The sequence below is a fragment of the Asparagus officinalis genome, chromosome 7 (assembly GCF_001876935.1).
Source record: "Asparagus officinalis chromosome 7, Aspof.V1, whole genome shotgun sequence".
Lineage (NCBI taxonomy): Eukaryota > Viridiplantae > Streptophyta > Magnoliopsida > Asparagales > Asparagaceae > Asparagus > Asparagus officinalis.
This window is the reverse complement of record NC_033800.1, coordinates 89,862,218-89,925,389: the sequence shown is the minus strand read 5'-3', so window position 1 is coordinate 89,925,389 and position 63,172 is coordinate 89,862,218. Positions and strand designations below refer to the sequence as shown.

At 37.6% G+C, this 63,172-nt stretch overlaps 1 pseudogene; it reads left to right on the top strand.

Moving 5' to 3' along the window:
• Positions 4,599–21,911, top strand: LOC109850842 (annotated as a pseudogene).

The following is a 63,172-nucleotide window of genomic DNA, read 5'->3' as shown; positions in this document are numbered from 1 at the left end:
TTGTTTTAACCGCTCCGCAACCCCTCAAGCCTATAAATACAAGCCCCAGGCCCTCATTTTTTGAGATCTGGAATTTTGGAGATTAGGCGAAGCCCTGCCGGATTGAAGACTGAAGGTGCACGGATTTTAGAGAGGAGGAGGAGAGATCGGATCCAGTTCTTCAACGCAAGAGAGAGAGATTCGTCAGATCTACATCACCCCCATCCAATCCTTAGTATTATCCCGTTGTGGTAATTCTAAGAAGAGCAATTATCTCGCTGTTGCCGAGATAAGCGCTACAGTTTCCTGATCCCTTCGCGGATAGACGAAGCTCTGCCCAATTCTTCAGCAATCAGATCTGATCGACGGTGGTCCACGGATAAACCCCGGCACAGGCAAAGATCCCACGCAAGCAGAAGACCGATAAACGATCTCTGCGTTTGTTTGATAAAGTTGTAAACTTTTTATTTTCATTGTGTAAGGAGATCTTATAAAAAGATCAACTTTTTATTTCATTCGAGTTTATTGTAACGACTAAAGTTGTAATAGATTCGATAGCAATGAAAACATCAACTTTCACCGCAAACAAGATTAAGTATGTACAAATCCATTATTCAAAATAGCTAAATAGTTTGCAATCATTAAGACTAACGACTATTATAGTTAGCTTTTGTTGAGGATGCTGAGTGGGGTTAGTTGGGGCCTGCAATGAGATCACGGATGGACTACACTCTAAGTACGTTAGTCAGTACCGCAATGAGACCTCGATGGACTTCACTCCTTTATGTATTTTTGGTCCGCATGAGCGTGCACAAAGGTCATTTTAACCTATGATTTTGGTCTGTATGGTTTTGTGTAGAGGTTGATATACCTATTTATAGGTCTGCACGGGGGTGTGATGAGTTTATATATTATTTATCGGTCCGCACGGGGGTGCGATGAGTTAATATATTATTTTGGTCCGCACGAGAGTGCGATGACTTGAAGAATTCCAGAGAAGAACGATTTGATAAATTTGATAATAACCTAAGTGTAAGCGATTATTGAAACTCGTTCGGTAGGATCTATTGTGAAGGTATTTCACAACTTTGGTACACAGGATAGTGTACTGGTATTTGTTTTATCCACTACGGATGGTATGAGGAGTTGGATGACATTTTGTTTGGAGATGATTGATGTATTTCTTTCTGTAATATTCTCCTTTATTGTTTTATTCTTAGTTAGAATTTATATCTAGAAATTTACAACTTGAGACACATGATATATATATGAGGGTTTCCTTGTTTGGATTATTTCGTTTGACGTACCAGTCTTGTATTGTAAATTTCTAAACATAAATTCCATATAGTACAGGGTAAAATAATTTAGGTAGACTATGCACTTATAGGTAGAGCCTACATCATACTTAGTAGCCCTTCCCCTGGGGGCAGATGGAGATGATATTGCTAGCACTCTGACGCTGTTGATTTTACTTCTTTTCAGGCAGCAGAGCAAAGATTCGGAGAGTCGCAGATTGACGGACTTTCAACATAGTCGCCGTCAATTATTTTTAGTAGTTTCTGCGTCACAGATGTTTAGTTTTGTTTCTAGTTGATTATTAAACTTGCATTTCATTTTGAGGGCTGAGAGAGCTTATATACTTTTCAGTTGACTCTATGTATCGAGATATTTTATATTTATTCCAGTATCAGTTGTATTTCATTTTGTTTCATTTAGAACATGATTATATTATTGAATATCACTTTATTTAATCATGTTCATTTCATTATTACCTTTATCTTGCATGTTTTGTACCTAAACTTGTTATTATTTTTACTAGAGAGATATTACTGTGATGGTGAAACGTGTTTTTGCATAGTATGTGTACATGACAGGTTTGACATTCTTAAATTTACCTTAGACTGCAACCTTGTGTGAACCTAAGGGCGTCACAGTAAATGATTTAGGTAGACTATGCATATATAGGTAGAACCTCCATCATATGTAGCAGCCTTTTTCCTTGGGGACGGATGAAGATGATCTTGCTAGCGCTCTGATGTTGTTATTTCTCCTTCTTTTCAGGTAGTGGATCAGAGTTTCGGAGAGCCATAGGTTGTTGGAGTTTCTGCATAGTCGCTGTCATTTATTGATAGACAGCTTGTGCTCCACATTAGTTTAGTATTTATTTAGTGATTTATGAACATGTATTTCATTTTGAAGGTCGAGAGCCCTAGTACTATTTCAGTTGACTCTGTGTATTAAGATATTTCACATTTATTTTAGTTCATCAGTTGTACTCTTTTTATTAAGTTGGGACATGATCATATTCTTTGTATATTTCTTTCTCTTGGCATGTTCATTGTATTTTACTTTTCTCGTATCTGCTTGTACCTGCACTGTTCTTAATTGATTCTACTAGAGAGATATTACTGTAATGGTGAATCATGCTATTGTACTGTGTGGGTGCATGGCAGATTTGACATCTCTGGATTCACCTTGGACTGCAGCCTCGTGTGAAACCAGGGGCGTCACAGTTGGTATCAGAGCTCTAGTTCCAGCATCCTTAGGATCATTCCTGTGTCGAGTCGTGGAGCTATGATAGAGTTTTCTAGGAATCATGTATAGAGTTCGTTAGAAATTTCTAGATTGAGTGAGGACGATATATATATATATATAAACACACCAAATTTGGTGTGAACTCGTTGTGGTTTGACCCTCCGTCGAGCCATGTAAAAAGTTCTATTCACTCGAAACCGTTAAAATTGATACGAGTGGATGAAGGGTCAAACCACAACGAGTTCACACCAAATTTGGTGTGTTGAGCTTTTAGAATATGTAGATCAAGTTTAACGGAACGGATCATCCATAATGTAGCTCAATCAAGTGATCATCAATGGATAAGAAACTTAGTGGACGTCCACTTAAGTTGACAGAAGTTTTGCTCTATATATATATATATATATGGCAATAGAGGAGGCAAATGATCTCACAAAACTAACCCTTGATGGCCTCATTGGCAAGCACAAAGTTCATGAGAAGAAGATCTAGGAGAAAGAATATGAACCCTTACGAGGAAATGAAGATCCTTCTCCAAAGATGAAATCAATTGCGCTCAAATGAGCAATTGAGAATGAATCTTCTTCCTCCGATAGTGAAATTGATATCTCGAAAGAAGTGGCACATCTTTCCAAGAGAATATCAAGATTGGTAAGGATGAACAATAACTTCAAAAATAATCATTTTAACAAATCTTTTTCACGTGTAGGAAAATGTTTTGAATGCCATGAACTAGGACATATAGCAAGAGATTACCCCAAGGTAAAAGAAAAATACATGAACACTACAACAAATTGTACTTTCCCCGATGCTTATTCCCGACGCATGGTTAAATACGTCGCAAAAAACTATGTTTTTCCCGACGATTTTAGTTAGCGTCGGCAAAAAATATATTTTCCCCCATGTTTATAATTAGCGTCGCTAAAAGTGTATATTATTTGTGACGTTTTAACTTAGCATCGGTAAAAGTGTATGGATTTCCCGACATTTTTCATTTTTGCTGGTAAAAGTATAGCTTTTAACGACGTAAAAATATTCGTCGCAAAAAAGTATATATTTGGCGACGCAAGTTAGCGTCGGCAAAAGTGTAGCTTTTAGCGACGAATAGTTTTGTGTCACTAAAAGTAAATATTTTTACCGATGCTATATTGCGTCGGCAAAAGTATAGCTTTTAGAGACACAAAACTATTGCGTCGCTAAAAACTATACTTTTGTCGACGTTTTACTATTCATGTGCGTCGCCAAATCCTCCCCTTTTTTTCATTTCCCCGCCTACTTTTTAATTCCTCCGCCTCTTTTTTTTCATTTCCCTCTCTATCTAAAACGCCCCCCACTCAACACCTCCTTCCTCCCCTCGAAATTAATGCCGAGGGCCCTTTCGAACCCCTTCGGTCTCATCTCTTCTCCTATCTCCCCCCTCCCTCTCCTCAGGGCTTGTTTGGATTGAGGGGAATGAGGGTGAAGAGAAGTTAGTGGAACCATTCACCTCCATTCACCTTGTTTGGGAACACTTAGGAGGTGAAGTTAATTCACCACCATTCACCTCCATTCACCTTGTTTGGGAACACTTAGGAGGTGAAGTTAATTCACCTCCATTCACCTTGATTCACCCCCTAATAGTATAAAAATTGTTTAGGAGGTGAAGTTAATTCACCTCCATTCACCTTGATTCACCCCCTAATAGTATAAAAATTGTTACCCCTAAATTGGAGTGTAACCAAGGAGAAGGGAATTCCCTTTCCTTCCCTTCCTTTCCCTTCCCTTCCTTTCACTCAGTTTCCTTTTAACTTCCCTTCACCACCTACGAACCCAAACAGGCCCTCAGATCTTAGATCTCAGATCGTCCCCCCGACCCCTAACTGACCGATACATGTTATCGACTTCGCCGGATCCTCATGGATCGCGTACGCGCCTCCTCGCTCGTCGTCATCTCCCACTTCCCTTCTCCCCTCAACGATTCCGAAACCCTAATTGGCCCCTCCTTCCAACAAGTCATCGATCCCACTGCTTCTCCCTCTTGCTCGAGTGCAGAAGACATAACCGATCTCCTCCCCCTCCTCTCTCAGATCTCAGATCGTCCCCCCCCCCCCGCCGTCGCAAATCTGCCATCGATTTCATCCCCGACTTTGGCGCATCCTCATGGATTCGCGTACGGCACCTCCTCGCTCCTCATCATCTCCCACTTTCCTTCTCCCCTCTACGATTCCGAAACCCTAATTGGCCCCTCCTTCCAACAAGTCATTGATCCTATTGCTTCTCCCTCTTGCTCGACCGCCGACGACATCGTCGCCGTCCGCTGGAGCAGCGCTCGCCCCTCCGACGGAGAGATCACGGCTGCGGTCGGGGATTGCGTGTTCTTGTTCTGTCCTGACTCGGCTACTGCATCAGGTAACTTAGCTGTTGTGTAATTTGGTTTGTGCTGCTTGTTATCTTTTCCATTGTTTGGTAGAGAAAGCGAGGAGCTAAAGTTGTTTATGGTAAGTGGGGTAGCTAGGAATGAGAGTTTGAGAAAGTTCTCACGTTTCTTCTCATAATTTAAAAAAAATGACTGTACCATAATCACATTTGATAATATCATTAATTTTTTTTAGAGAAAGATGCAATATCTAACTCGAAATTCCCATCTAAAAATTATATGCAATATCTAACTCGGATTGGATTCTGCAGATTGATATTGTTGAGAAAGGGGACAAATTGGAGGTAAAATCAACTTCTTTTTTTAATACAAAATAGTACATTTTCTTTTATAAATTTATAGTGGTTCTTTGAAATTTTACTTTTTTTTTATTTCACATGACAATGCTCGTGTGTAGTAATTAAATTTCCTTTGCAGCTTGTTGAACAAGATACTGAAGGGCTATGCAACTCAGAGTGTAAGACTATCATATCGAGCACGCATGTCAAGAGGTTAGTAGTTACTTTTCTGTTTCACATATGAAGGTCCAAGTAGTTCACTATCCCCGTTTGCATTTTAGGTCAATCAGCAGATGACATCCTCAATAAAGACACAGTAGAGTTGCATGTGGTATAATATGACAAGAAAGTTTTCTGGAATAAAGATCATAAATTGGCTATCTCAATTCTTGTTTTACCCCAGTTGTATAATGCTGCTCTGAATGTATATATGGATGCAAATAGAAGATATAAACAGTCAATCAGGTCACAAATAAACAAAGGTTCCTTTGATGATGCAAACTGTGGATGTGATTTTGATCAATTTCTTGAAAGTGAAGTAATAAACAAAGGTTCCTTTGATGATGCAAACTGTGGATGTGATTTTGATCAATTTCTTGAAAGTGAAGTTCTAAAGCATACCAGGGCACTTTTGATTCTCAGTTATGACTTCAAGAGTGCATGGAATTCCAGGTTTTTTTTCCCTTTTCCTGATGACAGTAACATGTTTATTTTCTCTAAGTGTCCTTACTTTCTTTGGTTGCTTATCTAAAGTGCTATAATATTAATGGTAACTTCTCATTAAGATGGTTGTGTCTATTTAGTTTAGATTACAAGAATTTGGACATTTTAGCACTGGTATATATTTTTGAGATTCCTTAATAGGACTGTTTTTATAAATTCTAATATCTAATTCAGGTGCAGATATTCTCTTGAGATATCCACCTACATTTGTACTTCTGAGGCTCTTTAGACTCAAGGGCTTCATTAGAAATTTTGCATAGGAAGTCATGTGAATTATTGTTAGAAACATGCAATTGAGCCCTTTTGTGGCAAGCACTACTAATGTTTATAACAGGAATATTATGCTCAACTGTCAGAGATTTATTCTACCTTCAGTTATGTTTATTGTTGAATAACAGTGGCATTCATCATTCGGTAGGAAGCTTGTCCTATCAAGAAAGCAGGAGCTATCATTATTTGTGGACGAATTTTAGTTATCTGCACTAATCCTTTCATATGCACCAAAAAGTGAAGGTGCTTGGAGTCATAGGTAATATCCATGATATTTTGCATCAATGAAGTTATATGAATTTATTGATACTAGAATTTTTTTCTCTTATTATTTATTTTTTTAGTTATTTTTCATTAATGGAAAGGTTTCTCCTTTGTTATTTGTCAGGGATTTCTACTTCTATTTATATTTGTATGTAGGTCTGATCAATGTGTGGGACTTATAATCAAGAAAAGTGTATATTTTCAGGCAGTGGACAGTAAAGATGATTGCAGAAAAAGTTCACGATCTGCAGGAGCTTGTAGGAAAAGAATCCGAGCTGGTGAAGAATATTGCTGAGGTTTATTTTCCATGCAGCATATGGCTACTTTAAGTATTAAGGGTTTTATTAAATTACAGCTTCATGAATTGTGTAAATGAGTCATCCAATTTCCATATTCTGTTTTTATATTATACTGGATGATAATTGAGAGTGGTTGATAATTGAGAGTGAATGCAATATTAAGTAGTACATGTACCAAAGGAGATTGCCCTTTGGCCATGTACTACTATTTTGCTAAATGGGTGATATTTTGGTGTGTTAACAATATACTGCAGAAATAGTACAGAGATATGAGAAATAGAACCTGTGTCTGATGTATGATAATAACTTTTCGTTTTTGCTGGTATAAGATAATAGTCAGACTTTCTTTTTGTATGCTTGATTCTCTCCATATTTTTCTTTTGCAGAAATAAAAAATGAATTATCGTGCTTGGAATCATCGATGCCGGCTTGTTCTATACATGACGGAGTCACAGGTAACATCATAATATTAATGTTCTTGTAAACTTACTATCTTAGTACTATTATGTCACATAGATACTGTGGTTAACTATCCTTTAACTTTGAGAGAGTTATTATAGCAAATTAATTAGAGTTCTCAAATTCATATTGATGTGTGACCACTAGGCAGTCAACCAACAGTTTAGTTATTGTTTACTCTTCTATTTGGCAATGAGAAGCATTATTACTTGTTCTATGCTGCATGGATGTACTTATATCTTTCTTAGTGAAGGAAAATCGAAAACCTGTATCTCCTTTTCCTTATGTGGGATCATCGTGACTCTCTTCTTATTTCTTGAATGTCTATGGCTTATGCACCCTAAATGTTTTTGTAGTACTTCTGTAAGTTGTGTAAATAATAAACACGAATAGTGTGCTATGAGTAGTAGTGTTACCATTACTCATTGTTATCAGCTTTCTTTCATTCATGGTCATCTGTCATTTGCTTCTAAAGATTAGTATGGGAAGCAATAGAGTTCTTGAATGTATTACCATATGTAGTTCCTTCAATGCAACGACTCTTCTGGAAATACCCTATGACTATCTCAAAGCACAAACCGATAATGTTTTGTGTCATAGGTTCTGTTTTTGATTTTAAAGTATTCAGACATCTGTTTGATGTTTACAACTAGTTTATCTTTTAAAATTTTAGGTCATGGAGGCAGTGATGAACTGCACGGATATGTTCCTTCACTAGATCATGTTGTTGCCGATGTTGTATGTTCTTCCTACTAGTTGGAGATGGATGGGTTAGGGTGTCTGTAATTTTCTTTTTGCGTAATTTTTAAATGCCTCTAGTCTCTGTCTGCATGATCTTTGCTATGATTTTGCTTGAAAATCTTACTTCTGTTCCCCCTACTTAATGATCCATCTGTAGTATTTTTAAGTCTTACCGAAGAACATGTTATTGTATCTAAGCGCTATAAAATATATAGTAGTATTTGTTTGAGCAATATATATGTAGCTGATAATCTGATGTTGCATTTTCTCTAAGGGCCTGTTCGTTTGCCTTAAAAAAATGGGAAATCAAAGAAATAGAAAACTATTTCTAAGAAAAATGGATTTTTGAATTGTTTGGTTGGCTAAAAAAAAGGAAATAAAAGAAATGGAGATGAGATGAGATGAGTTGTCACATTATTATTGGATGATGTGAGTGATTTTTTAAGAAAAATAGTTTTGTTGTTGTTCGGTTGGCGAAAAAAATAAGGAAATGAATTATAAGACACCTATTTCCTGTAGTTTTGTTGTTTTCTTTTGTTTGGTTCATTCTTAAAAATAAGAAATGAAATGAGATGAGATGAGTTGTCATTGTATTATTGGGTGATGTGAAGAAAGATTAAGAAAAGTGTTTTCACAACTTTTTGGGATGAAAACTAAGAAATGAAATGTTAATGAGATGAGGTGAATTGTTATAATATTTTATTCGATGATGTGAGTGATTTGAAATGATGAAAAGAGATGAGTTGAGTGATGTTTGGATGAAAATAATATTTTATTAGATGTGATGGATGAGTTGTTAGATGAAAATAATATTTTATTAGATGTGGTAGATGAGTGGTTAGATAAAATTAATATTTTATTAGATGATGTGGATGAGTTGTTGGATGAAAATAATATTTTATTGGATGTTGTGGGTGAGTTTTAGGGATGGAAATGGAAGAAATGGGTTATTTTGAGATTTCCACCTTTTTCATTTCCATTTCTTGGTTTTTAGGAAATAAACGAACAGGCCCTACTAGGAAATAATCAAAGAACTGATGGAAAGGCTACCACACATGAAAGAGCTTATGGATATGTACTGTGGCCCTGATAGAGTGACTGCAAAGCAACAAAGGAGTTAGATAGAGTCGCAAAAACTCTACCAGTGAATATACCTTCATCTGTGAAGAGGTTCACTGATCGTGCTGTTCTTTCACTTCAAGTTTTCTTTTTTTCAACTTAGTTTAGTTTCCTGTAAATCTTATAATGTGTCATTCTCTGAAATGGAAAACACTGAATATGGCAAACTAGAATATTTAAACAGGCCTTTGAGTGTTGACTTGGAAATGGAAATAAATGTAATTATTTTGCAATGGGAGCAAATTCTTTGTTTATCATAATATGCCAACTTGTTTGGAGTATAATTTGATGTTTGGTTTTTTTGTTGATGTGAATGGGAGCAATTTTTTTGTGGATGTTCAGGTTCAGTGTAGGCTTGTAGTTGACAGAAAAGATATTACTTTTAGCGATGCAAATTAGTGTCGATAAAATTATACTTTTTACGGACGCATAATTATGCGTTGCCAAAAATTATACTTTTGCCGATGCTATCTTGTGTCGGCAAAAGTACAGCTTTTAGCGACGTTATCTTGCGTCGCCAAAAGTTTAGCTTTTAGCGACGCTTCATTCTACGTCACTAAAAGCTGCACTTTTATCGATGCTAACTTGCGTCGCCAAAAGTACAGTTTTTAGCAACGAACAATTTTGCGTCGCTAAAAGCTATACTTTTGCCGACACTGCATGCGTCGCTAAAAGTATACTTTCGCCGACGTAAAATATTATGCGTCCTAAAAGATATACTTTTCTCGACGCATGACGTGTCGCCAAAAGTGTACTTTTGGCAACGCAGTGTATTTACGTCGCCAAATACTTTCCTTGATGCACTTTTGGCGACGCGTTAGCGACGCTGTATTTTGCGTCAGGAAAGATTTTTCCTGACGTTTTTTAAACTTTTGCCGACGTTTTTGTTTCGTCGGCAATGTTGTATTTTGTTGTAGTGGAAGTATAAGAAGAATAAGGCTATGTATGCGGGATGGGAAGAATCCGAACCTAGCAATTTGAATATTTATGAAGAAGCCGCCAAATGTACCTTTCAAGATCCAAATATATGCTTCATGGCTCATGATGATGAGATAATATCTGATTCCGAAGATATGAAATGTGAATTAGACAACACTTGTTGAATTAAATTTTGAGTTTAAAAAGTTAGCCAAAGAATATTCTTCATTTAAAAAATTGCACAACTCATGTGATTTTAAAACTTGAATTATTATAATCATCAATGAATGATGTTATTGCTTTAAAAGATAAAATAATTGGAGATTTTAATTTTGAAAACAAACAATTTAGGTCAAAATTGAGAGATTAAACAATGAAATTGTCTTATTGAAATCTAGTCATGCTCACCCTCATTTTGGTAGAAAAAGATTTTATCAATCGTATGCACCTACTCACTAGAAAAATTTTATTTGCACTTATTACATGAGACATGGTCACATCTCCACTAATTGGAGATTTAGAAATATTATTTATGATTATGGATTGATGTGGGTACCCAAGGGTACTAAGAGTACTAACGTTCAAGGACCCAAGATTTGGGTATCTAAATTATCTACTAAAACTTGTAGGGAACGTCTCGCACAAGACGTAAGGAAGTATGGTACCTTGATAATGGTTGCTCTCATCATATGACGGGCAATAAAGATCTATTTGTAACCCTATCAAGGATGGAAGGAGATAATGTCTCGATAGCAAGAAAGGTAAAATTATTGGTATTGGTAATATTGGTAAGAAACCTTTTCCCATCATTGAAGATGTTTACTTAGTTAAATGACTAAATTATAATCTTCTTAGTATTAGTCAACTAAGTCATAAAGGCTATGACATTATTTTTAAACCGGATAAATGTATTGTTAGCCTCAAAGATAAAATTATTTTTGTTGCCCTTAGAAAACTTAATGTATATATTTTTGAGATGAATGAGCTTGTAGATCAAGATGTAAAATGTCTTGCCGAGGTGGATGGTGATTCTTGGATTTAGCACAAAAGGCTTGGATATGCAAACATGAAATTAATTTTCAAGCTATCAAAGAAATATTTGGTTTGAGGAATTCCAAACCTAAATTTTGTTAAAGACTCCAAATGTGAAGATTGTGCCAAAGGTAAACAAATAAAAAGTTCCTTTAAATCTATTAACGAGGTATCCACCACTAAACCTTTGCAATTACTTCATCTTGATCTCTTTGGTCTTATGCGTGTTGCCTCACTAGGAGGAAAGCATTATGTTTTTGTGTTGGCTGATGATTTTTCTCATTTAACATGGATCATAATTCTTAAAAATAAGGATTAGTGTTTTGATGAGTTTTCCCATTTGTAAAAAGGGTTGAAAATGAAAAAGTTTGAAAATTGTCAAAATTCGTAGTGATCATGGTAGTGAATTTCAAAATAAATATTTTAGTGATTTTTGTGACCATCATGGTATTACTCATATGTTTTTCGCACCAAGAACACCATAATAAAATGTTGTTGTTAAATGAAAAAATCAAACCGTACAAGAGCTGACACGTACTATGATAAATTCCTTTGATTTACCAAAGTTTTTTTGGACGGAAGCCATTAACACGGTTTGCCATGTTTTAAATCATGTTTTGATTAGGCCTATTTTCAAGAAAACACCTTATAAGTTTTATTTTGGTAAGACACCCAACATAAGCTATTTTCGGAATTTTAGTTGCAAATATTTTATCTTGAACACTAAAGATCATCATGATAAATTTAATTCAAAAATAGATTTTGGAATAGTTTTAGTATATGCATCAAAGAGTAAGGCTTATAGAGTTTTCAACAAACAAACACTCGATTTTGAAGAATCTATAAACGTTACCTTTAATGATACTAATATTAGTTTGTAAGATTTTTTTGCCTATTAGGGAAGATGATGACATTGAAGGAGGATTGGAACAATTGCAAATAAGTAACCCGCCTTCAACGATTACATCAAGGACTCAAGAGGGATAACTTGAAAGTAACCGAAAAGATGATCAAGGAGAGCTTTCCAAAATTTAGAAGTTTGCACTGGATCATCCTAAGGAACAAATCATTGAAATCCCCTCAAAAGGCGTTATGACTCGCTCAAAAGCAATTAGTGAATGTGATAATGTTGCTTTTCTATCTCAAATATAACCAAAATGTGTTGATGATGCTTTAAATGATGAGTTTTGAGTTTTAGCCATGCATGATGAATTAAACAATTTTTAAAGAAATAATGTTTGAAAACTTGTTCCTAGACCAAAAGATTTTCATGTTATTGAAACAAAATGGGTTTTTCAAAATAACCTTGATGAATTTGGCATAGTTACTAGAAATAAAGCTAGATTGGTCACCCAATGATACAATCAAGAGGATGATATTGATTATAACAAAACTATTGCACCAGTTACGAGAATGGAGTCAATTCATATGTTTTTGGATTTTCCTAGCTTTAAAAATTTTAAATTATTTCAAATGGATTTTTAAATAATTTTATTGATGAAGAGGTTTATGTCGAGCAACCCCCCAGATTTATTGATTCTTTGCTTCCAAATCATGTTTACTGGGTTTAAAAAGCTTTATATGGTTTGAATTAAGCTCCAATATCTTGGTATGCTCGCCTCTCTAGTTTTCTTGTTCAAAATAGTTTTTCAAAAGGAAAAATTAATAATACTTTGTTTGTTAGAAAAGAAAAAAGTGATTTCATCTTAGTTCAAGTATATGTTGATGACATTATTTTTGGAGCTACTAATGAATCTTTGTGCAGGAACTTTTAAAAGTTATGCAAGAGCAATTTGAAATAAGTATAATGGGAGAACTCACGTTTTTCCTTGGACTCCAAGTCAAACAAGGTAATGATGGAATTTTTGTCTCACAAAAAAAGTATACAAGAGAGTTGGTGAAGAAATTTGGGATGTAAAACTCCAAAAACGCACCTGTTGGCCTTTTTGTTTTGATGATGTTTTACAAACAATTTACGACTAACTTTGTTTATCTAGTATTTGTATTTTTGTATTTATTCTAGGCAAACAATGAGTTGGAGGATGGATAAAATCGAGTTTTCACGATCATATCCAATGGAGCTTGGCAGAATAGTGGAGTGAAGCAATGCAATTCAAGTCAAGATCCAAGTTCAAGCTTCATCCACAATATTTACCAAGAATAGGTTCAATGAAGATCTATTAAGCTTGGGTAATTTTAGTTTTAGGTTTATATTTGTGTGTAGATACTTTAAGTTCATATATACACATACACGTATTTGGTTTTTAAATATATAGTCATCTATCTATCTATCTATCTACACACACACACACACACACAAATTTTAGTTTTTGATTTCAACTTTAAAAATGAAACAAATTATATATATATATATATATATATATATATATATATATATATATATATGTTTGTTTTCATATGGTTAAGTTGTTTTGGTTTATTTATGTAGATATGAAATAAATATATATTCATATACACATTCATATTTTTCATATTCTATTATATTTGGAAATATATTGTGTTTTTAGGTTATAGACTTTAGAACAATATGTTATACCTATTATCAAGTCTATAAAGCTATACAATAGTTTTCAAAACTTTGGTTTATGTCAAAACATCAAATTTTAAATATATCACATTTTCATGTTTTGGACATTATTGCAAAATGAAGAGATTTCTCATAATGGGGAATGCAATTTGAAAAATTCTTTCTGTAACATGTTTATTATCATGTCTATAAATATTTCCCAAAATTTTATATTTTTCTGAATTTAGTTGCTATTTTTAAAGGCTCTTTAAAAATCAGTTTTACTATTTAAATTAGGCTGATAATGTGTTATCAGTCGACAGATGCAAGTGTCAATTCGACTGATGAAAACACTTAGAATAGTCAATAGTTTCTATTTTTATGTTGATCGACTGACTAGTCGACTGATGAGGTTATCAGTCGAGTGATAAGGTCGTCAGTCGACTGATGAGCTGGAAAATACCTATAATGGTCAGCTCATCAGTTGACTGATGAAACCCGTCAGTTGACTGATGCTGTAACGGTTAGTTTTTTATTTCCCTTATTTTTGTCTTTTTACTGGGTTTCACTTGGATTTTGGACTCTCTTTCTTCATCCTATATATACCACATACTATTGCACTTCTGAACCAAGAAAAGAGAGTTTAAAAACAAGTTTTAAGTGTGGTTTAAGTTCTTTTATGTGTTTGTTTACAAAATTGGTTTTGTTAAGAATGTTTCACAAGAAGAGGAAATCATCTTTGGTTTGAGCTTTCCATTTCACATCTCCATCTCTCTTGTTCTAGAGAAGTTTTCTCAACTCAATTATCTAACTTGTTTACATTTATATTGTAATATTTATATTTGCTAGACTTTAATTGAGTTTGATTTTATTTTCTCATTCCTTACACACAACCATTGAGCTTAAGTATTTTCATATATTGTATAATTTGGGGTTGTGGTGAGTGTAACCTTAGAGAGTGAGCCTATATTGTGTTCTCATCCATTATAGAGAACAATTTATTTGTATTGAGAACTTAATTGTGAGGATTCACTTTGTATTGCACAAATACATCAAGAGGAGTGTAGAGGTGAGAGTCGTGGTCGGTCCTAAGAGGAGTGGTGTCGGTAGTAAAGCCTAGTTAGAAGTAATTCTGAGCACTTGAGGGAGGCACGTGAGAGGCCAACCTTTAAGGTGGGATTTGTGTAGTTATATTGTGAGTGATTGTAAACGTTGATCGGTGAGCGTTAAAAACCGATATTGTGTGGTGTAAATATTTTTGGGTGAGCGTCCAAAACCCGGTGTGATAGTGGATTTGAAACGCCCCTCAGGGAGGTACATTAAAATTTGGGCATGACCATCTGTAATAAGAATGGTCGACCTGCTAAATCTTTATGTACATCACAATATATATATACTGAAGGGTGAAAAACAAGGCAGTGGAGATGTATATGCAATACTCAGGATCACGAGGTTGACATCAGAGTCCATAGAATACCAAAATAGAAGAACACTAAAGAGAACTACAAAATATTACAATAGTAGCAGTGGCTACAACATTAGTACAGGTTTTATAAGTCAAAAACACTACAAGAGTGAACATAAATTAACTCCTACTAAGAGTTTCCTCCGGAGCTAATCTTCAACTTCAGGGTCTGCAATCCCCTTATCCTTGCCAGTAGTATGACCTGCGAGTGGATTCAGAAACAATAGGGGTGAGCCTAAGGCCCAATAGGTAACCATAAAAATCACGGGTACCACACAAGGGAACGAATAAAAATGATAGACATAGATATCAAACTTGAACAAAGGGATCTCAACATTAAGTTGTCATTCTTATATCACTATCATTGACCGAAATGAAATAACATGTAAAGATGAATAATCAAGGTCTAATATTCAGGGTTCTAAACTCTCCAATCATGGGATAATCAATAAACCGTGCATGTCTTTATACACCAACCGGTGAGCGTCCTCACACAGGGCATTGTCCCCACCGGGACACATTACTATTACCACCCACCGGTGAAGCTTACTTCACACATGGCATAATCTATGAATATAGACTATTAATTATCAACAAATAATGGAATATTATCATTACCAATAGTCGAATCATCGAAGCAAGTCGAAATGTTGCAATATAATCTTTCGAGGATATCAAAGATATAAAACTGATATAAACAGCATTAGGATAATAATGGCTAAGCAATCACAAAGAGCCAATGCATGAAGTGAATCAAATAGGAACATTACGGAAGTGATAAGATATACAAATTAACATGAGAAACTAACTCGCAGAAATTTTAAGAAAGTAATCAATCGAACTCTTAAAGACTTGAGAGGAAACAATGAAATGTTACGTACCGATTATGTTGGGATCCTCTCGGCCAACAAATGAATCCAAGATTCTCTGTCCTATATACATGTATACCTACATGAGATTATAAATACTATGTCTTTTATAATTTTCTAACTTAAAACTTATATTATGATATAAGCTACACTCTAGATGATTACATTCAATATCTCTAGCATGCACAGCAGCACCAGTAGTGTATATGTAGCAGATTTAGGTGAATGGATGGTATAACAATTAATATCCAAAATGCATGAAACTAGTTCCAAATGACTCTATTATGAGTATAATTTTATAATATAAAAATATTATATCAATGCATAGTGTATAGTAAGTGTTATACTCTCAGCAAACTACACCTATCAAAACTGTAGCAGAAAAATCATTACTATCTGGAATGAATGATTTATTTCGGGTAATTAACACTATGCAAATAATCTCAAAATTGGTATATAAGTGATATGATGGATTAGATTCCAAGTCCCATTAGTTTCATCAAATTTTCATTTTTATAATGTATGTTACATGCAAAACAACACAGGGGGTAGACTAAAATTGCCAGTACATATACTAGCTATTAGAGATTCATAGATTCTTAGGTTTGATCGGCTAGTATAAGAAGTTACTTCAAGATTTTGAAAATTTTGACGTCACTTACATGCCTACGAAAAAGAGAGTATAGTTTATTTGGAGCACTGAGTGCCAGAAAACATATGCGGCTTTGAAGACTATATTGATTATAGCACCAGTGATGGTTATTCTGAGCAGTGATAAGATTTTTGGCTGTTTACATGTATATGTAGTTATCGAATCTTAGAGGTGTTTTGACACAGAGCTAGAGAGTAAAGACTTATATTTCAAAGCAATTGAGGACTCATGGATAAAATTACCCACACATGATTTGGAGTTAACAGTAGCGGTCTTCGCACTAAAGAAGTATATACATCATTTGTATGGAATACGATTTAAGCTATATACGATTTAAGCTATATATGGATTATCAGAGTTTGAAATACCTTTTTATAAATTTAACTGGAAGCAGCAACAAAGAGTCGAGTTTATTAAAGATTACGAGTTTGTGACTTAGTATCAGACGAATGTTGTAGCAGACGTGTTGAGTAGGAAGTGTCGTTGTGAGCTTACAGTTTTGTAATGTTTATTCTATCGAATCTTTACACCCTCAGCTAGTTTAACTTTAGGCAGGAAATTAGCGGATGCAGTGTTTCCTTAGGAGCTTTATCAATGCTGTCATCTTAGAGTGATAGAAAGATCAGCACCCAGATAGGAGAATCTTAGATTAAAATCCGAAAGAAGGGGACTTCTATAGAGACTAAGGAAGAATGAACCATCGAAACAAATGTGGGTTCTCGAATGAAGGGTCGGCTAGTGATGCTGGGTTATCCACAGCTTAAAAAGGATTTATTTGATGAAGCATATTATTCCAAGTATATAGTACACCTAAGCACGACGAAAATGTACAAGGACTTGGAAAGACGTGTTAGCAAAGCAGCATGCGTAAAGGATTTTGGAGTATGTAGCTAAGTACTTTACCTGCCAGTAAGTGAAGGTAGAACATTATAGACCAGTTGGAACCTACAGCCTTTACCCATTCCGGGAGAAAGTGGGTAGATATTTCTATAGACTTCATTGTAGGATTGCCGAGATAAAAAAAGAGGGAATGATTAGTTTGGGTAATAGTTGATCGGTTGACAAAGTCGTCATAATTCATTCTAGAAAAGACAACTTACTTGGCAGAGACTTATTCAAGGATATTCATTCAGGAGATTGTGAGATTGCATGGAGTTCTAGAGACGATGGTATCAGACCAAGGATCGGTTTTCACTTTATAGTTTTGGAAGAGCTTCCAGAATTCTTTTGGTTGCCACTTGTCGTATTCTAGTGTTTTCCACCCGTAGACAGATGAACAAACGGAGAGAGTCAACCAAGTGTTGAAGGATATGTTGTGGGCATGTGTTAATCGAATTAGCTTATAACAACAGTTATCAAGCGACTAATGGCATGTCACCATATGAGGTGTTATATGGGAGGCCTTGTAGATCGCATATTTGTTGGACAGAGCCTGAGGACAGCCTACTACTTGGACCAGAGCTAGTGAGACAGACTACGGAGAAGGTAGCAGTCATTCGGGAGTGCATTCTTATAGTGTAAAGTCATCAAAAGAGTTATATAGATCAGAGACGACAACCATTAGAGTTCCAGGTTAGGGACTATGTATTGTTGAAAGTATCAACAATAAAGGGAGTTCAGCGATTTGGTAGACTGGGAAAGCTTACCCCGAGGTATATTGGTCCGCTTAGGATAGTGGAACGTATTGGAACCATTTCATATTGGCTAGATCTTCCAACATCGATGTCGCGTATACATGATGTCTTCCATGTTTCAATGCTTAAGAAATATCTATATGACGAGGTACGACAGCGAGTGTTGCACGCACCGGAGATTGAGCTTCATGATGATTTGACTACGATTGAGATTGTTGGATGTATACTTACTAAGGAGGGCAAGAAGCTTAGAAATAAAATGATACCCTTAGTCAAAGTTCAATGGAACTAGAAAGGAGCTGAGAAGGTTTCTTGGGGTTGCGAGGAGAATATACATCATGATGACCCACATCTAATTGAGCAAGTAAATTGTTTGACTACGGTCTACCTGTGTCTATGATAATCTATATGCTCATATCTATACTTAACGCAAGCATGGTGGTATTAACACTTAGCTCCTAATTATTCAGAACGCACGGTATATATATGGGGTGGGTTCCTTGTTCGAATTTTTCGCCCGACGTACTAGTTTCGCTTAGTTAGGAGTTAAGTGGGAGTATTCGCAATCTAGATGGTTAATTATAGATATTGCTATGTTTCATATCTAGAGATTAATAGTACGAGATGTGTATGTGAGGTTTTTTTTGTCTGGATTATCCCCTCAACGTGCTTTTCTGGTATTATCAATCTATAAGATACGATTACGGAATTTCGGGGACGAAATTCTTTTAAGGGGGAAGAATGCAAAACCCTATAAATTTGAACATATGGTGATAAATAATAATAAATATGTTATATGGTGATAAATAATATCTTTTGATGCTTGAGTATGACAAGGATTAATTTTTGATCAATCCAATATATATATATATATATATGTGAATATAGGAGTGAAATCATGCACGAGCTTGAATCTGGAAAAATGATCAGTTAAGATTATTTATATTTTACACATAGATATGGTTTGAATCTGGAAAAACCCAAAAGATAAAAGTTGTAGGTCTCTTCAGTAGATTTCTAACGCATCTTAAATCACCACATTTTGAGGTCGGATGTGAATGTTATAGCCAAAACATGCATAACATATTTCTGTGATGTGAGTAGTCGACTACTACCCAGAGTAGTCGACTAACGGGGCTGTTTCCAGATTTATTTTAGGTTTCGGGTTGGTTTTGGTTTATATCCGAACCCAGGTTGTTATATATCTATAAATATTCAATAAAACCTGAATTTTAGAGATAAAAATTCGTGAGTTTAGCAGCCATCTCCCTCCTTAAACCCTAGACCCTATTTTGTGAATTTTGGGAGAGTTTTGAGGTGTTTGTCGAGGAGAAAGCTGAAAAGTGTGATCATGGTTAAAGAGGATCTTGCATCATGTGATTGAGGAGTCCACCAGCACCCTAAGGCAAGATCATCTTCATCCTCTCCTGCACCCTTAATTATTAGATGATTTAAAGTGATTAAATCAATGTTTACATACTTATTTCTGATTTTTATGAGATAAAAGTTCAATTTTGATAATAGATCTATAATTCTTCTTAGATCTAATATTTTTTCTTGCTGTTTATGTTAGAAATATGATCATGATCATTAGGATTAATATTAATTTCATTTTTAATTTTTTAAGTGAGATTTACCTATGTGCAAACCATAGTTTATTTAATTAATGGAGTTTTCTTGTAATCTAATCATGTAAAAACCTAGGTTTGTGGTATCTAGGTTTTGTAATTAAGTTTAAAACGAATTATTCCCTCCTCATGTGTAGATCTTTTCATGCTTTTAATCATCATATTGCATATATGTAGTTAATTGAAGAGATTAGGTGTTAACTTTAAATTGAACCAAGTTAAGCCCATGTTTATGATTAAGTTAATCTCTGTTTAATGTTATAAATCATTTAAATCTGGTTTAAAATTGCATAAGTACATGTTTGATTTGTTAAAGTCCTGTTTGTGCATGCCCGTATGTTAGTTGCATGCAGAGTAGTCGACTACTAAGATGAGTTGTCGGCTACTTTGTCTCAAAATTTAGTATGTAGAAACATTTCCTTAGCAGAGTAGTCGACTAATCATGTGTGTAGTCGACTACTCCCTTCCTGATGCAACTCACAGATTCCTTAGCAGAGTAGTCGACTAATCATGTGTGTAGTCGACTACTCCCTTCCTGATGCAACTCACAGAATCTGTTTCATAGCAGAGTAGTCGACTAATGTGTGTAGTCGACTACTCCCTTCCTGATGCAACTCACAGAATCTGTTTCATAGCAGAGTAGTCGACTACTCACACTTAGTCAAATTCTCCAGGTTCGGGATGAACTCAGAGTAGTCGACTACTCAGTCTAGTAGTCGACTACTAAGGTTGATTTTCCGAGTTTTGTTTTATTTTTGTTTGAAATATATTTGCGGGGTTCGAGTCGCACTTCTATACATATAAATTCACGAATACATAAGTACAGTGTCTTTGCACACACATGAGTAACCCAAAGGGGATTTTGACAAGAGTTGGGTTATTTATAATAGAGTAGTGATTGTTGGATATCGTTAATGAGCATAGCTAAGTACTATATGGGATAGTACTTTGATATATTAGTTATACACAGTTTATGCATAAGATGGATATCGTTGATGAGCCCAATTTAGTGCTACATGAGGTAGTGCATCGATATTCCATATGTACAGGCCATTAAGATGGGTTTGGATGCTTTGTATAGCAGTCCGCCTGTACGAGTGTGCGATGAGGCTGGTAAACCATCTATTTATGGTGATTGTGAGCCATCTATTTGGATACCTATATGGTAGGTCTCTTGCACTCAGGCTACGTGCTGAGATCGCGATGAGACTAATGAGCCATGTACACAGTTCAGGATACCTACACGGTAATCCGTGACATTGAGATTGTCGATTTATAGCCTAAGTTTTAGGCAGATGTCAGTGGTGAATTCAACTCATCTTTGAGATATATGACCGAGATATTTTGCTCTTGAAAGTATACGGGATTATATGTTTGTATTTATTTTATCTCCCAGTGATTGTGGAAGATATTATACGATGTAATGATATCTTTATATTTCTTTACTGTTTTCTTTACTTGTTAGTTTGGATCAATGTTTAGATATCTATAATTTGAATCAATGGTATATACATGAGTATTTCCTTATTTGGATTATTTCGCTCGATGTACCAGTCTCGTGTTGTGGATTTCTAATTATTGATTTCATTAGATTATCTATTCTTAGTTCGATATTAATATTTAGTTATCTACAATTTAAGACAATGGTATATACATGAGGGTTTCCTTGTTTGGATTATTTCACTCGACATACTACATTTCGTGTTGTTGATTTCTAAATATTAATTCTACTTAAATGCAGGGAAAGTAATCTAGGTAGACTATGCTTATAGATAAAGCCTCCACTCCATCTAGCTACCCTTCTCCTGTGGGCGGATGGAGATGATCTTGCTGTAGTACTCTGACGCTCTTTATGTAGTTCTTTTTGTTATTTTTGAGACGGTACAGAGGTAAGGAGAGCCGCAGGATGACAGAGTTCTTACATAGTCACCATCACATGAGTATTAGTAGAGGCTCCACAGAAGATTTTATATTTTTATTCAGACATTAATATTTCATCTCCATATTATAAAGACAGTTTGTCTTAGTATGATTATTTGATTTATGATGAGATATTTATTTATCACAGACAATAGATGTATTTCTGTTGAGACATGATTTTTATTTATGAGATATCTCCTTCTTTATCATGTCTATCGTGTTCAGCTCTTTATTTTGCCTATTTTGCACCTGCACTTTTCTTTGATTCCACTAGAGGATACTGCTGTGATTGGTAAAACGTGATTATGCACAAGTGTGGGTGCATGGTGGGTTTGACATCTCTGGGTTCACCTTAGATTGCAGCATTGTGTGAAACCAGGGGCGTAATAAGTTTGTTGTGTGATTGCAATTGTGAGAGTTATAAAAGTTTTCGGTGAACTTAGAAAACTGATTATGTAGTTGATTTAAGATAGTGGAGATTTTTCACGAGGGTGAGGGAGCAGAGACGTAGGTCGTGGGTCGACCAAACTCCATGATCATTTGCTTTGTTTTTGCGATTGTCATTTATTCACTATCTCTCTTGTTTTTATATTCATGTTTATATCGCCAATTGTTTAAATTGTACATCTTTATATATCTCATCGTATATCTCTTTGTTAGGATATATTAGTTAATTAGTTTTAATATTAGCATTAATATCGGATTAGATTAGCAATTATCCTATTCACCCCCTCTATGTACTTTCATTTTGGTATCAGAGCCTGGTGCTCTTTGATTTGTGGCTTAATCACCTAGAGTCAAAGATCCTCGCTTTGTATTATTGCTAATCTATTTTTGTGATTATTATTCTTGCTTGCATATATTTATGATACGAGTCACTGAACGAGCACCCTTGATCGCAAAATTATCAAGAGTGGGTTGCGAAGAAGACAAAAGAAAACACACACAGAATTGAGTTGGTCGAAGAAAAATACCTTATCTAGATTATGAGAAATAATAGATTACAAAACTCTCTCTCACAATCTCTCTAGATCAAAGAAACAATCTCCTTATCTTGTTTCTGAATACAATCTGCTTAGAAAACCCTAGAAAAATCGTGTTTTAATATGTATCAAACACAAAACCTAAAGCGAATAGGAAACTAGATGTCTAGCTCAGCCCGACTCGCAGTCGATCGCAGAACCCATAGCGGTTGATCGTGGCAAATGACCAAAACCAAAATCGCCTACAGGGTTTTAGCTGTCGACCATAGAGTTCATTGTGGTCGATTGCGCAAAGTCCAGAAACTTTCCCTGAGCTGTGCACGTTCGCGGTCGACTGTGACGTAAGGTGTGGTCGATCGCTTGAAGTCCAAAGTGTTTCCTGCAGCTTTCTTATACTCTTCGACGTTATCACCTTCAACGACTTCATCCACGTCTCTATTCTTAAGATACCATGAGAATCATATATCCTCAAGCTCCTATGAGGATCACTAAGCTCCCGAAGCAAGGAAGAAGATACACCCGTATCATGGTTCCCCCCTTTAGGAACTTGAAGTCCCGTTCAAGTTATAACTGAAGTTGAGGGAACTCACGAGCTCCTCCATCTTTTCTGAACTACTTGGCCTTGCTAGGAATCTGGTCTCGACATCCGATCAAAAACAACCCCTACATCCTGTGTCTCGTCGTAGTCACCTTCCATTCCAAATTGCAACCCTCTTCCAATGGCTCCTCATAAGAACTAATGCATAACGCAACAAACTTCTTGCTTGCATTCACTAGCCTCTTTTCCCGATTCACTGTCACAAAGTTTGTCTTCTTCAGAAGAGATGCTGAACAAAATATGAACTTTTCACCATCTTTGGTAAATGTGTACTTCTAAGCCCGCCTCTCGTAGATCGTATATCTATCCCACAAATAGGGATTGACCAGTATAACCTGACAAACATCCAATAGAACTATGTCGTACGTGACCTCGTTAATATACGACTCATGGAGCACAAATCTAAAAGTACATTGATCAACTACACTCAGCCCGTCTCCTTATGAATCCACACTAATGGATAGGGCTTTGGATGCTTGACTGTCTTCAGACCTAACTTCTAAACCAAGGCCTCGGATATCAAATTCTTCTCGCTGTCTGGATCAACTATGGCCTCTACCAAATTGGTCTTCACCTTCAACTTAAGAACAAAGAGCTGCTCTCTAGGGCCGTCGTCCTCTTTCGTGGCTTGCTTCCTTGTCATAAGGTTGAGACTATTGTTAGGCTCTATCATCCCCGAGACTTCTTTCGGAACTTGAGCTATCACATATGCCTAGGATCATCCTTCCTCTTCTCCTCCTTAGATTAAGAACCACTAGACTCACCTCCAGCTTCTTTTACATCTCCCTTTGCCTCGTTGCTCCTCTTTTGCTTGCCTTCGATGGTAATAGCCTTCACGCTCGTCTCTGTAATAGATTCCACTGTGAATAACTTCATCTTCTTCCGAATGTAATCGCTCAATCCCGCCATATACTTTATAAACACAGAATATTCCTCTGTCATAATGTTGAGGACCATCGTCTGCTGTTGGAACTCCGTGGTGTATTCTTGAATGGTTTGATTGACTCTTTGGCGTAAGCCGTACCACTTGAACCAATGCTCCTTAAGGAATCCCACCAGGTAGAACTATTTTCTAAGTATCTCCTTGAATTTGTTCCACGACACCGCCTTCCTTTCCTGCTTGCAATAGGATTTCCACCATGTCAATGCATGCCCCAAAAGCTTCAAAGTCGCGAACACAAGCTTCTCCTTGGATGAATATCTGTAGAGGATAAAATATGTCTCCATCTACTCGATCTAATCATCAAGCCTCTCGACGTTGACACTCCCATCATAAATAGGAATCTCCACCTTGAAGTCTATTTTTAAATTCTAGTAAGAACCCTTACCCCCTTGATGCGGAACAGTCTTGACAATCTCGGCCTCCTCATCAGAATTAGATTCCTCACCCTCCCCCATCAGACTCTACAAGTTTCTTCTTACCTTTCGAAGAAGATTCCTCCTTTTTGTCCTTTCCTTGGAAAAGATTGACGAGCTGTGTGAGAGTCGAACCCATTGTCTCCATCTGTTTCTCTAATGCATCAAGTCTCCCTGAACTATCCTCTTCAGTCATATTCTTCTTCATTAAACCTCTAAACTCCTTCCAAAGAATTAAAGATCTCGCCTAACTTCTTGTATTACGATCGAGTAAGGACCATACATAGGATCCCTTCTTCACAAGATCTAATTGCTCTTATACCAACTTGATACGAGTCGCTGACCACCCTTAATGTAATGATCATGAATTTTGATACTAGTTAAATAATTTTTCTAGAATTTTAAAATATTTAGTTTTTATTTTTAAAAGAGTATTTGTATTTTTCTTGATTTTCTACAAATTTCTATGATTTAAAGTCCAAGTTTTATATTTATTTAAATGATTTAGATATTTATAAATTTATTTAGTGTAGTAAAAATTTCTAGAATTTATCCGTTGTGTTATCGATACTATTATGTATCATTTTAAATAATATGTTGTATTATTATTATTATTATGTATTATTTCGTATAATATGTTGTATTATTAATTACGTATTATTTGTATAATTTATTGTATTATTTCAACTGTTGCATATTATCTATTGTATTAATATAACTGGTATATTTTATTATGTAGATAATTATCCCGTAACTATTTGATTTTAAATGTAAGTAAATATATTTTTTATTAATTATTCTTGTTTAATTGTACAATTAGTTGTATTATATCTACTATTGCGTATAGTCTGTTGTATTAGTACAGTTGGTACGTTTTATTTTGTAGATATTTATCCCATAATTATTTAATTTTAAATATAAGTAATTATTTTTTATTAATTAATTTTTTTAATTCCCTAAACCCTAATTATATATATACATTTATATATCTCTCTTACTCTCTCTCTCTTCCTCTCGCCTCTTCGTTTTCACAGCGCGGCAACAGCCCACGTCCGCTTCGCCCTCGTTCTCCACGTTCCCCGACCAACACGCTAGCCGCCCCCGGAGCTCCTCCTAAGACTCCCGACCGTTTCCGCCAAAACGGCGCAGCCCCAAGCCCTTAAAGCTCCGTCGGCGTCGCTCCGCGAGCAACCCCCCCCCCCCCCCCCCCCCCCCCCCCCCCCCCCCCCCCGCCCCCCCCCCCCCCCCCCCCACCCCCCGCCCCAGACCAGCCACCGCGCCCCTCCACAAGCTCACCCTCCTCCACGCTAAAGCCGCTCGCCTCCTGCCCCTCCACCTCCGACCGCCCCCATCTCGCGCGTCTCACCACCTCTCATCTGCACCAACGCCCCACTGCCCCGCCAGCCTCACTGCTCGCGCCACAACCGCCGAGCTCCCTTGTTGCTTACCCTCTCCCCTTCTCCCTTCTGCCAGATCTGACCACCGCTGTACCTCCAAGCTCCAACCGTGTTACGGTTGAGCCACCCCCTCACATATCGTCTTCTCCCGCGATGAGCTCCCCTGCAGTAGCACTCGTTGGCCGAGCTTCCCTCGCTACGCGTCATCGTGTCGCGGTAGCACACCTCCTCTCCCATGCTCCGCCTGCTCCTCCTCCCTCCCCGAACCCCAGCAACACCCTCGAGCACAGCCCGACGCCGACCGATCACTACCCTCCTCCCCGCGACACCACCGCTTGCACCACTGCTGACTCCTTCTCCTTAGATCCGCTACGAGCTCCTCTGTCATCGAGTTCCTCTCTCAGCTTTGATGTCGCCGTTGACGTCGCTCACAGCCTGACTTTCGTCGTCGCCTCACCCGTAACTTCTTGCATCAGCGACGATTGGTTCGACGAACGGAGGCAAGATCTCGCTTCTCTTTACTTCGTCATTTTAATATTTATATCTAATGTTAATTAATTGTATACATTAGACTGATATGTTATTATCTGCATGGGTTTGTTGATAATATTACGGTGGTTATATTTTGTGAAGTGATGCTATATATGATGAGTGGATATGTTGAAAAATAGTTTATGATTAATTACAAAATATTTGTGAAAGATAGAATAATTTGTAAAAGGGAGTATTCTGAACTATTATTATGAGAAATATTTTAAAAGAATTTATTTTGGAAGAAGTAATATTAAATAGAATATTTAAAGATTATTTTTAGAATTATTGTAATGAGAAAAGAATTTACCTAGTGTAAAAGGGATTATTTTAGAATAATAATTTAAAAGACTTTATTTTATAAAAAGATTATTTTTAAATAAATAAATTTATAATTTTTAAAACCTAGTTCTGAATTAATATAATGAGAAACAAATATAATGAGAAATAATAGATTACAAAACTCTCTCTCACAATCTCTCTAGATCAAAGAAACAATCTCCCGATCTCATTTCTGAATACAATCTGCTTAGAAAATCCTAGAAAAGTCGTGTTTTAATATGTATCAAGCATAAAACCTAAAGCGAATAGGAAACTAGAAGTCTGGCCCAACCCGACTCACAGTCGACCTCAGAACTCATAGCGAAAAGTCCACGGAGTTCATCACGGTCGATCGCGAAAAGTCCAGAGACTTTCCCTGAGCTGTGCACGTTCACGGTCTACCGTGGCGTCAGGTGCGGTCGACCGCTAGAAGTCTAAAGTGTTTCTTACAGCTTTCCTGTACTCTTCAATGTTGTTGCCTTCAACGACTTCGTCCACGTCTCTATTCTGAAGATACCATAAGAATCATCTATCTTCAAGCTCCCATAAGGATCACTAAGCTCCCAAAGCAAGGAAGAAGATACACTCGTATCAATTTATTATGGTCATGAATGATGCCCCTAGTTTAGGTTATGTCATTAACATTGTCCTAAATTAAATGATTTCTCCTATGCTCAATGGTATCTTAAATTTAAACTATTTGTTAGATCTAAACATTTTGATCTATGGAAAATTATTAATTATGCTTATATTGTGCCCACGTTGGACAAATCCAAGTGGAACAAAGATGATAAGAAAATATTTATAATGAACAAGCTTGTGTTAGAATTCTTGCTTAATGCTTTTGATACATGTATTTCTAACAAATTTGGTCATTTTGGTAGTGCTTATATATTGTGGAAATTTATAGAAGCACATCAAGGAAACTTGAGGGAGATCCGACATGTTTTGATAGATTCTACTTCAAGTACTATTGGAGCATCATCATGAACACGACCACTAGGTGATTGCCCTAGTGAGGTATGCGAGTCCGATTTTGAAAGTGAACTTTCTATTAATGAACTCGCTTGTGCTTATGATAGGTTGATGCATGCCTACAACAAGTTGCATAAAAACTTTATAGATTTAAAAAGAAAGCATGTGAATTTAAAATCCGATCATGAGTTGCTAGCATCCAAGTTTGATATCATTGTTAAGAAAAATAAAATTATTAAAGACATCAATGATAAGTTAAGTTTGGAAAATGATAATTTGAGCTAAAAAATTGCTAGTTTGTCCCATGATAAAAATGATGCCATGCTAGAAGTAGTAACTATTAGAAATAAATTTAATTCATTTAAGGATAATCATGTTTGCTCTACTTCTAGTGTTAATGCTAATGTGCCTAATGATGAGTTGAATAATGTTAAAAACTGTATTTTCTCTTTAGATTCAACTCTAACCAAATGCATTAACAACCATAAAAAGTTTGTGATTATGTGTGTTAAGTCATGCGCAAAATAGCTCAAAATCATCCACTCACTATGGACACATATATAGCAAAAATTTGAAGTGTACTATTTGCGGTCGTAAATGTCATTTAGCTAAGTTTAGCTATAATGCACAAAAATCTACTAAGTCTAATATTAATGTTCCTTGTGCATCTCATTAAGTTTCTTCATCTCACACTTATACACATTGTCACTCACATGCACCAAATGTTAATCATAAGAATGAGAATGTATTTAAATGTGATTTTTGTGATCGTTTTGGTCATTTGGACAAATTTTATTTTGATTTAGAAAAAGTTTCACATTTGCAAAATGAATCTAAAAGATCACATTTGTTTGCAAATGTTTCTCATGCATATTCATATGGTCAAAATAAACAAATGCATCCTTTTCATTACACTTATTGTAATAGAAAGGATCATTTGCACAATTATTATTATGACCGATCACATGCACTAAATGCACCCAAATGGGGTCATAACCCAAGGGCATTGAGCTTTATTGATAGGGGTCATGTCTCTAAACTCTTCGACACCAAGAGTATTTGGGAGCCAAAGTCGTTTTGATTTTAAAATCAAGATTTTTAGAGTTCTTATTTTTCATTTCTTGTTTTGGAAAAAACGTATTTTGAAAAACTTAATTTTCTTTGAATATGTTTATTGATCAATACTTTTGTTTTTATTACACATTATAATTTTTGTTGATTTTAACTTTGAGGATGTTGATTGTGATGAATCCTTTACACTAGTTGCAAGGATAGAGTCAAATTCTTATATGTTTTTAGCATTTGCAAGTTTTGAAGATTTCAAACTATTTCAAATGCATGTTTGAAATGTCCTTTTAAATTTTTTTTAATAAAGAGGTTTATGTTGAGCAATCCCCCGAAGATTTATTCTTCATCATGTTTACCTGGTGCTAAAAGCTTTTGTATGAGATGAAACAAATTCAAATAGCTTGGTATGCTCACTTTTCAAATATTCTTGTCAAAAATGGTATAATAGATCTTGGGTTATTTCATTCTAAGCATAATTCTTTTTGATCTTTATGGATGAAACACATAAATGTTTCAACATTATTTTTATATAGGTAGGAAAGATGTGTCCATTATTTATATTGATTAAGAATTTCTATTAGCGGACATCTTTATCTAACCTCTTTGCCAAGAGATTGTTTATAAGAGGTAATTTGTGCATGCTTATCTTTTGATTCAAATATTTGCTTAATCATTTCTTATCTCCTTCAAAAAATGATGTTGGCATATATTTTTTGACCTACGTTTGGATTTCAAATCATCTCATAAATTTATGGTTTTTTCATGATTTTTATGAACTTTTATTTCATGAATTTTCATAAATTAATTCATGAATTTTATTTAATATTATTTATTCATGCATTTTCATAATTCTCCTTTATGGGTTTTCTTTCATGAATATTTCTATATGATGTTTGGATCATCATTTTTATTGCATTTGGAGATTTGTTTTCACTAAATTTCAACTTTAATTAAATTGTTTTTATGCATTAACTTTTATTTAAGATTTATTTTAAAAAAATCTATGTATAGAGACACCATTTTTATAATGATATATCTTTATGTGTTCTCTTGTCACTTTGTACGTGAGTTGTGATTAGTGTGTTTTTATATCTATGTCTACTTACATACATGCCTTATTATTATTTTTTATGCTTTATGACATTCTGATAGGGAAAACTTTTTCCCCATATTTTTTTATACTCACCTATGCTTATTTGTAGGGGGAGCTTTCACTCTCTTCATTCTTATTGTTTCCCCATTTTGATATTGACAAAGGGGGAGAAACAAGTATATTGTGAGTAAATTCTTAGTTTTTGTTTTCTATTGGTTTTATGCATGAGCGTTACAAATTGTATATTCATTTGGTATCATGCATATTTTATTACTCTTTTGTGTAGATTGTTTGTCATCATCAAAAAGGGGGAGTTTGTTATGTCTCACGTTTGTCGAGTGTTTATATTTACTTGTTAGGTATTTTACACAAATATCCTCAATTGGAGGTTGGTTGGATTGTGCCTACACGATCATATTCATTGGAGAGTGGAAGGAAATTGTAATGGAGCACGATGCATTCAAGTACAAGACACAATATTGCTTCATCCATACTACAAAGAGGAGGATTGCCCAAGATCAAGCGTCATGAGATCATTTAGCTTGGGTATATCAATTAGTTTAGTATGTTTATACTTTGTGTGTTTATACTTAGAGCTCAAATTATACACACACATAGTTTACGTTTTATTTCTTTCAAGTTTAGCCACATAAATATGAAACAAATGGATATAGCTATATACACACACATATTTGTTTCGTGTTTATACGTGCTTGAAATGATTTTATTAAAATCAAGCTTTAACAATTTCAAATTAATGAAATCATCTTTACCATTTTCATATTTTTAAAAGTTTGCATAATATGTGTTTACGAGTTAAAAGACTCGATTATATCTTATATACAGTCTATTAATCCATTCAAAAGAAGTTTTAAACTTGTTTGAAATCATTTTGTCAAAATCAAGTGTTTTTAGATTTTGTATTTTGATTAATTTTGCAAAATGATGAGTTTTCATAAATAGAAAATGTAATTTGAATTTTTTTTTTGTAACATGTTTATTTTCATATTTATAAATATTTTCTAAAGTTTTATAATTTTTTGGAATTTATTTGCTATTTTTAAACCCACTTCAAAGTCCAATTTTACTGTGCATATATGTTTCCGAGCATGTTATCAGTCGATTGATGAGTACCATCAGTCGACCGAAGAAATGCGCTGGAAAGACCGATTGTTTCTGCTCAATCGACTGATAAATTCATCAGTCAACCAATGAAGTATGAGCGGCCTCTAACGGTCAGCTTATCAGTCAACTAAACAGTACCATCAGTCGACTAATGGCACTGTAACGGCTAGTTTTCCAGCTTTGCTGATTTTTTGGGATTTTGTCTTTTTCCTTGGTATTTCTTGGTTTTTAGGCTTTTTTTTGTGAACCTATAAATACCCCTTCAGTCTCAACATTTATGTGTTACTAAGAAAGGTTTTAATCATATTTACAAGTTTGTTTAAGTGTGTTTTAAGTTTGTTTTCAAGTGTCTTTATGTGAAGAAAGTTTCACAAGAAGAGGAGATCATTTTATTTCTTTTTGAGCTTCAATCTCACATCTCCATCACTATTATTTTTCAGAGAAGTTTTGCTAAACGCAATCTCTAGCTTTATATATATTTATTGTTGATTATTATTTTCTTAATCTCATGTCATCCCTTGTCTATTTATAGGACCCATTTGTCAACGCGAAAAGGGGTTGGTTCAACTAACAATTTAGTTGAGAGGCTTGGCATTTTCAAGACTCTTCAACCAGAGGCTGGATCATTCAGAGACTTTCTCTCAAGGCTCTCATTGGCTTGCTTGGTAGAACCTTCCTAGCACTTTGCTTGGATTATTAAAGTAGACTCAATCTGAACTCTCAAATTTGAGACTCATTAGCTGTCTACAAACTCTTACATTGAAGCCCTTTCTAATCTTTCGGCCTTGATACTCATCAAGCTCAGGTATAATCGAACTCAATAACACAAGAGCTTCTACTGCGTACCGAAGCTCAACTGTAACTTTGATCGGATCATCCAAGGGAAGCAAACTCGACGCAAGCATTCGAGAGAGGCATCCTATCGCTACTGAAGAACCCACGCTAAAAAAGAAGAGCATTCTCTTCACTTCTGTTGTAATTTGATTTCTTGATTTGTAATAAGTTATTCTTATCAATACAAATCTCTCCCCCCCCCCTTCGGAAGAAATCAAATTTTACACTCCCCACAGAGTACGACACACGACGGCTACTATACTTCACCGGGTACATTTGCTCCGCTAGAGTAGATAGAATCCAAGTGGATCCAGAGTCTGCACTGAGCATTATTCCCCTAAAGTTCATTCAACACTTGAGGTACCTTGAAGATACTTGTCGGCAACAAGCACAACCATCTTCGGCTTTAATGCCACTGGAACCCGTCCGTTGGGAAAAGTCCGCTTCAAATGCTAAATGGGCGACCTATAGACAGAGGTGACCTACTACGTAATTGATGCAGAACCCTCCTATAACATGATATTGGGTCGGACATGGATCCATAGCAACCTAATTGTCTCGTCCACACTATATGAATGTATGAAATATGTGGATGATTACAGTCAGGTGAAGATAGTGTTTGCAGAAAAGCGACCCTTTAAAGGGATTGAGAACTATTTCACTGAGTCTTTGTTTTATCAGGACTATGAATCGGAGGAAGAACCACCGGTTGAGGAACCTGAAAGTGGCAATAAGATCGATAGTGAGTCCGAGTATGACAATGGTCTTATCTGGAATGATATTGAACTCATTGTAACCGGCTATGAAAGCCCCAATGTATGTAATGCTGATGAAGTATGCAAAATTGTTCTGAATAAAGATTGTGAATTTGTTTACATGTCGTCTGTTGATTCAGAGTCTCTATCACCTGAAACCAGTACTGACAAGTCTAGTGACCCAGTTTTAGGTTTGTATACTAACTCTTCCTTACACTTGCCTGTGCATTCGTTGTTTGTAACAAATAAACAAACGGTCGAGTCGACCTGAACTTTCTTTATTGTACCAGCCCAAGATAGTAATCAGGGAGATATTATCTTTGGAAGGGTAGATCAACCTTTGCATACACTTTGTGACAATTCTGAAGAAGATGAGACCGTTCCTCAATTCTTGCACTATGGACAAATGCCACGACGTATGATGGAGAATATAGGCTATGACTTCTCTCGCAATGAGGGTTTGAATTTTGATAAATGACGAAGAACTCCATTACGACCCTTCGTTCCTAAAGGAAACTCCGATGATTATTATCATAAAACCAGGAGAGGTCTAGTTTACATCTCCCCTTCATTAGAACAATATGGTGATGCTAGAAAAGTTCTCGAAGAGGTTCACTCTACAGATTCATCATTAGCATCCTCAATGTGGGATTCAGATGTTAGCATAGGGGCTATGTTCAAAAATCTCACAGTCAACATGGCTACAATTGATCCCACCGCAATCAGAGTAGACGATCAGGTTCCGCTTTATGATGAAGCATGGGACCGACATGTAAGTACTCAATGGAGAGGTTGGTTTGAACAACGTGAACCAGCCACTGAGGATAAAGTACTTTAGATAAATATGGGAGATGAGGCTAACCCCAAACCCATATTTATAAGTGATAACCTACCTCCCTAGGAGAAAGAAGACCTTATATCTCTCATCCGGGAATATGTTGATGTCTTCGTCTGGAATTACAAGGATATGCCTGACTTTGACTCACAAGTTATCATGCATCGCCTCAACATCAAACCGGGTGCTAAACCAGTTAAACAACAGCAAAAACAGTTTGGTCTAAAAATCATAGAGGCAATCGAAGTTGAAATGAAGAAGCTGATCGATTTAGACTTTATCAGAGAAGAACAACATCCAGACTGGGTGGCCAACATTGTTCCAGTCTTAAAGAAGAAGGAAAATATTCATATCTGCATCGACTTCAGAGATCTTAATGCTGCATGTTCGAAGGACGAATTTTCTTTACCCATCACTGATGTCATTATTGATAATACATGTGGGTTTGAAAGAATGTTCTTTATGGACAAATTTTTAGGGTATAATCAAATCAAAATGTAACCTAAAGACGAGAAACTTATCTTGTTCAGGACTCCGTTAGGAATATATTGCTACACAGTAATGCCCTTCAGACTCAAGAATGCAGGCACAACTTACCAACACAACACGAGCATAATTTTTCGAAATGAATGCGAGCTCATCAATTGAAAATGGATCCTACAAAATCATTTTGGGGATGTCGAGTGGCTAGTTCCTTGGATTTATCGTCACAACAAAGGTGATTCATATAGATCCCAACAAAGTGCGAGCTAACCAGGAGTTGCAGCCACTTAGGAATCTTAAAGAACTGAGAGGGCTGAAAGGACGTCTGTACTACATCCATAGATTCATTGCAATCTTTCGGCTAAATACCATCCCTTCACAAAATTGATGAAGAAGGGTGTCTTTTGTCTAGGACGAAACTTGCCAGAAAGCATTCAATGAGATCAAAACCTTTCTCTCAAACCCACCAGTTTTGGTGGTTCCAGTCTCAGGGAAACCCTTCCTAATCTATGTGCGGGCAATAGAACACTCTTTAGGTACTCTGTTAGCATAAGATGATGACGATGGTCATGAGCAAGCTATCTACTACTTGAATAGAACCCTAACTGGAGCTTGAACATCGGTATCCTATAGTTGAAAAAGAATGTTTGGCCCTAGTGTTCGCGATTCAGAAAATGCAACATTACTTGGTCGGCCAAATCATACATGTCATCTCCCGGGTTAATCCCATCCGAGTCTTCATGACACAGCTTGGGTCGTTAAATTAGCGCCTGGCAAGATGGGTATTTTTGTTGTCCTAATATGATATATACTTCATGCTACAGAGGTCCGTTAAAGGGCAAGCCATTTGTGATCTCATGCCCAGTCATCCGCTAGAATGGAAGACTGACTTATTCGAAGATATGCCGGATGAAATCCATGAAGTCAATGCAACGTCACAGAAGGAAGTCTGTTAGTTATTCTTTGATGGTGCATCCTGGGCAGGCCCAAAAGGGACAATCATCGCAGGAGTGGGGACCGTATTGATCTCTCCCCAAAATCTTGTATTACCCTGAGCCTTCTCTTTAATAGAGCCATGTTCCAATAATGTGGCTGAGTACAATACCTTGCTCATTGGACTTGACCTTGCTAAGGAACTGTGGGTAGAACATCTCAAAGCATATGGTGACTCTAAGCTCATCATCAATCAGATGACAAGGGATACGAGGTCAGGAATGACGACTTGATTCCTTATCATAAAGCGGCTATCAAATTAGCCGAGTCATTTGAAAACTTTTACATTAATTACATGTCGTGTTACAAGAATACACACTCAGATGTGTTGGTGTCACTTGCAGCCACTCTGGCCTAACTACCAGGGACCAGTCAACATATCACTATCTCAAGTCGGCAACTCTTTCGACCAAAGTATGCTCTGGAAGTGAATGCAACTCTGTAAACTACAGATCTACTCAAACTGAGAGACTAGCATTTTCCCTCATTGATTACGTCTTATACGGCATACTCCCCGAAGATGTTAAAGAGCGCGAGAGTCTGTTCGTAGACGTACGCCAAGGTTTTACTAAGACTCGACAACAAAGACACTTTATCATAGGTTATATGACGACACGCTACTACTATGTCTATCCAGAAAAGAAGCGCTAGATGCCCTTAAGAAAGCCCATGATGATACCTGTGGAGCCCACCATCCCAGACCTAAGCTCTGGGATCGCTTGCGAAGAATGGGATATTACTAGCCCAAGATGATCAGTGACATTGTAGCTTATGCAAGACGTTGCGATGCGTGTCAGATCCACACCAATTATATGCATCAACCACTAGAAGACTTGCATCTGACAACAACTTCATGACCATTCTGTTGACCCTATAGTTTTGATGATAATTTGGCAAACAATTTATTACTAATAAGTTCTCTAGTGTTTTGTGTTTATGTTTCTCTTTTCAGGTATTTCAACACACTTTAGTCAAGCGTTAAAGATTCAAGTTCATATGTGTGGATTTACCTAGGTATATGTTTGGTTTACTTACATATATTGTATGATTATATCTAAGCTCAATATATGTACACTTAACACGGTTTTTGACGTTTTCCATCATATAAATGATTTTTCATCAAACATTGTTAAGATATCTTTTATCTCATGATTACAGCTCTTTCATACTTCATTATATACATATAATACATGCTCAATATATATATACATATTTACAAGCTTCATGTCAATTTTCATGTTCACGAAAAACAGGTTTTCTGAACACTTTTCAAACAGGGAGTTTTCACAAACGAAAATTGATTTTCCAAAAATTCCTTTTCAAACATGTTTATTTCATTATTTAGAAACTTTCCCTAAAGTTTCACTATTTTTGGATTTGATTTGATATTTTTAATGATTTTTCAAAACAGCCCCAAAACCTGTCAATATGCCATATGTCAGTTTTCGGTCGACCGGTGCGGTCGACCGACAGTTGTATTTTCCTGAGCTGCTCGCGGTCGACCGCACCGGTCGACCGAGAGACCTCCAGAGACTTTTTCGGTTAAATTCCTATTCCTTGAGTTTTTGAGCTTGGGGGGCCCCGGGCCGGGCCGCCCGCCGAACTGTCAGAACTCAACAACGGCTAGTTTTGTACAGCTATTTTCAAACTGGTTTTTTGGTCTTTTACTCATGTTTTTGCTGTTGTATTGGGGTGCTATATATACCTCATTGCTGCTCTTCTTCTATAGATCCAAGAAATCTAAGTTTGGTGTTTAACAAAATATTAATTGTGTTTAAGAGCTGTTTAAAGTTGATTTCATCAATCCGTTTTCAAGAGAAGTTTTTCTACAACAAGAAGTGGCCTTCAAATCCCATTGGGATCATCATCTACTGTTCTTCTTGTTTGAGAAGTCTTCTAAACTCTTATATAGCTTATTATTTTATTTTTCATTTCATTTAGCTATATTTATTGAGTTTCATTCAATGTTATCACACACACTTATTGAGCTTGATATTTTCATACCATATAGTGTGGGTTGTGGGGTGTGATTTAGTGAGTGTGAGCTTCATTGTGTTCTCATTTGTTATTTGAGAACAAATCATTGTATTTAACTTTTATTTGTGAGAATCACTTGTAATACACTTGTACACCGAGAGAAGTGTGAGGCGAGACACGGGGTCGAATCCAATAGGAGTGGCGTCGATTGATGAACCTAGGAGAGGTAGTAATCGAGCACTTGAGGAGGAGGACACAGGGTAGGTTCCTACACTTAGTGTGTAAAGTGTGATTGCATAGTGTTTGTGTATGTGAGAGTTTTCGGTGATCTTGTAAACCGAGTGTGTAGAAGTTCCGACTTCCAAACCGGATTGTGATAGTGGATATCTCCTCGAGGTGAGGAGCGGGGACGTAGGTCGTGGTGACCGAACCTCGTAAACATATCGTGTGTTTGTGTTTTGCTTAGCGTATATTTTATTCATCATTATTGTTCATATCCATATCATATTTCTTCTTGCAAGATCAAATTGATCAACATTATTTTAATTAGCTTTTAATTGGGATTAGATTAGCATAAGACCCTAATCACCTCCCTCTAGGGTCTAACACATTCAAGACATGGGTGATTTGTCGGACCGATATCTCCGCTATCAGCAAAATATCATCATTTCATCCTAGCGATAACCGATTACTTTTCTAAATGTGTTGAAGCCATTCCCTTGAGAGAAGTCAAAATCAATGATGTGGTCAAATTCATAAAGCATCACCTCATTTATAGATACGACATCCCAAGATGTATCATTCATGATAATGGGCCATAATTTGTTAGTCATGCATTTACCAGGTTCTGTGATAAGTTCAGAATCTCGAACCTGACGTGCACTGCCTACAATACAACAGCAGACGGACAAGCTAAAGCTTTGAGAACAAGACAATTGTTAAAATCTTAACAAAGCTAACATCCACCAGCAAGCATGATTGGGTTGAGAAACTTGGTGAAACTTTATGGACGTATTGCACTATAGTCCACACTTCACGGGCGCCACACCTTACTCTTTGGTATACGGTTGTGAAGCCGTATTCCTTTTAGAAATCTAAATCTCGTCCCTATGTATCACACTTGCAACAGGGATGACTACTTAAGAAAGTCATTAACGACGTCTTAAAGAGCTCGAGGTGTTAGATGAAAAGCGGTTTGAAGCTTAACAGCATATTGAGCTCTATCAAGCCTGAATATCCAAGGCTTTTGACAAGAAAGTCAAGCACAGGGTTGTGGGGTAGTAAAGTTGATTCCTTCCAAAAGGGAGGGAGATTTGTATTGATAAGAATGACTTATTATAAATTAAGAAATCAAAATTACAATAGAAGTGAAGAGAATGATCTTCTTGTTTAACGTGGGTTCTTCGGAAGCGATTAGATGCCTCCCTTAAATGCTTGCGTTGGGTTTGCTTCCCTTGTACGTTCTGATCGAAATTGCGGTTGAACTTCAGTACGCAGTAGAATCTCTTGTGTGATTGACTTCGATTATACACGAGCTTGATGAGTATAAAGGCCGAAAGCTTAGAGAGGGCTACAATGCAAGAGTTTTTAAAGAGCTAACGAGTCTCAAATCTGAGAGTTCAGGTTAAGTCTACTTTAACAATCCAAGTAAAGAGCTAGAAAGGTTGTACCAAGCAAGCCAATGAAGATCTCTATTTGAAGAGCCTTGAGGGAACCAATTAGCAAGTCGCCAAAAAGAAGAAGTCAAGTGCCTTAAGAGAAAATCTCCAAATAATCCAGCCTATGTTGAAGAGTCTTGAAAATGCCAAGCTTCTCAACCAAATTGTTAGCTGAACCCCTTTCATGTTAGCAAAGGGGTCTTATAAATAGGTAAGGGAAGGCATGGGCATCCATTGATTTGTAGGATGTGACCACTAATAGGAGTAAGAAGTAGCATACTCCCCCTATAGCTATGAGATGTGACCACTATAAGGGGGATGGGAGTCATGCCTCATTACCTAGGACGTGGGAAGTGGGTGGGCCCACTCCCATAAGAAAGTAGCCCCTTGCGCTGTTCAGGCAGGGCTGACAGGCTTGCATGCGAGTTTAAGAGCTGCTTGAATGTTCAGGCAAGCTTGCTGTAGGCATTAAAAAATACCAAAATTCGAAAGGTGAAAAGAAGGGTTAGGGAAACAAATCCCTTTTCAATCAGAAACGAGATTCGTTGTTTAGAAAAGATTAACCTCAAGAACGAGAATCGCCATGCAGCAGAACTCAACATTGAAGGATAAAGCTCATTATTGAATGAAACGGATCTACGAGGCTCGGAGCTCGTCATTAGATACGAGGTTCGAGGTTCGCTAGTGGATATGGAATTCGGAGCTCATCATTGGATACGAGGTTCGAGGTTCACTAGTGGATACAGAGTTCGAAGCTCATCGTTGGACATGAGTTGAACTCTAGCTATCAAAGATGAAGCTCATCATTGAATACGAGGTTCAAAGCTCATCATTGGTTACGAGTTTCAGAGTTCATCATTGGAGGTGAAGTTTGTCAATAAAAACAAAGCTTGTCACTAGATTTAAAGCTCGTCAGTGAAGACGAAGCTCATTATTAAAGAAGCTCACAAGGCTCACCACGTAGTGAGGCTCGACATCAAAGATGAGGCTCGCCACACGGTGAGGCTCGACATCAAGGACGAGGTTCTCCAACACAGTGAAGTTCGTCACCCATATTAAATGAGGATGTAACGGCCACGAAGACCCAGTCAGCCACGTGGACTAGATTCTAGGAGTCAGTTACGCTACGACTCCACAAGTTTAGCACATCAGTTACGCCCACGACTCCACGATTATAGCACATCGGTTATGTGCTCAAACTCCTATAAATAGCCATCGATGGCTACAGAGAAAGGGGTTGGTGGATTATCAATTAATTAGAGATTTTCAAGCTTGGACTTAGAGAAGCATCAGAGATCAAAGTTTCTGCACATTGATCCGGAGTACGAACCTTGATTCCAGCCGGTTAACAAAGGTCAGAAGCTCTTGTGATCTTGGTCTGATCATCAACGGGAGGCAAACTCGACTTAAGCATCGGGGGAAGCATCCTTTCGCTACCTAGAACCCACCTTAAACAAAAGAGAAGCTGAATTAATCTTCTCGTCCTCTGTAATCGAGAGAGAGTGTGAGTGATTGTAAGGGTTTCATACCAAGTGATCAAACCCATTTCTTAAAACAAGAAAATCATTCCCAACATCAATTTTTCGACCCTACAGAAGATGGCGACCACAGTGGGAGCAGCTATTCTCTCCGACGAGATGGTGGTGGCGCAATCAGATAAGATTACAGTGGGAACGGACGTCGAGACTCTGGTCATCGAATTTGACCAGTCCAAATACGAGGAGTACCTCTCCTCTAGTAAGTCTAGTCCCACGAAGGCACGAAAGTGTCGTCGAGTCTCGTATGAAACTTCAGCCCAAGTGGCTTCTGATGATTCAACTCGAGTTAGTCTCGAGGAAAAGTCCAAGCCCCTCAAAGAGGAGGTTCCAGAAACTAGCCGTCAGGCTAAGAAATGGGTTGTTAAACACCCTAGCCGAACTTCGGCTTCTACCAGCCAAATTCTGGCTGTGGATGACGAACCTCGCTCAGTTCTGGCTGAAGCAAAGGTTTCCGTTATTCCATTGTCAAGACACGCTCGACAACGTCAGCGTCAGAACCAAGCTCGTCGCAGGGCTCAAGATTTGGTCTCGCTAGACGGTTTTCATTATCGACCAAAGGTTAATCAACCTAAGGTCAACAAGTCTGACGAGGGTCAGGTGAATGAGGAACGTCCGAATGACGGATCTCATCCTCGTACCCTAGTAGACTAAGAACACGAACCTCATTCTCAAAAAGAGGTTCAACAAAATCAACAAGAGGTTCATACAGAGGTTCATCAAGAAAATGAACCTCAAGTTAAGAACCGACCGAGAAGACGAACTCACCAAACTCGTCCTATCAATGAACCTCATCGTGCAAATGACGGAGTTTGTCAACTTACCCAAGGTCGTCAACCTCTATCATTTAGAGGGTCTCGCTCGGGTAAAGCCATGACAACAGAATTGACTGGGGGTTGTCTAGATGGTGACCATCGGGATTATCTCATGCGCAAACGTAGCATGAATCAGATGCAGTCACATTGCTGCTGTAAGAAGCTCATATCTACGGTGCTTTCCTAATGTCCATGTGGGGAGTTGACGCATAAATCTTTAGTCTTCGAACGATTGACTGAATTTCCAATGGTCTCATTATCAATAAGAAGACACTTTCGTCCTAAGAAACAAGCGCCCAAGAATCGTCACATTGAAGTGACGATCAACATGGCCAGCAAGGGTAAAAGCAAAATCTCAGCTGATGATTCGAAGTCTTCCAATTTTGATAGATCTCCCGGATTACGAGAGGAACTTATTGAAAGCCAGGGCGTTTACCAACATACTCGTTCTCGTACTGGGGCAATGATCCCATTAGACTACCGCAAACTGGCGGGTTTATCCGGTGGTGTTGGTGAAGAACCTAAAAATTCAGCCATTGCTACTTCTCAGCCCTCCAATACTGACCAAAGTGAGCAAGCAAGTGCTGACATGACAGGAAAAGAGGAAGAAATCTAGCGGCAGCTGGAAGAGCAACAATCAACCATCCTAAAGTAGCAGGAGTCCATCAGACGCCTGGAAGCAATGGTGGAGAGACTCCATGAGGAGAAGGAAAAGAAGAAGAAGAAGACTCATTCCCAAGCCTCAGGATCTAGACGTAGAAGACCTTCACCTGTTGATGAAGATCGCTATGATGAAGACGATGAAGAAAGGGTTGTGAAGATTCATTCTGAATCATTCGAAGCTGAATCTAATCCTCGTACGAAAGAACGGGATTAGAAATGGGAGGATTTCCAGAAGCAACTTGACGCACTGAAGCTTCAAGGAAACTTCAAAGAGTTGGGGGTGTCAAGACCCTATCAAAGTGAATGCGATGCGATCCCATATCCTCTGAAGTTCAAACCACTCAACTTGGTGCAATTTGATGGCAAGGCTTCTCCTACCCAACATATTTATTACTTCCAAGCACAGACCGATCATATAGTGGTTAATGACCCTATTATGACTCAATTATTCATTAGCACTCTGAAAGGGGTGGCTTTTGAGTGGTTTCGCAGACTTGAGCCAGGATCAATCCAGAGCTGGAGAGATTTGGAGAGGCTTTTCTTAGCCCGATTCTTCGATGATGACACTGAAGTGTCTATGGCTACATTATTGTCCGAGAAACAGAAGAAAACGGAGTTGGTTAGTGACTTCATCAAGAGATTCAGAAATCGATCGTTGCGTTCACGCGATCAAGTTTTTGAAGCTACTCTCGTGGAAATGTGCCGCAACAACCTTTCTATCAATATCTTATCCAAGATGGGCGCTGTTGAGGCTTGTTCATGTAAGGATTTGGTTTGGCAAGGAGAGCAAGTGGAAAATATGCTTAAGAGGATAAGTGCTGAAGAACCTCAAGAATCCCAGCCTAAAAAGGGAGGTGGTAAAGGCAACTATAATTCCCAGAAACAATCAAAGGGGAAAGACACTTTAGCTATTGAGACAACTCCATCTCCGAAATCCTCCACCAAGCAGAAAGGGAATACATCCGACAATCGTTTTCAGAAGAAATACGATTTCAAAGATGAACATGTGGTCTCTATTCTTACATCTTTAATCTAGATGAATAAGATCAAGCTGCCAGAGGTAAAACGGAATGCAGAAGTATCAAGGACTGATGATCCTAACTTTTGCATGTACCACAGGATGGTGCATCATCCAACTAAAGCTTGTTACATCCTGAAAGACAAGATTCAAGCTTTATTAGACGCAGGTGTGATGACCCTTCAAGCTGAGCAAAAGAAGGTGTCTGCAAATATGGTTTCACTTCAATTTGGGGATTTCGCCGAAGTACAAATACAAGATAGCGTGCAACCAATTCCTCAGGCGGAGGCGAGGGTGGTGAACTTCGACCTGTATCAGAAGAAAGAGAAGGGGATGGTCCCTTACACTACTCCTAAGGGCGAATTGATGTGGGTTCATCCTAACTTATTAATGGACAAGCAGTGGACATCGACAAACTCAAAGAAGCCTAGAGCCACGTGAAGAACTTGCAATGTCGTTTCAACCGTTCCAGATGAGGGGGTTGAAACTATGTCACTTAGCAGTTCTGAGGATGAACAGCCAGCCTTCGCTGCACAGCCTGCACAGGTATCAGGAAACCCCGGAGGAAAAGAGTATTTGAAGAAATATTCTAAAACAGCAGCTACACCACCTAGACCAGGGAAAGAAGTAGCGGAGCAAACTCAACCTAAGGAACTTCGTTACAACAAAGCACTCAGGAAAGATGCGCCGGAGAGTTCGAAAGATCCTTTTCGGTTTGATGTGCTTGCTCAGTTAGCCAACATCCCAGCAAGGATTATCTTATTTGAGCTCCTATGTTTATCTCGATCAACGAGAGAAGCTCTCCGTGAAGCATTGGCGGATAATGAGGCTTTCCTCACTCATTTTCCACCAAATCCAGCCGGAGCAACGCTGGAAGAAGCTTGTTCTCAATGTTGTCAAGTTTTTCGAAGAAGAATGCCATGCATCACCTTTTCTCAAGAAGACATGCATGTGAGGAACCCGAAACATGATAGACCATTGTACTTCACAGGGTACATCGGCTCTATTCGGGTAGATAGAATTCAGATTGATCCTGGTTTTGCTTTGAGCATCATTCCATTACGACTCGTTCGTCACCTTAGAATTCTTCTGTATCATTTATCAACTACGAGAACTACCATATATGGCTTCAATGCCTCTAATACTCGTCCCCTTGGTAAGATCAAACTCAAATGTCAAATGAGTGACTTGAAGACGGACGTTACCTGCTACGTCATCGATGCAGAGACATCTTATAACTTGTTACTGGGTCGACCATGGATCCATAACAATTTGATTGTTCCATCCACTCTACACCAATGCATGAAATATGTAAGCGAGAGTGATGAAGTAAAAACAGTGGTCGCAGAGAAGCAACCATTCAAGGGTGTAGAGAATTATTTCACTGATTCTATCCATTATCTTGATGGTGAGCCATTTGAAGTACCACTGATCGAAGAACTAGATAGCAGTAATGAAACCGACATCGAGTCTGAGTACGAACATGGTCTTGTTTTTAATGGCATAGAACCCGTCGTAATCGGTCTTTAAGATCTGGATGTAAATGATACTGTCTATAAAGACAGCGAAGTTATCTTTAATAATAATGATTTAACTTACTTCTCGCGTGTGGAATTAAATCCTAACATGCCAGGTACAAACGCTGATGTGATAGCGGATCCGCTATCCAAGTTATATGCTGAATCAAACTTGTACATGCCGATTCAGTCGTCTTTTGTGAAAAATCGACAACAAACTGAATCTTCACAAGTAGTCTTTGTAGTACCGGCTAAAGTTAACGGTCAAAAAGACATTATCTTCGGAAAGGTGCAAACCATTTTGGAGGAATTCGAGAAAGAGGAAAGAGATCCACAATTCTCATACTTTACTCCAACAACTCGAAAGCTTATGAAGAATATGGGATATGATTTCATTCATAAACAGGGCTTAAATTTTGGCAGAGGGATCCGGACACCAATACGATCTACGTATGTCCCGGAAGGAAAGCCAGAAGATTATTATCACAAAACTCGTAATGGATTGGGTTATGAATATCCACTATTTATGCTGCGTTTCGGGACTAAAGGAGAGTCAGATGATGATTCATTCACCTCGTCTTCCGAATCCAATTGCTGGGAATCTGATACCAGTACAGGAGCTATATTCAAAGTACTCATGGCTAACATGACCTCAGTGTCTTTGATAGAGAATCAAGAAGATGATCAATTACTTTTGTTTGACGATCCATTAAGTCGACAGCTCGGTATACAATAGGAACACCATTTTGAACAACGCGAACCCCCTACTGATGACAAGGTGATTCAGGTGAACATGGGAGATGAGATTAATCCAAAACCCATATTCATAAGTGATAGTTTATCGCCAAAAGAGAAAGAAGACCTCATTACCTTAGTCCGAGAGTATATTGATGCCTTCACTTGGAACTATGAGGATATGCCTGAGCTTGATCCCTAAGTGGCTATGCATCGATTAAATATCAAACCAGACATTAAGCCTGTTAAACAACAGCAAAGGCGATTTCGGCCCCAAATCATGGAAGCAATTGAAGCTGAAGTCAAAAAGCTCATCGAATCAGGATTTATCCGCGAAGAGCAACATCCTGATTGGGTGGCCAACATTGTCCCCGTTCTAAAAAAGAATGGGAAGATTCGAGTGTGCATCGATTTCCATGACTTGAATTTGGCTTGTCCTAAAGATGATTTTCCGTTACCTATCACGGACGTCATTATTGACAATACGTGTGGGTTTTAGAGGATGTCCTTTATGGATGGATTCTCACGGTACAACCAAATCAAAATGTATCCAGATGATGAAAAGCATACATCCTTTCGAACACCTTTAGGGATATACTGTTATACAGTAATGCCCTTTGGGTTGAAAAATGCGGGTACCACCTATCAACGCGCTATGACCTCTATCTTCCAAAAACATCTACGAAAGACCGTGGAATGTTACGTTGATGACTTAGTTGTCAAAAGTCGTGACAAGGGAAACCATTTACACGACTTGTAAACAATGTTTGATCTTATGCGGGGGCACCAGCTCAAGATGAATCCAACTAAGTCATTCTTAGGAATGGCTAGTGGTAAATTTCTCGAGTTCGTAGTCACGGCTAACTGAATTTGTTTGGACCCAGATAAAGTCAAGGCCATCCAAGAGCTACCACCTCCCAGGAATCTTAAGGATCTTCGAGGCTTACAAGGACGATTGGTGTATATTCGCAGGTTTATTTCTAACCTATCCGGGAAATACCAACCATTCTCAAAACTAATGAAGAAAGGAGTATCCTTTATGTGGGACGAGGCTTGCTAGAAAGCGTTCGAGGAGATTAAGCAATATCTCTCCAATCCACCGATATTGGTGGCACCAAAGTCAGGTAAACCTTTCTTCATATATATTCAGGCTACAGATCATGCATTAGTAGGACTCTTGGCATAAGATGATGAAAATGGCTATGAACAAGCCGTCTACTATCTCAGTAGGATACTATCGGGTGCTGAACCTCGTTATCCTCTCATTGAGAAGGAATGTTTGGCGCTGGTCTTCACAGTTCAGAAAATGGGATATTCTTTTGTTGGGCAAACCATACATGTCATTTCTCAAGTCAATCCTATTTGGGTATTCATGATACAGCCTAGTGCATTAAACTGACGACTCGCCAGGTGGGCTTTGTTGCTTTCCCAATATAACATCCACTTCAAACCCCAAAAAACAGTGAAAGGTCAAGCTATTTGTGACCTTATGGCTAATCATCCGCTAAAGGAAAAGGCCAAATTATACCAGGACATACCTGATGAGACATATGAAGCAAACGTCGTCTCTAGAGAATAAGTATGGTAATTGTACTTCGATGGTGCAGTAAGGACAAGATCTACTGGTCGGGTTATAGCTGGAGTGGGGGTTGTCTTTATCTCTCCCTAAAACCACATACTCCCACGCGCCGTTTCTTTAACAGAGCCGTGTTCTAACAATGTGGTAGAATACAATACTTTGTTAGTTGGCTTGGATATAGCCAAACAGTTAGGGGTGAAATACTTAGAAGCATCCGGTGATTCTCAACTCATTGTTAATCAAATGAAGGGAGAATATGAGGTTAGGAATGAGGCCTCATTGCTTACCATGCCGCAGCAATTGCATTGGTTGATTCCTTTGAGGGCTTCTACATTGACCATATACCCCGTCTCAAGAATACTTATGCTGATGCATTGGCATCACTTGCGACTACCTTAGCTCTACTCGAAAGAACTACCCAGCAGGTCACAGTGACAAGCAGACAATTATTCAAATCGAAGTATGCACTGCAGATCAATGTAGTTGAAGCGGAACCTTCAACACTCGAACCTAAAGATTGGTGATTTCCGATCATCAATTATGTCTTATACGGCTTATTGCCTGAAGACATCAAAGAAAGAGAATATATTCGTAGACGAGCACCTAGATTCTACTATGATTCTCAATCCTAGATTTTGTATCGAAAGTCATACGATGGACTTTTGCTTCGCTGTTTGTCAAATAGAGAAGCAAAAGAAGCCCTTAAAGAGGCTCATGGCAGCATCTGCGTAGCTCATCAGCCCGGTCCTAAGTTGTGGGACCGACTATGCAGATTGGGTTATTTTTGGCCTAACATGGTACAAGACGTTGTTGCTTATGCCGAATGATGTTATGCTTGTCAGATACATGCTAATTACATGCATCGACCACCCGAGCATCTTCATCCTTCAACCACTTCATGGCCTTTCAAAACGTGGGGAATAGACACTGTTGGCCTAGTGACACCACCCTCTTCCAAAGGACATCGCTTCATTTTGGCGATAACTGATTACTTTTCTAAATGGGTTAAGTAATCCCGATGAGAGAAGTCAAAACGAGTGATATTGTTAAATTCTTAAAACATCACATCGTATATAGGTACGGCGTTCCGAGACGTATCATTCATGACAATGGGCCCTAATTCGTTAGCTAAGCCTTCACCCGATTCTGTGACAAATTCAAGATCAAGAATTTGGCTTCAACGGCTTATAATCCTGCTGCTAACGGGTTAGCAGAAGCATTTAACAAGACCATAGTCAGAATTCTCACTAAAGTGGTTTCGACGAACAAAAGAGATTGGGACGAGAAATTGGGTCAGAGTTGGTGGGCTTATCGCACAACGGTTCGAACGCCGACAGGAGCGACACCATATTCCTTGGTATACGGATGTGAAGCCGTATTACCATTAGAAATCCAAATTCCCTCTTTGCGGATAGCACTCGCAATTGGTATGACGACGGAAGAGAGTCATCGCCGACGTCTTGAAGAATTAGAAGCACTTGATGAAAAGCGGCTATTGGCTCAGCAACACATTGAGCTTTATCAAGCTCGGATTTTCAGAGTATTTGATAAGAAGGTTAAATACCGCACATTTAAGAAAGGCGACTTGGTTCTTGCAGCTCGGCGCCCGATGATTTTGAACTCCAAGAAGAAAGGAAAATTTGAGCGAAAGTGGGAAGGGCCATTTGTAGTAGAAACTGTTTACTCAAATGGAGCATATCATCTTATCACCCAAGATGGCGACAAACTTATGATACCTATCAACGGTAAATTTCCGAAGAAATATTACCCGTAGACTTCATCATCAAATGTACCTTGCCCCTTGCCGCGGGAGAAGAAGCAAATAAAGGTAATGATTTCTTTATTTCATCTCCTCCAAATTTCCTTCACTAATTCTCGTCAATAGGATAGTGGGACTATTATTGTGTTAATTCTACCTCTGATGGCTGATGGTCTTCTAATAGTAACCTACTATGTGATGTGTTGCTCTCCTCAAACGTCGACATTTTTCCAAATGATGTTCGTTTTCCTAACTTAGGCCTACCAAGTGATGTGCCTTCGTTTTCAACATTGTCATACTTTTAAAAGTCACTGAACGATGTGATTTTCCTAACGTCGTCATTTTCCCAAATGGCGTTCGTTTTCCTAACTTAGGCCTACCAAGTGATGTGCCTTCATTTCCAACATCGTCATACTTTTAAAAGTCACTGAACGATGTGATTTTCCTAACGTCGTCATTTTCCAAAATGACGTTCATTTTCCTAACTTAGCCTACCAAGTGATATGCCTTTGTTTCCAACATCGTCATACTTTTAAAAGTCACTTAACGATGTGATTTTCCTAACGTCGTCATTTTCCCAAATGACGTTCGTTTTCCTAACTTAGGCCTACCAAGTGATGTGCCTTTGTTTCCAACATCGTCATACTTTTAAAAGTCATTGAACGATGTGATTTTTCTAACGTCATCATTTTCCCAAATGACGTTCGTTTTCCTAACTTAGGCCTACCAAGTGATGTTCCTTCGTTTCCAACATCGTCATACTTCTAAAAGTCACTGAATGATGTGATTTTCCTAACGTCGTCATTTTTCCAAATAACGTTCGTTTTCCTAACTTAGGCCTACCAAGTGAGGTGCCTTCGTTTCCAACATCGTTATACTTCGAAAGTCACTGAATGATGTGATTTTCCTAACGTTGTCATTTTCCTCTAATGACGTGCGTTTTCCAACATTGGTTTACCAAGTGAAAAGCCTTTGTTTTCTTTATTGTAAGTCATTAAACGACTTGATATTCCTAACGTCGCCATTTTTACAAAATCACATTCGTTTTCCCGACGAGTCTGCCATGCGTCGAACTTCGTTCTTAATACTTAGTCATATTTTGAACCTCGTTATCAGGCATCTGATATGGGGTCTAAAAGTGACTAAGGATAGAAGTTAAATCTTAGCATTAAGGTCTAAGAGAAACTCTTTGAGAACTCATCATACTGAGGGGAAAAGTATGGCTAGTCCAACTCAAATGGCAGTTGGTAAAGACCACTCAAGTCCGTTGACAGCTGAGGGTTTGCTAAAAATCCTATTTTAGAATGCTTCAGTTATGCAAGAGAACAATATGTGGATAAAGTATAAATTTTATTCATATATAATTGAAGATACAGAAACTCAAAGTACATAGATTGAACATAGAAGACTCGAACTACAATACGAGGTTTAGTTACAAGTTCTTTCAGCTACAATACGAGGTTCGCTTACAAGTTCTTTTGACAATATTCGGACTACAATACGAGGTTCGATTACAAGTTCTTTTGACAACATTCGGACTACAGTACGAAGTTCAGTTACAAGTTTTTGACGACCTTCGAGATTGCACTACGAGCCTCATCCGCAGTAAACGCGCTGTCTTGTTGTTGAAGTTCCATCTTCCGTTCCTGGGCATGAAGTCTTCCCCATACCCAACTTTTAACTTTGGTGCTTGTAGCACACATTTACATACTTGGGTAAACTGACTACTAATTGAAACACCACAAGCTCTGAGCATAGGATCAGCACTTCACCCATCTCCGCAGAACGTGAAGACGACACTAACATTATTGCTGACTCCTAAAAGAAGCACTTCACTAAGCCTGTGAAGCTGCCGCATAGACCGAAGTCTAGCAAAGGGACTGCATGCTTGGGGGTACATGGCATGTCAAAACAGCAAGCATATTTGAATTTAAGATATCTCTTCAAGATTACATTCTAAAGTCCAACAAGTTGTCAAAATATATCCTGATTTCGACTCTAGAACACTGAGAAATCCTCAAATGAAAGAGTTACTATAAAGACCAAGAGATCAGGGATCTGGTCAGAAGAGTTACCTGAAGTGACAAAGTCATCAACTTTGCCTACCTCACCGGCGACGATCATTGGAGCTTGGAGTTTAATAGGAAGCAAAGGTGGAAGTCTTAAAATGGTTCGTTTCTTCTGAATCATTTTGGAAACAAGGTACAGAAGAGGAAGATGGATCCTCTCGAAAAGTGACTGCCTATTTATAGGAGAAAGAGCCAACCAAGTGGCTGGGATGCGTTACACGAATCCCTAAGCACCGAATCACCAAAAGGTGCTGAGAACGAAGCGGCGTAATCAATTGCGTTCATAATTAACGCCAAAGAAAATGTGGCTCGAAACGACACATTAAGTACTCAAGACTTAACGTTGACGAGATGAAACAACGGATTCTTATGGATCAACAGTCTTGGAACTGTTAAAAGTTGCCACGTCCTTCAACGAGATTTATTCTTGTTCCTAAGTCAAGAATAACGAGGATCGCTGTTTCAAACTAGATTTAAGTATTGAAACTCGATTAAATGTGGATTCGAACCTCGTCCTCGACGAAGGTCATCCCTCTATTGGACTCAAGTGTTGAAACTTGATCGAATTTGGGATCCAAACCACGTCCTCGACGAAGGTCGTTCCTTTAATTATACTCAAGTGTTGAAACTTGATCGAATTTAGGATCCGAACCTCATCCTCAATGATGGTCGTTCCTGTAATTATACTCAAGTGTTGAAACTTGAGCGAATTTGGAATCCGAACCTCGTCTTCGACGAAGGTCATTCCTCTAGCTAACTCGAGTATTGAGACTTGAGCAAAATTGGATCTGAACCTCGTCTTCAATGAAGATCGTTCCTTGAATTTTACTCAAATATTGAGAACTCTATTGAAATCGGCTTTGAACCTCGTCTTTCACGAAGGTCATTCCGATAATTGGGTTCAAATGCTGAGAATTAATTGAACGAGTTTAGATCTTCGTTATGTCAAATACGAATTGGAATTTGAATCCAACCTCATATCAAAGTAACAAGGTTCGTACTTCAAATCATAAATCACAAAACAATGAAATTCGTGAACTTTGGCATTAGATTACGCATCGAGGTGCAAAGTAGAGTTAGTGAACAAAGACATCCGAAATTCTACTTATAAAAAGAAAACATGTGAAGAAAAGGGTTACAAAAGTCCGATAAAAAAAGGGAACTAAATGGACCCAGCAATCTGACGAATTTCCTCAGCGAGTTTAGCTATGGATTCCTGATTTTCTACCTCAACATCAGCCAAAGCGTGTCTACGCAGCTCCTCATTGGAATAGACGCTCATGTCGTTTGCAGCTTTTTTTAGCTGCTCCATTCGATCAATTTCAACTTGAAGCAAGGGTTGATGCTGCATTTGTTTTGAAGCCAATGTCTGCTTCATATCCGTCATGCCTGTTAATTCAGCTTCAGCCTCTACCAGTTGGGTGTGAAGAGCCTTGATTTGAGCTTGAAGATGGTCGACCTTACATTGCTTTTGAAGTTCAGTGTTTGCAACCTTTCTACCCTCTCGGGAAAAATTCTCTTCGATCTCTTTGAACTCCTTAATCCGTTGCTTAGACTCAAGCAATTGATGGTTAAGTTCAAATAAGGAGTCATCCCTTTGCCGCATAGTTTGCATGGCCCGTTCCTCAGCGAAAGGGTAAAGAGATCGAGACCGACGATTTTGCCATTGATTGAAAAGATTTTCAACCTTGGTCAGGTGCAACCAATACGGTAATACTGCAAGGTCAGAGGTCAAACTCTTCATCAAGTCCAAGAAAGGCACCAGCACCTCTTTAACATCTACAAAATTCCCTCCATGGTCCAAAAATTGAACGGAAGATTCTCGCAGGATGCTGAGAAAGTTTTCTGATATTTTTGATACGGTGAAATTTCTCACCGAAGATGGAGGAGAACCATGTGTGCTACTAGAGGATACTGTTGCATAAGTAGCGGCAGAAGAAACTCTAGCTACTGTGATGACTAGCGGCGCATGGCACACGGTGGGAGAGTCAGTAGTTGTAGCAACTATTGCAGTAGTGGTAAAAGTAGCAGCGACTGCGGTACTTGGTAAGACGCAAGTCTTGATCGTCATAATGGAACTGGTAGACACAACACTTGTATTCGTAGTGGCTTCAGCTTCAGCTATGGTGGTTAGAGCAGATTCATTTTCCTCAGCTTCCTTAGGGTCAACAGTTGGATTATCAGCTGTGCCTGATTCCATAGCTGAACTTGGAGGTGTCCTACTTTTAGCAGGGTCATCAGAAGTCGGTCTCGCCTCAATACCTGCATCGGTAAAGGTAGTGGAATCTGTGGAAACAACTAAGCACGGCAAACAAAGTCGTTAGTATCTTAGAAATCGAGAAAGGTAAATGACTATACCTCTATCTTACCAGGATCGATGGGAGCATCTTCGATGTGAGTACTCGGCGCCAAACGCAGTCCAGAGCAGAGTCGAGCTAAAGGAATATCATCTTCAAGTTCTGAATCCGTCTCAACACCGAGTGACTCTATCAAAGGAGTCATGGGCGGAGAAATATTACGCCTTAGTTTTTTGGCGATGCGTTTAGACTTACGCATTCGCCCGATTTCCTTAGACTTTTCCCCCACTTGTCGGGGGGCCTCTTCTTCTGCAGTTTGTTCTGAATAAGAAGTATCAGAGGGAAACAAGTCAAAATTAAGACAAGTCAAAGCTAGCATACCGGTAATCCCTTGGTCGGGATGTGGTTCTTCGAGAACTAAGGATTGTCGATGAGAGCCTTCAGCAGTAGACCCACGTGGAGCAGACTCGCAAGGCTCGTCCATGGAGGCAAAATCCTCAAATCCACCAAGATTTGCTCCATCTCTAAGAGCGCCTCTAACATCGGAAGCAGCAGGCATGTGGCTCCCGTACTCGTCAACATGAGGAGATCTATGAGATACACTCTCATTTAGAGCCGCATCTATCTCTTCCTGAGTCTCATGAGGGCTAGGAGGAGTGATTTCCTTTACCCCAGCACTCTCTTCAGCATGTAAGAACTCTTTGAGCCCTGGTATACGGCTTCGCCTAGAAGCATTTCCGGATCTGTAGCGGCGTCGGATGTAACACAACCCCGAAGAATTTACATTGAAGTTGGGAACTGCTGCGTTTGCCATGCAATGCCACTTGCAATAAGCAAGTGTAGTCTGAAGCTGTGGATTTTTTGGTGGAAACAAGAAACGAGCACTTGTGCCACCAGCAATAATCCAATACCAAGCTCTGGCCCCAATGATTAAGCTACAACCCTCAGATATCAATTGAGTATTGGGATTACCAACATACAACTGAGTGTAGCCGAATTGGCGAGCGAAGCGACAAGGCAGGTAGGGCTCCAACACGCATACTAGGCCGAAACGATAAACATGATACCCGGGACGAATGGTTATAAGCCACATGAAGCAGCCAAGTGATAGAGAAGAATAACCCCGACCATTTGATGCATCCACGATGGCTTATCCATAGCTGGTTCCGGGGAAATGAGGGAAACAACGATTGAATTCCCATCTCTTGTGGTCGCGAAGAATACGCCGTACCAAGGCCAAGTAATGGTGCTCCTAGTCTAAATTCTCCAACCTTTGAATGAAGGGAATGACTTCACCCTCTATACGAGCAGAAGGCGTGCCCATAAGAGTCGAACAATGTAGGATAACCCAGGCCATGAAATAAACCTTTGGGTTCTCGTTACCTCGACAAAATTGGTAACATAAACTCCACAATCCATAATGAATGCGGGAGATCATGGCAGGAAGAAGGGCATAAGAATGCCCGTGCACTAAACATACGGTAGGGAACACCACTTCCATATGCAACAAGTCGAAACTTCGAGAAACAACAACGACTTGATGAAGCCACAACATGAGATATCCTACCAGCAACGCCTTAGAAGAAATAGGCTCTCCACCTTGAAAGAAGTAACTCTCAAAGGTGGTACCAATAGGGTAACCTTGTTCATCTGAGTCCGATACCCGATGCATGGGAGGTTAAGTAAGTACCCGTCACGACAATTCACTCGTGTCGCAAGGACCCAAGGGAACCACGGGGTTATTTTTATGCTCCAAGTTCTTAAAGAGATATCGGGCCCAAATGTTATGGCTAAGGAGTCTCTCACCCTTCTTATTGAGCCGTCCTTCCACATTCATACAAATGTGGTAATGACACAATAACTCCCAGAAGGTCTCTACTACTTGGGGTTGCTCCTTCTCTAGAGCAACTAACTCCCGTTGACCTGGGATATACTCCTCATACAGATAATTCCTATTTGGTAGCCCGGAGACTTCTTCCATCTCGTGAAGAGCAATCCCTATCTCTCCATTAGGAGTAAAGAAAGTACGGGTCGTAGGATTATACAACTCCAAAATACCAAAGAACTGGTGGGAGTTATTGATCAACCCGAATTAGGTCGCTCTGATGGACGCATAAAGACCAAACTTTTGCAGGTCTTCTTGGTTCTCTTGCAAAATGTATTCGGTGATACGAGGACACCATTATGTAGGACTCTAATGAGACCAGCCTGGAGTTCTAAAATCCTTAGCAGGAAATTGGCCGTTTCTCTTAAAGAACGCACGACCAAAGGTGTTAGCCTCTTCAGTAGTCTTACCAATCGGGAGTTCTTTTTGAAAAAGCCCAGGGTGCAGTCCGGTGATGTAATGACCACCACTATCTATCTTGGCGTCGCTATGAGAAAAGTGGCCACATATGACCCCATCTTGTACTAGGGTTAAATCCTAGTCCATTCTCCTGGGAGCCGAGATAATCTTCAAACCAGTAAGAGAGACATCACGCTCCATCAGAGGCAAGAACAAATTTTGCCCGTTTACAGTTCTAAGCCATTCATATGTCCTGATATCCAACAAGTCAGGATCCTCTGAAGAGTCTCTGAATAAGAGAACAGACTTCACAATAGGTTCACGATTGATAGACTCTAAGGGAGCATCAGTGATCATACGCCTAAATGTAGAAACAGAAGGGTCAGAAAGAAGATCCACTTCTTCTAACCCCCGTTCTCCGAACAAAGGAATGCTCTCAAGAGCATAGTAACAAGGATGAATTGTAGTTGTTTGAGTACCGTTTGCTTCAAGATCACCATGTTGGGGAAGTGGAGTAGAAGGATATGTGACTGCACAAAAAGACAAACAAGATTAGTCTCGAGCAGCAGTCACGGCCAAATAATACGAAGGTCATTCTGGCAACGAACGTCAAAATTCGTTCGAATGATGAACCTTGTGTTACAACGAAGTGTTAAACTTCGTTAGTCAAGCAAGCTAATTCAACCTCGACAGGGATAACGAAGTTCATCAGTTCAGCGAGATTCGTTAGAGAACATGAAGTTCATCATCTGAAAATGAAGTTAACCAACCCAACGAACGTGGTTGATGAAAAGACGAAGCTCATCATATAAACGAATTTCGTTTAACAATTCTAGAGGATGACCTTCATCAAAATATCCAACGACGTTGGACATGTGAAGTGCAACTTGCAAATAAGGCTCATCAAAAGACGAAACAAGTCATAGAGACGAGAATCATCGATGACGAGCCTCATCCAGCCAAAAAGACGTCATCTTTATGATGAGTCTGGAAGAAACTGTTCATCCTCCTCAAGAAACCCAAGTATAAAATAGACAGGGTTGACATTCCTCAGAACGCAAATCATGCGTTTAAGATCTATTACCTGAAAAGCTAGGTAGAATGCTAGGTTCGTGCGAAGAGTCAGTAACCTTCTTGCCCTTACTCTTGCTTCGGTCTACAACGGTCTTAGGGGCCATTGATTTCGCTTGAAGGGATTGGGAAGAAAGAAAGATCCGAATTTTGAGAAGAGAAGGAGTTCAGATAACCCAAACGATGAAAAGAGAACAAAGGACTTCTCATATTATGATACCCTATTTATAGGGGTGGGAAAAGGGTCGAATCAAGGGTCGCGATCTTTAGTTAAGGTTGTTTGACGAGATCTCTCCCCTAACAAGATCTACGGACTGGATTCACGAGGGTTTCCAATCACCAGCTGGCAACCATTCGCTAGGTCTGGGAAAGGTGCATAGCTGTGGTGCTGACGAAGCTGCAGGGGGGTCATTTGTCAGACGTTGTGTAAGGACCGTAAAATTTTGATACTAGTTAAAATAATTTTTTGGTATCTTAAAATATTTAATTATGATTTTTAAAAGAGTATTTATATTTTTCTCGAATTTCTAGACTTTTCTATGATTTAAAATCCAAGTTTTATATTTATTTAAATGATTTTAAATATTTATAAATTACTTTCATGCGGTGAAAATTTCTGGAATTAACCTGTTGTATTATCGATACTATTACATACTATTTTAAATAATACATTGAATTATTATTACTAGTACGTATTATTCCGTGTATTATGTTAAATTATTAATTACGTATTATTTGAGCAAATTGTTGTATTGTTTTAATTATCGTGTATCAGCTGTCATATTAGCACAAGTAGTACGTTTTGATTTGTAGATATTTATCCCATAATTATTTGATTTTAAATATAAGTAAATATATTTTATTTATTAATTATTCTCGTTTAATTGTACAATATGGGTATTTTTTTGACTATTTCGTATTAACTATTATAATAGCTCAACATGTACGTTTTTGTTTGTAGATAATTATTCTGTAATTATTTTAATTTTTAAGTACTCGTAATTATTTTATTTTAATTATTTTTGGTTAATTCCCTAAACCCTAAACCTAATATAATATAATATATATTTATATATTATATATCTCTCTCCTCTCTTCCCTGTGTTTTGCCAACGCCGCGGCGTAACAATTCTACGCTTCTCTCTCGTCTCTCTTCGAGCCAAAACACCTCCAGCCGCTCAAGCCCCGACGCGCGGACCGTCGGCCGTTTCTGATGCTGGCATGACAGCCCAAACAGGACCAACCCAGAACAAGCCGCGATGAGCATGCCCTCCTCCCTTCCGTGTTTAGGCCGACGTTTGCCCCAGATCCGCATGACCGCGCGCCTGCAGCTCCCGGGCCAGCGCCGCCAGTCGCCCACGTTGCCCTGGCCCCTTCCACTGCTTGATCTAGCCCGCCTGCTTCCCGGCTTCCTCCGTCCTCGGCGACAAAACGCCCATCAGCCCCGCCGTCAACAGCAGCCGCAGTAGTTGCTCGCGCGTCACGCTGAGGCGCACCTCGACCCGCAAGCCAGCGCTCAGCGCACAGCGGCCCCACTCAAGCTCCGCCTGCTGCCGCCTCCACACGCTGTCCAGATGGCTCGCGCGAGCCTCCGACACCGATCTCCCATAAAGGCTGCCGAACGCCGGCTGGCCCTCGTGATCCCAGTCGCCAAGAGTCTGGGCCCAGGTTGGGCCAAAACTCCGATCGCACCCTTGGCCGCTCGTCACCGTTTATCCGCCAACTGGCAAGCAGCGAGCGCGCCCTTACGACTAGCCGCACCCATATTCCGCAGCCCCCGTTGCATCCCTTGACACACGCGGGCTTCGTGCTGAAGATCCCACGCCGACCCAGCGACGTCGAGCCAGAGTTCGTCGCGGCTGCATTCCACCCGCGTGCTCAGACGGACCCGAGCCGTCACGTCGACTTGTTGCGACGGAAACGCCGAGGAAAGATGCCCGACCTTGATTATTTTATTTTAATTATTAGTTTATCATAAATTATTATGTGACTTGCCATTTCAATTTTTAGATCTGTTAGTAGTTAATTAATTAGATTAGTCTGTGATATATTATTACATGCGTGGGATTGCTTGACATGTATAGCTGTGTGGAAGCTTGTTGTGTTATCACTTAGTTGTTATCCAATAGGAGAGACTGTACATGAAGACGATTTCTGTTAAAAGTATGATTTATAAGCGTGCTTCAAAGCATGGCTATACTCGCTTGACATCGATATCCCGATGTGAGGAGTCCAGAGTTCCCTCGATATCAATATCCCGGTATGAGGTTTCCTTGATTATTATTATTATAGCATTGACTAGAAGATGCACTCTTGATCGGACGTGTTGTAGGTCACGTTTATGTTCATAGTTTTACAAAAGTCGTTCCACGGTAACTCCGTGGCTAGTACATAATATTTCATGTACAGTTGCGTAATTAATATGGCAAACATGGGATTATATATAAAGGGGAATTGGACGGAGAATATAGCATGTATATAAACGGGCACAACGTTTTCCTGTTATCGTGATATCGTGAGTGTTATGTATATGGGCCAGAGGGCCAATACTTGACTTGACGGCGGCCCCCGGACGACTTTATGGGGACCCGATTATATACAACAAAATATTCTTCCCCAATTCAAATAACATGTAAAACAAGAATAATATGCTTGCGTGCTTTATGGTGGACCTTGTTAGTTTTGTTGAGATGTAGATCAGTGTTCTCTTTTCATACATAGATCGGGATTAATATTTAATTATCTAAAATTTGAGACATATGGTATATACATGAGAGTTTCCTTGTTTGGATTATTTCGCTCGACGTACTACGTCTCATGTTGTAGCTTTTAGGTATTAATTCCATCTATTGTATGCCCCTGTTACATGGATGATTAGACTGATCGCTAGCTACATGATCTCATTACCTGATCGATTTTGGATGCTTTATGTTATCATGATTTAGTAGTGTTTTCCTGTTGATTTGTAGATTTCAATTATACGTTCTTTTGTTGTTTCTGTTATCGTATCATTTTTCGCATTGGATTTACGTTCGTTCTATTTTCTTTGTGGGGTCGGGTCTTGCCGTGTGCCATACACGCTGACATACACCTATTTTCTCTGGTGTACGTCATACTTAGAGGAAGAACAGGTTTAGCAGGAGCCAGAGGATTCTTAGCAGGAGTACCCTGTAGACAGAGCAGAAGAAGGAGTCGAAGTCTATTCTTTGATGGTTCCAGTTTACTTTTGTAGTTCTTTCTTTTTCTATTGATCGATGTATTTTGTATCTCCAGTATTCATTTGCTCATTTTTTATAAGGGTATGTTGGACCCAAATTTTATGTCTCGGATGTTATCCCATTTATGGTATGATGTTTTTATTCTGAGTTTGTCTATTATATTCTTGCTGATTGTGATCGGGGACCTGTGCCTTTGCATTGTATTGTTTCCAGACGCTTAGCGTATTGGATTGAGAAGAAAAGAAAAAAAATAATAGTGTATATTTCTTCTCAATCTAATAAGTCGCGAGCTTATTCACGTTCCGATTCCCGGGTATTTTGGGAAGCGGGGCGTGACAGGTTTTAGTGGTGGCCCATGCAGGTCACGGTTCCGATCACGGTCCCAAGTTTCCACTAGTGAGAATATAATGAACAATTTAGATACATATCATATTTCATCCATATGACTATTCGTGAGCCCTTATTCTATTTTCTTGATAGATTTCGTTTCGTCCCTATCTTATCACTCTTTGACTCCGAAACTTTCCACGGTTCTTGTCGCAACACTTCACAACCACGCTCTCTTCCTATAGCTCCTCTATCCTCTTACCACTCATTATTATATGTGTTATTATTTATATAATTATATTTTCTTTGATTTGACTTATATATCGTTGATTGTATTAATTTCTGTATTATTTATACATTATTTTATGTACCACACACAATGTTATATTGTGTGTTTTTTTATTAAAAATATATATCATTACTTATATATATTTTAATTGTTCAAATCATGTTACTAAGTGTTTTGCATTGTTCTAGACTCCACATATACATCACATAGCATATCTGATATTCAGATTATTTTCTTGCGTTTAAATATATTTTTGCATATCTAAACTTGTGTATGCGTATGTTTTTCTGTCATATTATCTATTAATTACTTTTGTTTAGATTATTATATATTGTTCGTATTTCATGATATACTTTAATAGATTCATGATTTTAATATTCTACATATACATTATATTCTTATCATTTACATTTTCAGTATATAGTTTTTATCAGTAAGTTTTGCCTTGTTAGATTATTTTATTATGTTCGCATTGGTTTTGTTATTTCTAAGAGCAATGTATTTTTATTTTGATATTCAAACAATTATTCATATTGTTAGGTTTGGATTGAGTTACTAATTATATAGTTTTGTTACATTATCTCGTACCATTGGTTATTAATCTTTTATTCCTAATATAAAGGATTTTTCTAAATAGCATTTGTGAGTATGTAAAGTATTTATTCATGGTTTGTTTATAGTGTAGTTTCATATTTGTTGTTGTTTGTTTCTTTTTCGATATGTATTATTTTATCATTGTGACAAAACACATTGTATACACGTGTTATTTTTAGTATTTATTTTATGATATTTTTAGATATTACGTCCTTTATTGTGTTATTAGTTGTTGTTCATTCTCTATTCATTATTTTTGCTTACTTGTGTTGTGCTTTACTTTTTATTCTTTTATAATTACTATTCTCTTTTCATTATAGTGTATTCACTTAGATTATTATATTTACGATGTTATTGATTTGTAGTCATTCATTATTTCTAGTATCATCTGTGTAACTATGTTTATCTACGATGCATTGGTGTTTTATTATACGGAATTATGCTCTTCTTCTTATATACCTATTTTACCTTTTATAGCTTTTGTTTTTATATATTATGCTTCTTTATCTAGTAGTATGTTTGTGAGTGTCAGTATTGTTAGTAAGCATTTATGTTACAGTGTATTCTACGATTTTTGTATGTGTTGAGTTATTTTGAGTTTTATACTATCAGTTTGTTCGTTACTTATTTAAATGCATTAAGTCTTTCATTTAGGTTTCTTCTTATCAGTTTTGTATTTTTCATTATTTTAACTTGTATTGTTTTACATCGTGTTACTCTTCTAGTTCGTTTCTCTTATTTTTGTATTTTTCGTAGATCATATTATATTAATATCGTTTTATTCTTATATATTTCTTTGAATAGGAGTTGTTATTTTTCGGTATGAGTGTGTGGTGTTATGGCTTTATAGTTTGTGTATAGGGTTATTAAATGTTGTTACAATGTGCGTGTTTGTTTAGCTATGATTTTTGTATTTTTACATATTGTATGTTGGTTACGTATTTAGTCGTAATATTTTTGTAGTTGGTGTGTTTTATATTTATGGAGTGTATTCTTACTCATTTTTCTTTCACGTCTTAATTTGTGTATGTCTATACTTATTGTGATTCAGTATTTATTACGTTTTTATTATAATTTTTGTTTGTGGTCACGTTATAGTGTAATTATTTTTATTTTGTGTTACATTTATTTTATTAATTCTACGTATTATACATGTATTTATACATGTCTGCAGTGTATGTTACCACATAATTTTGGTCACATTTTACTTTTCATGTATGTGTTTTATTACCATTATTATTTGGATATTTATCAAGTTATATGTTTTTCTTGTATGTCGTTTTATGTTGTCTTTAATTTTATTAATTCATTAGTTTATTTGTGTTATTTGGGTTATATTATTTATTAGTTAACATAGTTATTTCTTTTACGTTTCATCAGCAGTTTCATAGTTTATTTTAGAATGTGAAATGAGTGTTATAAGTTTATACAGCTCAATTGTAGGTTTTGCACATTGTCGGTATTTTGTTGTGTTTATACTTGCTCTTTTTCTCTTTTGTTGGATTGTGTATATTTTACTTTAATAATGTATCTTATTGTCTATTCATTAATTATTTTAATTATTGTATTTATCAATTTTCCATATAAAAAAAGTCTCTGCATTACTGTTTTAGTTAACTGTTCATGTCCATATGTGATTATTGTTTTGGATATTATTATATGGCAGTTCATATGTTGTAATATGTTTATTCTTTATGTATATTGGGTTTATAGTTTTGTTTCATATTTGGTTATTCTAACAAGTATGATGATATAATGGTTATTGGTATATTTTGATATTGTGTTCGTTGTGTAAATGTTATGAATACATAATTACATGATTGTTGCATATAATTCTATGTCTTTTATCTACGTCCATTATTGATATGCTTTTTACTTTCTATTGTAAGCTATTATATGTTTATTTTTGCTTTATAGGTTACTATATGATATCGTGCTTATTTTATTTTAATTTCGAGGGCGAAATTTATTTTAAGGGGGGTAGAATGTAAGGTCCATAAAATTTTGATACTAGTTAAAATAATTTTCTGGTATTTTAAAATATTTAAATATGATTTTTAAAAGAGTATTTATATTTTTCTCGAATTTTTAGAATTTTCTATGATTTAAAATCCAAGTTTTATATTTATTTAAATGATTTTAAATATTTATAAATTACTTTCATGCGCTGAAAATTTCTGGAATTAATCTGTTGTATTATCGATACTATTACATACTATTTTAAATAATACATTGAATTATTATTACTAGTACATATTATTCCATGAATTATGTTAAATTATTAATTACATATTATTTGAGTAAATTGTTGTATTGTTTCAATTATTGTGTATCAACTGTCGTATTATCACAACTAGTACGTTTTGATTTGTAGATATTTATCCCATAATTATTTAATTTTAAATATAAGTAAATATATTTTATTTATTAATTATTCTCGTTTAATTGTACAATATGGGTATTTTTTTGACTATTTCGTATTAACTATTGTAATAGCTCAACATGTACGTTTTTATTTGTAGATAATTATTCCGTGAGTAGTTTAATTTTTAAGTACCCGTAATTATTTATTTTAATTATTTTTAATTAAATACCTAACCCTACACGCTAATATAATATAATATTATATTATATATTATATAATCTTGCTCTCCTCTCTGTCCCTGTGTTTCCACGCCGCCGCTACAATCTC